General features: G+C 32.9%; 4 protein-coding genes and 1 long non-coding RNA gene across 6 annotated transcripts; 3 read left to right on the top strand and 2 right to left on the bottom strand.

The window, feature by feature from the left end:
* Nucleotides 1-5,117: 5,117 nt before the first annotated feature.
* LOC134239179 (uncharacterized) lies at nucleotides 5,118-6,252 on the bottom strand. Its single transcript, XR_009986151.1, has 3 exons — nucleotides 6,166-6,252; nucleotides 5,493-5,597; nucleotides 5,118-5,239 (listed from the first exon to the last, which is right to left on the bottom strand). It is a non-coding gene; the product is annotated as an uncharacterized LOC134239179 (long non-coding RNA).
* Nucleotides 6,253-12,807: 6,555 nt separating this feature from the next.
* On the top strand, nucleotides 12,808-29,530 carry LOC134239167 (carbonic anhydrase 2-like). Of its 2 annotated transcripts, none has more exons than XM_062721334.1 (8): nucleotides 12,808-12,916; nucleotides 21,412-21,441; nucleotides 22,653-22,823; nucleotides 26,637-26,785; nucleotides 26,904-26,996; nucleotides 27,110-27,173; nucleotides 27,270-27,427; nucleotides 27,673-29,530. In XM_062721334.1, the coding sequence occupies exons 1-8, from the start codon at nucleotides 12,847-12,849 to the stop codon at nucleotides 27,877-27,879; spliced, it is 942 nt and encodes a 313-aa protein (XP_062577318.1). In that variant the 5' UTR covers nucleotides 12,808-12,846; the 3' UTR covers nucleotides 27,880-29,530. The 2 variants fall into 2 exon arrangements, with proteins under 2 accessions (XP_062577318.1, XP_062577326.1); XM_062721342.1 differs by lacking the exon at nucleotides 12,808-12,916 and adding an exon at nucleotides 18,578-18,632.
* Nucleotides 29,531-33,742: 4,212 nt separating this feature from the next.
* On the top strand, nucleotides 33,743-56,938 carry LOC134239192 (uncharacterized). Its single transcript, XM_062721367.1, has 3 exons — nucleotides 33,743-34,128; nucleotides 34,738-34,979; nucleotides 56,641-56,938. The coding sequence occupies exons 1-3, from the start codon at nucleotides 33,796-33,798 to the stop codon at nucleotides 56,936-56,938; spliced, it is 873 nt and encodes a 290-aa protein (XP_062577351.1). The 5' UTR covers nucleotides 33,743-33,795.
* Nucleotides 56,939-63,012: 6,074 nt separating this feature from the next.
* On the top strand, nucleotides 63,013-64,236 carry LOC134239184 (adhesion G-protein coupled receptor G2-like). The gene has a single exon (XM_062721359.1). It carries the CDS (start codon nucleotides 63,013-63,015, stop codon nucleotides 64,090-64,092), a length of 1,080 nt encoding a protein of 359 aa, XP_062577343.1. The 3' UTR covers nucleotides 64,093-64,236.
* Nucleotides 64,237-67,173: 2,937 nt separating this feature from the next.
* Nucleotides 67,174-70,521, bottom strand: LOC134239257 (inhibitor of apoptosis protein-like). Its single transcript, XM_062721428.1, has 5 exons — nucleotides 70,442-70,521; nucleotides 69,093-70,119; nucleotides 68,791-68,941; nucleotides 68,614-68,697; nucleotides 67,174-68,520 (listed from the first exon to the last, which is right to left on the bottom strand). Exons 2-5 carry the CDS (start codon nucleotides 70,062-70,064, stop codon nucleotides 68,363-68,365), a joined length of 1,365 nt encoding a protein of 454 aa, XP_062577412.1. The 5' UTR covers nucleotides 70,065-70,119; nucleotides 70,442-70,521; the 3' UTR covers nucleotides 67,174-68,362.
* Between the last annotated feature and the right edge of the window lie 138 nt (nucleotides 70,522-70,659).

The raw sequence follows: 70,659 nt of genomic DNA, 5'->3' as shown, positions 1-70,659 counted from the left end.
AATACATATGTCATATCTTATCAAATTTGTATTTTGGGGGGATGTTTTTTGCTGGAAAGCATTATATGTTTATTGGAGAAAAAAGAAATTTTTGAGTGTATGGCGTTTTGACACGTAATGATGAATTAGCATATGGACAAGTCATGTTTTCATATCATTTTTTCTCACCTAAAAATCTTATTCTAATAAGTTTGTAAATATATTATTTAATAATTAAATAGGTAGAAACTGAATAAATTGTCAAACAATTCATTTTTAAAGAAAGGATACGAGTTGGGCAATACAATGTATTAATTGAGGTGATACAATGTACATTCCATCCACAATATCGCATGGTGTGTTATATTCAGTGATTTATCGGTGTTAAGTGAACATTTGGAACCAAAATGGCGTTTCAACAGAAGTACGCAATGTTGTGACGTTATAGAGAGCCCCCTTAATAGAAGAATCTTGTTTTTTTAACGTTACATAATGCCTATTTTCAGACGACCACGTGGAGATCTCTGCTATCCCCCTACGTTCCCTCTTGCCCTCTGACCTCAGTACATACTATCGGTATCTGGGCAGCCTGACCACCCCTCCTTGTTATGAGACCGTCATCTGGACACTGTTTAAGGAGACAATCAAAGTATCAAGGAGACAGGTGCGTGGGTTTACCTTCACAAAACTTAATTATCAGGGTCTGAAGGAGAAAGGTCTGAGAATTCATAGAAAACTCTTGTCGAATTTACAATTATCAGTGTCACTGCGGAATCAATGACAGGACTGTAATATATTGATAAATAGTCAGCTGTGGTTTTATAAAAAAGTAAATTTCAATATTCAACATATTAAGTACACTGTCTTGTACTTTAAAGATATACTTTTCATTTTAATTCAAAAAGCGTTTTCCATATCTGACAAATTGTTATTTTGTGCTGAACATGATAAAAACCTAAATATAGTTCCAAAATCCTAACTAGCAAAGGAATAATTTCTCTGAAATATTGCTGGAAAAAATCCATACCAACAGTTATTACATAATATGTCTTTAAAATTGCAGCTTGAAATTTTCCGCCATGAAGTGAAACAGAACTATCCCACGGAACCGGATAAAGATTTAATTGACGACTTCCGGCCTATTCAGCCCCTAAATCGTAGAATAGTCTACACTAGTAACATTAATGGAATAAGTCAGAAACCTCAGAGTTCTGATCCACAGAATTCTTCATCTGTGGCCAATTTCTCATTGATTAATTTTCTTACTATTTTACTTCTTATATTTTTCATTTGATATGTCGTTGTTTGTTTACAATTAAATTTCTAGATAATAGTCTCTCTTCGCAGAAGAAAACACAAAATTCTTTCTTTTTATACATGTGAAATGTTATCTTTGTGTTTTGACAAAATAACTTTGCATATTAAGACAAACATTTCTTCTCTTTATGTGGTAATATATAGATTACGTTAACATTATTGTATATCGAATCATTTTATCCTATAATTTTTTACATGTATGTCAAAGCAATCAATTATCATTATATTGCTTGACATTCATATGTCCAATTCAATCCTTCGTCCCAACTGTGATACCCATATATTTCTCTAGCTTTTTTTTAATTCTTGTTTTTATTTTCTTTTATTGAATCTTTGTCTTCCAGAAGAATTACATGTTTAATATTTTTTTTTACATGAGAGTAAATGAATCATAACTAGTAGATGAATCTGCTAAATTCAAGAAAGACTTTGTGCATTCAAGTGTTGATTTTAATTTCAATGAAATAAAATTATGACAATAAAAAAATATATAATTTTTTTCTTGATTCTATCTTAAAGCATATGGAGCTAAACATAAACTGTTTGCTTTTGAGGATATTAAAACCAAAGGCGTTTGTTAACTATTGTTCAGTTAGAAAGCAAACAGGTCCATTGAAACACTGCAAAAAGGGAGCAGAACAAACAAGAACCTGTAAGAATATCATAGGAAGGATCAGATGCATGAAGAAGTAAGCATCCGCTGCCAACTGGTTACTTCTACCGTGTGCTACTTGTCACGATCGGGAAAACCAAAAAATACCACATAGTCAATTCAGTGATTAAAAGACGGCCAAACATTTATAGTATGATAAACGTCAAATCAGTGATTAAAAGACGGCCAAACATTTATAGTATGATAAACGACAAATCAGTGCTCATCTTAATGGTAGACTTTATTTGGTGACAAGGTCATTTCATACACCATACAAGGGTAGACTTGCAAATTGATGCCTTCAAACGACATTGTAAATATTCTTTTATAACTTGTTTGTCAAAAGCTTACCTAGTGTTAGAAATGTTTTGCACGTTGCGAATGCTCTAGCGTAGCGGACCGATTAGGAAACATAAATCTTATACTCCCATTACGCAGATAATTAGGATGTTTTGCTAAATAAGTAAGAGAAGCAAGGGGTTACTGAAAGGATGAAGTAATCATGTTTATCTTATAATGTTTTATTACTTATACAACAATTAACAATTAACTTGACGCAAAGAAAATATATTCGATTGTACAGAAATATTTCTTTTGAAACAATTCAATCTTTTATTTTGGTTTTATAAATCAATAGGGTTTAAATTACATAAAAATTAATCATAATAACACATTTTAACAACAATTTCTTTTATTAAAAAAATGCAGCTTATGTTGCTTTAAATTTGTTTATAATTTGTTAAGCAATGAAAAATGACAAAAACATTTGATCTTTCAAAGTTCTGCAGTTCTTGTTGCATATCTTATGATCCTGTTATAATGAAGTTCTTAGAAGTCCCATTTATGTTTTTACAAGGAATATTTTGATGCAAAATTTTCGGTTTAAAAATTGACATGATACTGTAAACGAACAAGCAATAAAGCTCTTTCTGCAAGTTTCATGACCCTTTCTTATCCCCTTGCATTTGCGTTTGAAGGGATATAGTAACGTGCCTGTGTTGGTACAAAGGGACAAAGAAGGAATTTTTCAAGGAAATAATATAAATTATATAATCAATACAGCTCCACCCTAGCACTAGAACCCCTGACCCTGGGGACATTTTTCCTCGTAATACGAGGGACGTTCAATAAATAATGTCATCAGCTTGATGACATACAACATAGAAATCATATGCCATTAAGCTTGACTTTCTCTAATTATTGAATCTTTAATGAGTTGTTTACAGTTTATTTGACCACTTTTCATCACGTAGTTCAATTGTGAGAAGCTGGAAAACAAGGGCTATTCGAGACACTGCATTTAAAATGAATAGTCAAGAATCGGTAAACTAGAGTGAAATTAAACGCTTCATTAAAGCTTCTGTAAAACTTGTTAAGAATCCCAAAGATATATTAACTGATATATGCGAAATTTACAGCAACCAATGTCTGTTTTATACACACATAAGCAGGTGAATTTCAATGAACAAAAATGATATAATGGGTCTCAAAATTGGGCACTGTCCTTGGCGACAAGGACATACAAAATCCAATGTATATTTGCAAAAACTCAACAAATTATCACTGATTATGTCAGATTGACTTTTTGACAGATAGCAAATTTGATAGACATCATTTTGGGGGAGTTCAAATTGTTTTAAAGAATCGTTTAATAGTAAAAAAGTTAAATACTCAAAGGTCACCCAATATTTTGAAAAATGAGTGAAAATGACAGCATGTAGGAATATCTAAATAATCATTTTAAAAGATAAAAAAATGTACTTATTCATGTTTGTCTGAAATTCAAACAGGTCATGAAACTTGAATCCATTTTCCTCCAAAACCCTCAAAACAAATTTGGAATGAGATGCACTTGACAAAACAGCAAAGGCCTGAAAAGAGTAAAGAATTGCAAGAGCACAAAAACAGTTTTATATACTATTTTCTTAAATATTAGTGGTGTTGTTGTTCAAATTCTTATTGGGGGAGTAATTTCAATTTCTGGAAGAGTCTAGAAAGCAAATATTTTGAAAAAAAAGTGAAAGGTTTATGAGATGAAGGAGCCGGAATGAGGGATTCATTACACTTAATTTCTTCATGACAGAGTCCATACCCATAGATCATGAAGAGAAAAGGAGTTCTCTGGGTAAAAAGAAAGTTAATGTTTTGTCACACCAATTATATTGGCCAGAACTTTCAACCTTTGACTTGTTTCATTTTCCAAACTTGAAAAAAAGAAAAACATCTTTCAGAAAGAAGAAACAAGTACAGGAAAAAATCATAGGATCTGCCATATTCCAGTATACAAAGGGTCATACTCAAAATGTGTTCTCAAACCAATTAAAAATTGAATAAAAATATAACGGATATTTTCTTTTAATTTAAAGAGAATATTTTAGTTTTATCATTAAGACTAAATCATAGAAAAACGTTTTCTTGTTTCTTTGCGAGCAACGATGACATAATTTATTGAACGTCCTTCGTAACTATGTATGTAGTTAGTTTATTGAATACCCAGAAGCAGAGAAGAAGATTTTCAAAGATTTAATGCTTGTTCATTATATAATCAATAGAGCCCCTCTTAAAACCAGAACACCAGACCCTAGAGCCATGAAATTCACAATTTTCGAAGATTGAATCCTTCCTGATCAAAATTATAAATTAAGTTTGTTTGTTTATGTCCAGCTTTGCAGGAGCAGAGAAGAAGATCCCCCCCCCAAAAAAATGCATTTTCATTAAATTCTATAAAGTAACCCCCCTACTAGAACTCCTGACCCTTGGACCATGAATTTCACAATTTTGGTAGAGGGCTCAATGCTTATTACAATTAAACCATCAATTTGACTGCTTGATGTCCAGGAGAAATGAAGATTTTTAAAGATTGCATTACTTTCAGTGGTTTTGGTCCAACTCCCTAGGCCCCAGGGGGACAGGGACTATGAAATTCACAATTTTTGATTCCCTTTAGCCATAGATGCTGTATGCCAAAATTGGTTGAAATTGGTTGAGCGGTTGCAAAGAAGAAGCTAAAAATGTTCAAATGTTAACGCAAGACGACGGACGCAGACAGATAGCAATAGGTCACCTGAGTTTACTCAGGCGACCTAAAAAGATCTCAATTTTGATAAAATAAGGTTTCAGATACTCTTGTTAATGTAATTTATTTGAGCAAAAAATAAGAACAATTCAATTTCGCAAAATATTTTAATATTTCTTGCCCTTAATTTTGATGACAATAACACCGAAACAATCTGCAGTCAGGTGTTTGGTTACTGTTGCAGACTTTAACGCAGTTTCCATCAAACAGGCATACTAAATTAAGAATATGCATTTAAACTTGTGCATTTTTTTTTAAATATATCTCTTTAAGTACCCTTATCCTTTCCGTTTGTTTTAAACGATAGATGATAATTTAAATTTTCTCTTAAAAAGAAGTCTATAAACACATATATTCAATACTCATGGTTTTGAAGTAATCGGTATAGATTTTTAGACATACTCAATAATAGCATGTTGGAACCAACATTACATGCAATAGCATTCAAGTTTTGTGCAAAATACTCACGGGTCCCCACTCTGCAGGTGCACCGTTTATATGAGCAAGCTCTAACCTGGCCACTTGGGCAGTTTATTTTTCCATAACATTGGCCATCATAGTCACAACAAGAGGCTGCAACGAGAACAATTTTGATATGATAAATTAAAGCAAGGTTATTATTTTCAAGACCGCTAGCAAATAGCGCCCATCCCAACGTTAGTTAGTACTATGAATAATTCTAACGCATTATTGACCAAACAATTTGCACACTACTTTATAACCTCCAGCTTGCTGAAAAGTTATAAAAGTACAAAATGATACATCTAAAGTCAATTTCAAGAGCTTATGAGGGTAAATAATACGGTTCTATGAAATCAGGAAATAATGTTTCATTCATTTCTTCATTTATGTTGATATACGTTTGCATGAATAAATTTTGATAAAATTGAGAATTTTTCATGCAGTTCAGAAAGTCAAATACTTTTCAACTAAAAAAAAAACTTTATCCATCTCGGGACAAAATCCCAATCAACAATACCAGTTTTAATTTTCATTTAAACATACCTCTAAAATCACTGTAATTTTTCTTTTTAATACAAATAAAACATTTTGAAAATGTAATTTCTAGAATAAAACATTATCAGTATTAAGATCAATTATTAAAAAATGTTGTAGAGACACAAAAGATAATCAAACTTACCTGCTAGAAGTAGTGAAAAAAAGACTATGTATTTCACAAGGACATTCATGGTTCAACCTACATTCGTCTCTGTTCCACTCTGTTTTTTTTTTTTTCTGTCGTTTTTATATATAATATGTATACACACTTGTGTATAAATTTGCTGATACAGCTACATGCTATTATTTGTTCTACTCCTACGTTTATGATAAATTTTAACAGATCTATTACCATTTAAATTCTTGATTGCACAGATATCCAAGATCTTACAAACACATGTTACATTGTTATTATTTGTTGTCTATAATTCAAGTGACGTTGACTTACGCGTTCAGTTACTAAATATACCACACGAGTATGTGTATTTGATTTACCGAGGTATCACTGCACATGACATAACGCCTGCTTGATGTCCACTTCATCAAAGTATTTTATGAAACATATGGAGATAACGAATAGTATTCAAAATCAAAAGTTCATATATAATGAAATATGTGGAGATAACGGACAGTATATATAAGATCAAAAGTCCTTTAAACAATTCCAAATTTTAAGCAGAGCAAACACAAACCTTTAAAACGTCAGAGGTGGGATCAGATACAATGGAGTGACCGGTCTCACTCGCCGTGTGATCCTTGATCGGGAAACAGTGGGAAAATGAGACGACAATTCAGTGGCCTAACAATCAGTATGAAAAACGTCAGTCAGTCAGCAATAAAGTTCTCCAAAATAATAAATTGCATTTGCTGACAAGGTCATTGTATCGACCATAGAAGTTACGAAATGGTGAGTTTAAACGAGACTCCTGAAATTTTTGTTTCATCAACTTGCTTGTCATTAAGATATAAACTCCCTACGCAGGCGGTGAAGTAAGGAAAGGAAGTTGATGATTGAAAAGTTGAAGTCATCACGTTTATCAAAAAGCTTGGTTGTTAGATTACCATTATTGTCATTTCCAAATAAAATGAATCAAGATTTCAATAAACAAATGACATAAAAAACGAAATTATGTGTGAATTTTGGGAAAAGACCAATTTAAGACAAGTGTTTTCTTTTTATATCAGACTTTGTCAACATTTCATTTTTAGTAAACACAAATTTCCGCTGGCAAGGTGCATAAAGTTACGGACCTCTGCTTCCGAAAGTTTTATGGTCGATACAATGACCTTGTCAGCAAATACAATAATTCTATAGAAATGCTAACTTTTTTCATATCATAAAGATTGTTAATCTATTTTTTACACAATGAATTGTCGTGGATTTTTTCCCGTTTTTTTCCCATTATAACAAAGATTACACGGCGGGTGTTACCGGTCGGCAGGGGATGCTAACTCCTCCATGTTTGAGAGCTGCGTTTGTGTTCCGTTTCTATTTTGTGATGTTTAATGGATTGTTGAGCTCTACATCTGTTCGATACATATATATATATATCATTTAATCTATTGTATGTGTACTTTAAAAAGCGAGCTTCGTATTTTAGCGGCTTTTGCGTAGACAACAATGCTCTGATTCATGAATACCGCTAAGAAATCATTAACATATACAATAAACTTGACGGAGATGTGTAGCGCTGATTTATGTTTACGCCAACAATTCCTTACCCAGTGATTGCGCTAAATTTTGAGTTCGTTAAATTATTTTCAGGGACAATATTTGATTGTTGAAAAAAAGCTCACTACATTTCATTACAGATATTCATTAAAAATTTATGAAATGTGTCTTCTCACTTGGAAAAATATACGTGCAATTTTAAAATAAGTTGTTTATCAAATTTGACTGTAACCCAGAAAAAATTGACAGCTTAACATATCAAATTCTATTTACAATTTATTTGAACTTTTTTTTATTTCTTCAATTACAAAAGTAAGTTTGGAAGCGGAATGATATTAACACTAAAATAACTTAAATTTTTCAGTCTACAATAAATCTACCTCTTGATACTGAGTAAAATCTAACTAGACAGATGTAATAAATGAATAAAACAAATAAAACGATACTTGAATAAAATCAGTAAATTAATTATCATAACATTTTTCTATGCAAATATTAAACCTAATATTGTAAGATAGTATAGGGCTTTTAATCAAGAGAGAAAAAAAAAATGTATGGCATTTGCCTGACCATATTTAATATAGTTCTCCAGTGTTCAATCACACTTAAATTTGCTTAAAAGCACGAAATGATTCTAACGAAGTTTTTGAGATTAAAGGTATTTTTGAAAAAAAAAATCAAATGGAAAACATCAAAAGCAAGATTTTCATAATATTTTTATTTTAATACTTTCTGTAAATGATAAGACACGAAAGTATATATTAGTTTAAGCACTTGATCTGCCAATTTCCAAACTTAATCGGTACTTTAATCCTGATAAAACTAAAGGCCTGAATTATTTGTAGTGCAGTTTATCTCAAAGAAATTTATGAGAAATTGTTATATTCGATATATCAAAGATGGAAATTTCCTGTATTATTTGCACAGGCTTCTACAGACAGACGGGGTTGACCTCATGTGAGATAACCGTTAAAAATAAATATATTTGATTGACCGAGAAATTAAAAATGCTTCATTTATTAATTCCTTCTCTTGCAAAATTAAATGCTTGTGGGTCGGAAGATAACTCATCTCCAAAATTAACGAAAAAAAACTGTCGTCAATTCAGTGTATAAATAATGGACTAACAATTAGTATGAAAAACGTCGGTCAGCATTTGACTCAATGATCAATTGTATTTGATGACAAGGTCATTGTATCGACCAAAGAAGTTAGTACGAAATGATGACTTTGAACGAAACTGCTGTGATTCTTATTTCATCAACTTCTTTATCAATAATTTACTTCGTTTAAGAAATTGTTCATACGTAGGACATGCTCTTGCGTATCGAATCAACTGAGATATATAAATCCGTATACAGGTGGTGAAGCTATATTGCTGCACAAATAAGGGAAGCTGACGATAGAAAAGCTAAAGTCTGCACAATTATCACACAGCTTGGTTGCTAGGTTACCATTAATGTCTTTTTCAAGTAAAATATCAAAGTATGAAGCAGAGGTGCCAGATTCTGTGGTATCTTTTATCTCAAGCTCAGTCGGATATATCGTATCGAGATAGGAATGGAAATTACCATTGTTAATTGACAATACGTCGTCGATATATCTAAATGTCGAGTTGAATGCCACGGCAAGTGTTTTCTTATTTTCACGCATAAGATTTAGAGCAAAGTTTGCTTCATATGAATTTAAAAATAGGTATGCCAATAACGGAGCGCAATTGGTACCTTAGTATTCTCTATATAGACAAAACTATTGGGAAGGGGCTTAAGGATGAACCATTTTTTAACAATATTTACCTTGTGTAAAATGCCTAATGTTTTTTTTAGATATAGCATGTTAACAAAAAGTGCTAAGAACATTGAAACAGAGACCACTACTTTCAGTTTTCTAGTTTAAAAAGGACGATCCAAAAAGCAAGGTATTATGTGAATCTGTGTCAAAACAGCACAAACATATTTTTATAAACGTACATGTAACAACAGAACTTTCGTAGTCCTTTCACACCAACATAAAAAAATTCACACAATTTTATTTATAGACGTCGTAGAAACTCTCGATCCTGCTTCGTAAAGCATTGTTTTTTACACCCATGGGGGGGGGGTTAAGAAAACAAAGAGTGGAAGATCTATAAAAATATAACAAAGTAAACATTGAAATCTTAAATTAGGGCTTAAAACATAGGCCCTGAATAATTCATAGAAGCAACAGTAACGTCATTTAAAATACCATATAAGAAGGATATGGAGATAACGAACATTATTCAAACTCAAAAAACAATACAAAACCGAAACTTCAGAGGTGGGATCAGGTGCCATGGGGGAGAAAGCATCCCCTGCTGATCGGTCACACCCGCCTATAGCCCCTTGTCATGATCTTGGAGTAACGGGAAAATCCGTCTTCAATTTAGTGTATATACTAAATAATGGACTGACGATTAGTATGAAAAACGACAGTCAGCATTTGACTCAATGATAAATTGTAGTCGCTGACAAGGTCATTGTATCGACCATAAAACGTAGCAATGTGGGTCCTTTACTCCATTTATTGTCCAAATCTGGAAAGCGCTAGGAGTTTTCTAACTTACCTTTGCTGCAGTTGATTTTCACCCTTTCTGCTTTATTTACGGAATGCTGACATTAAACCAGATTGTTGTTATCCTTGTAACATCAACTTATCTGTCAGTAAAATGCCTCCATGATATGCTGGAAGTACTCGATGCATGGTCGTGAGTATCGAATATGTAGTGACGTGAACACCATTTTCATATAATAGTAGAAAATAACTGCAGAGGAAGGAAAGTTGACTATGGCAAAAAATGAAATAATCTCCTTATGCAATGGAAAAAATTAATAATTTGTTCTGAGTGAAAAAATGCTTAAATCGCAAAGCATGGTCAGTGTCATTAATTCTGTTAATTTGAATGAAATATGTGGACATAGAGAACAGTATCCAAACTCTACAGTCCATTAAACACTGTAAAACAGCAAAATCTTTAACAGAATATTTGAAAAACAAATATCCCCGAAAACACATACATAAGACGTAGAAGTTTTGAGTAATACTTCCCTGTCAATCGGTCACATCCAACAGTAGTCTAATATACAATTAAGAAATAAAGTCAGCGTTTTCGTGAATGTTGCAGGATAACCTCCGAGGTCGAGAAATGTTGTTTGAAAGATAAAAGCCGAGGCGTTAGCCGAGGCTTTTATATTTCAACCAACATTTCGAGACCGAGGAGGTTATCCTGCAACATCCACGACAACAAGGACTTTATTTCTATTCTATAAAGATCATGAAGATCGCTTAAATACGCCTGGTCGTTTCCTATAAAGAGAAACGAAATAGGTCACCATGTCTCGATTACGCTGTTCCATTTAACAACAGAGGCAAAATTGTTTGCTTACATGTGTATAGAATGCAGACAATTTGAGAGCTTTCGTTGCATTAAAAGATAGCCGTTTTAAATTTTAAATTTGTTTGTTTTATGTATTGATTAATTTTAATGAAAATACAATAACAAAATCTTGTTCCTGTTTAACTGCTTTATTGGTGTTTAAATGTGTAGGGAGGTCCGTGGAATAGCCCCGCTTGGCTATAAAAACCGACATTCATCAGCAACTTGATGCAATTTACATTGTTCAGATTGCAATAGACGACACATCGATGTGGTCTAAACAAGTATTTCATTTTAGAGTCAAATATTTATTTCAACTGTACAGGTTTGATACATGTTTCTGATCTGATAATTTTTTGATGACGTTCGTGATTTATTGGAGAATAATGTCCGCGGCATTTCTTTGATGTTTTCAATAATCGTGGTAGAATGGAAAATAAAAGTACAAACCAGGGAGCATTTTGGATAAATTAGTTGCGAAGGAATTAAAATAATTAGTAACTTTACATACAGTGACCTTGTCAGCAAATACATTTTATCATTGAGTCAAATGCTGACTGACGTTTTTCATACTAATTGTTAGTCCATTATTTATACCTGAATTGAGGACATACTTTTCCGTTATTTCCCAATCATGACAATGAGCACATAGCGGGAGTGACAGGTCAGCAGGGGATACTCATTCCTCCATGGCACCTGATCCCACCTCTGATGTTTTGAGGTCCGTGTTTGCTCTAGTCCTATTTGGTATTGTTTTATGGACTTTGATATTGTATACTGATCGTTATCTCCATATTCTTCTTGTAAATATCTTATGATTAAGAAAGAATTCGGAAACTCCGCCTGAAAATATTATTGCTCCTATTTAAACATTAAACGTTTAGAATTGGATTTTGAAAAAGATAATTTATTATGACAATTTACCAATTGTTCTTATTCTTAGATATTTTAAAACACAAATATAAAAAACCCAGTACATTAATAGATGTAGGTTGTGTGATGTTTATAGAACACTTCGATAAAGAGTACTTCGTCACAAGGTATGTCTCAAATAACACTTTGAATGGGGCTTGATATTTTATAAAATATAAATATAAACTCTCAATCATAATAATCACAAACAAAACTCGTTGCGTCACAAACAAAACTCGTTGCGTCACAAACAAAACTCGTTGCGAATTTGGTTGAAATTGGTTCACTCTTTTTGATGACGCTGATATTGTCCTAGAGAGCTAAAAGGGGATATAAATGTAATGTACATACGATGTATCTTGTAAACCTACTGGTTTTCATATTCAAAATTCTTAAATAGCTGCGTTGTGCATATTGCATTCTAAAAACAAATTTAGGACTTGAAAAAACGAACAAATCTGTGTCTACAACCTTAAAAGATAAAACATTCAGTGCAACTTTGATCTTCAGTGATAACGGTCTCGTGAATATTGCAAAGCCTGCCGCGAGGAAATCTTTGTGGCCGAAAAAAATATTTATTTCCCATGGCAAAGGTGAATTTTATTTCCATTGTCTGATAAAATCGAGGAAAAAAAACCTACAACCTCTCACAGATTATACAGGTATATGGCGCAATTAATCTGACTAATTTCTTTCTTGGAAGTCATATATAGTGCTCTAGCAGATGAAAAAAGTCAATAGAAAATCTCATTAATACCAAAAACTGTGAATATCTGTTGTAGATTTACACTGAGCGACAGTTAACTGTACAAAAGGTTTTGAATTGAAGTACTTGACGAGACATCATGCACCGATTGTTATCTTTTTATCTGCTCGTTTTCGCTTCCTGGATAAATAACTCAGAATCGGGAAGTGGTAAGTCCAGTTTCACTTTATACATTGCTTGATGGGATATTCCCGTTATACCATCTTTGATGTTTTGTAGAGGCACTTTCACGTATTTTGGATTGAAGATAGTTGTATGCTTAAATCAATGAGGACATTTATATATATTATGTGATAGAAGAAATTATATACATTGTCCAAGCATAAAAACAAACATGTGTGTATAGGTACATGTTATAAGTGCGTAATGTTAAAAGTAATGTTAGTCATTCATTACACTTCGGTCATGAAATACTGGTATGGAGATTGCGAACAGTAATCAAACTTTAAAAAAATCCATTGAAAAAAATATAAAATGGGAGCAGGGGAAACAATGACCTCTACAAGCGTCAGAGGTGAACTCAGGTGCCATGGAGAAATAAGCATCACCTATTGACCGGTCACGCCTCAGTGTGCTTCTTGTCACGCTCGGGTAAAGTCGTTCATAATTCAGTATGCAGATGATGGCCTAACAATATGTCTGATTGTGTTTGTTTGTTCCCCGTCCCTTTCGTGAATGCAACCACTTGTCTGTGGAGAGCTGCAAATTTAAACCAATACTTGGCACCCAGGGCCATTGAACAGTGAGAAATTATTCCCGCACATACTGGAATCTCGGTTTATACAGTCTCATCCAATTAAAAACCGGTCTCCCAATCCCTTGTTTAGCTTCATTCCAGCGACGTAAAGTCTACTACTCCAGAACAAAGTTCTACCCACTGAGCAACGCGGAAGAAAAAAGTTTGCATTCAATTTAAAGGTGGATTATGTTAGCAGACAAAGTCATTATTTCGATCGTAGAGTTGCAAAATGAGTACTTGAAGCAGTCAAGCACCCTGTTCAATAAACTATTGTTAATTTCTTTAGTGTGTTAACAAATACAATTCATTATTAAGTCAAAATGCTAACTGACATATTTCATGCCAATTATTAGACCAATATTTACCATTTGAATTGTGTACAGATTTTTCCGTTTACTATTTTCCGGATAAAACCAGTAGCACTCGGCGGTTGCAACCTGTTTACATTGGATGCTCACTTCTTCGTGGCACCTGATCCTAACCCTGATGTTTTATAGACTTTCGTGTTTGCTCTCCTTCTGTTTTGAACTTGGATTTTATTTCACAGAAAATGAATATTTTCTCAGATATACAAATTTAATCCAAATCCTTTACCAATCCTTTAGTGGAAGGATTTAGCCATTTTCAAACAGAAAAGGAATTTAATTTGAAAAAAAAATATATAGAAACAGGGCATTACAAACATTACTTAAAAGTCATTTAAATATTTTAAGTAAACTAAATTAAGCTGCAATATTTCTTTTTAAATTGCAAATGTTTTTACAATGTTTTCATACATCCACATGAACTAGTAGTTTCCAGGCAGGTATTCAGTTACTGTTATTAATATCGGTATAAATGTGTCATACATTCGTACATCATGCTTAAATCGGAAAAGCCTGGGTAATATCTACTCAAAGATTGAAACGATTGAAGAATTCGTCGGGAAGTTTTGATTTGTATACCCGAATCTAACGTAATGGGCATTGTGCTGCATTTATAAAAATTTGGAAGGGATGCGAAAAAGATAGTAATAATGAAATAGAGTAAGAACATGTTACAAAAGAAAATTCAATATTTCATTTCCACCTATGGTGATATGAATTCAAAAATAAATTTACCCCCTTCTAAATTAATTTCAGAGACGTCAATTATGTTTATCGAAGCTGCGTTTTATACCCTGGACGGGAACACTGCATTAACGAATAACCCCTTTCAAGCATAAAATTCTCATAACAGCAAAAAACTTGTCAGACACGCATTCTGCTAATTTCACGCGTTATGCAGTAGACAGATAGATAGGATTTATCAGTTAATGCTAAAACCTAGCAAAATTGTACACATTCAGGTTATCATTTTGTGCTTAGATATAAAATATAAACCGACCTGTCTGAAATTATGGAATGACCAGTTAATTAAATGTCTAATGGAACTTTTTCTTCTGCTTATGATTCGTAATGTCGATACACTGTACTTATTCTTCTTTGATTCATGATCTTTTATTTTACTTCGATAAAAGATAAACGATTCACGAATATTTAACCACTGATGACCTTGAATGTTACACTAGAATCAGCAACAAAGTGTGTGATTGTCAAGCTTTACTGCATTATCATTAAATAAATGTTAAAAAAGAAGCACCTGATAAAACGTCACTTCAGGTGAAATATTTATCTAATCCTATCTCTGTACACGTGGTAATGTAACACAGCGTCCTGTTCATAACTATCAATCATAAACTTTTTAATTATTTTGGCATGAAAAAGTTTGCACTACTATTTTCGTTTTTATTTACTTATTAAATCATATTTATTATTTCTGACCTGTTGTATTGAGATTTAGATAAACATATAAAAGTGCAGAGCCTTCCAGACAAGGAGAAGTCAGCAGGTATTATCTGTACTAAAAAGGGACTTTTACATCAATCCATTGTTTTTTAGAGTGAAAGTATTTCCAGATTTCATTACCTGATTTTTTTTTTTTTTTGGGGGGGGGGGGGGGGGTTCTGATTGGAAATATCCGAATATTGATCTTTTTTATTTTTCGATTGACACAATATTTTTCCCCACCTTCTGCATCATTCTTAAATTGTAAAATTTGTAATCTCATTTGGCATTTGTAATAATTGCTCTATACACACACACACCCTCTTTATTATCTAACATGCTGCAGAACAGAGCTGCAAATGTGCTTCAGGTTCATATGAACCGAATTGTTCATCAGTTTCAGTATTTTAGAGCACTAAAAAGTGACTTTTACATCAATCCATTCTTTGTTAGAGTTAACGTTCTTCCAGATTTCATTAACTGATTATTATTTTTTTTTTATATTGGAATTATCAGAATATTGATCTTTTTTTATTTTTCAATTGCAATTGACACAATATTTTTTTTTTATTTATAAGATATCAATAGTTAAGTTTTATGAACTAGATATGTATTACTATTACTTGATTTTTATTCCTATATACAAATTATTAAAACAAGTAGAATTTTATCAAAGGTACATTTCTTAATATCATGAGTTAGTAAATAAGTATTTTCATAAGTAAATTTCTTTCATTTAAAACACTGAGTTAATTTGAATTTTCATTCATCTTCATATTTCCTATTGATATGTCTGATGCTAGGCCTCATATAAGATATCTTTTATTGACTTTTCGGCATGTTCAGTCCTCGAATTTATTTAATCATGCAATTCCTCCCCTACATCCAAGGAAATGGTATTTATTTAGATGATTAGACATAAAAGGGGCACACTTATTGAGCGCCAATAACCAATATAATGTGTCTTCTATGCAACCCCACACTGACATAATCCTATTTTATTATTCTAATAAACAAAATCGTATTTATGGTCCCATCCAAATCAATTTCTGCTGAAAATCTGTACAAAATACTGGCGCAGAGACAAATTTAATCTTTTGTGAAATTTACCTGCTGGGAATACTAACCATGCTGGCAGGAGGATGTCAAATGTTAATCTGGACAAATATTTTCATTTTAATATCTCCTGTATACGCGGGAGGAGGTTTGTAATTATTACATAGAATTAAATTTCGAAAATTTTAATTTATTTTTCTTAGGATTTGTTATTTATTTTTTTTAATCACGATTGTGGGGACGTTTTTTAAATACACATCTCTGTTAGTTCTATTAAAAATTAATTTGTGATATTTTGAAATTGATGTAAACTTATAACACCTAATGAAAATTCCGCAACGGCTATGTTTTACATTTTAGGTCATGAATTAATATAAACTTAAACATAACTCATTCTTCAGCACTCATTATAGCTAATGACAATTTTCTGTCCTCTAGCATTTATCATTTCATTGATATATTTAATTTCATTATGAACCATTTGAATGTCAAATTTCAAGAGAAAAATCATATATTTTTAATCATTTGGCTTTATTCGTGAACAATTTTCAAGTCGGGTTACCTATTTAAAAGACAACAAAATACCACAAAATTATAAAAATCATGACAAATTCTCTGACAGCCCAGATACCTATTGTTTTTTAACCTAAAATATGTTTGTTGATTAATTTGCAATTAGAAAATGCATCACCGATACTAAAATTCGCTTTTTCTGCAAAAATATTGGAAATTTGACAATTTTCCCCCTATCATATGATAAACTTTAATCTTGAACTTTTAACATAAGTTAACTTTGTGGATTCAGAGATACTTTTATGAGTATTTTTGTTTACTTAACTACTAATTTTGTAAACCTGAGGATCGGACGACATTAACTTGTCTGGGGATGTTTTGTTTTCGTTACATATCGTACATGCGGTAGATTTAATGAACTATATGGAGATAACGAACATAATTCAAGATTAAAAGTCCATTATACAATGCATGTTTATATTTTGTAACAGAGCTAATTCGGACCTCTAAAACATCAGAAACGGTTATCAAGTTCCATGAACATCCCTGTCGACCGGTCACACTCACCGTGTGCATCATGTTATAAACGGAAAATAACGAAAATATATCCGTCGTCAATTCAGTGTATAAATTTATGTTCCTTAGTTCTCCTGCCAAACGACTGAGCTTGTTTTTTGATAAACAGGCAAAAACAAATTAGATCATGCTGAAGTGAAATATGTCATTTATTAAAGTAAATGACGGAAAAGTAAAACACAGTTTACAAAATGGGGGTCAGAAAAAGGAGGACTCAAATATAGAGTATTACACATCTTAGTCAAAATATTACACAATCTGACCCCCAGCACCATAATGACATTGTAACATGATGTACATAGGCAAAAGGGGGGTCAATCAGACTAGAATAACAATTCAAACCCTGTAATCTTTCACAAGGTACAATATACATGCATTTTCATGTTGACCCCCTTATAAACATCATAAGTTTGGAAGACATATATACAAAATGCTCTAAACTGCTGCCTGCCATAAAAAAGGTGGGAAAACAAAATAACGAACAGCCTTCGAAAAATTCAGCAGTTCAATAAACCATGCTTTCTCTTTTGGTAAACGGATCAATAATGATCACGTGATGGATAAGAGCTTTGCTGATTGGTTGAACCCATATTTAGATGTAGGAAAATGGGTAAAATTAGTTCAATAAAAGAACCGAATAGCTGCTTAGTATAAAGCTATGTACAATACAGACACTGTTATATAATAAAATAATAAAACAAGAACATGTCACATAAATGAAATTATTTGCAATAATTACTAGTAATCTAATAATAATAAGTATGAAAAACGTCAGTCAGTATTTGACTCAAGGATAAATTGTATTTGCTGACAAGGTCATTGTATCGACCATAGAACTTACGAAATGATCACTTTAAACGAGACTGCTGATATTCTTGTTTCAATAATTACATGTAACCTCGTTTTTGGAAAATTGTTCATACGCTGAGCATGCTCCTGAATCAACTGAGAGCTATATAAACCCGTATCTATAAAAACTTTCATCATCTGCATACGGAGTTTATATATCTTATACCCCATTCATACGACAAAAATTTGCTTATGTGTGCAAATTTACATAAAAATAAATCTTCACACGGAAGTAAAGGTTAAATTGCTATGCGTTCAGACGAGATTTATGTACTGTTAGTTTATCCTAAATTTTCATACAAAAGAAGGATATGAAAAGATGCAGAAGTATGATTTTTTATAGAAAAAGGGGTATTTTCTTACTCTTTGTGTGTGGCAGATACATATTTTATCAATTTTCTACGCATACATGTATTTATTATACATGTATGGTAATTATGATTTATTATATTTAATTTGATTTGAGATGCACATGTTGAATAATATAATTATTCAGTTTAAAGTCCTTTAGTGTGCATTCACCCATGTCTGTCAAAGGTGTATATAGGTAGAAATGGCCTTAGGTCATTAATTATATCCAGGCCTAATGTTGGATGTTTCTTTTAATTTCATTGGTGTTTTATTTTGTGTTTTACTTGGGGATTGGTTCACGTTTTTCCCTCCAGAAGGTTCTTGGTTTTCTGGACATTCTTTGTCCAGAATTTGGTCAGTGATGATGTATTTATGTTGATCTGACATTTTGACAATCAGACCTTTTCATAGAGACTGACTTTATTCTCCTTCTGGTAAGTTAACAATTTATTACTAATATTAATTTGATTCTTATATTTCAATTAAATGTCCAATCAGTAATTTTGCATTCTTGATCTATTTCCTAAGCACTTTCCCTGAGTAAATGAAATCAGTGAGAATGATATTTTTTAAGCATGATGTAATAGAAAGATCTCATTGTTATATATTTTTATGATTTGGTGTGTAATATTGTGTAATTATTTACAGATCACTCAGGCTGTATGATTTGTATATGCAGCATTGCTGCGCATGCTGTACACACCTATTCCCATAGAATGGTATGCACATAGTTTTATGCTTATTCAGTAATATATAATGTTGAAATACATTATGATGATTGTTATGATAATTATTGTAAAGTTTTATGATGAATATTGATTGTGCTATAATTGCGGAGAAATATATGTATATTCTATGTGTAATGAATTATCTCCCTTGACAATCATTGTGTTTTTATGCTTAAATATTTACACTTGTTATATTGTTAATATTGCAGGGTTATTTTCATCATTTCCATTACATCTGGTAAATAAAGTCTTGTCAGAACCCTCAACAGGCAGTTATTCTTTCTTCATTTGATAACCCCCAAGCCTGTTACATGTGTATAAGACTAAATTTTCATTAAAGAAACTAGGGGGGAAATCCGATCCACGTATTTATTGGTACAACCCCCCCCCCCCCTCCAAAATTAATGACTTTAAGCACGAAGAATTGGGTAAAATTCTAATGTTGAAAAAATGTTTTGACCTCGGTCTAAGAGACTGTAGAAGAGCCGTTGGGTGTAAAGAAAAAGGTGACTGTTGCCATCTACTGGATAACGTCTTCAGCAGAAATATAGGACGATTAGAATCTTTTGGTGTTGGGAAATCTACAATACATCGAGTGTGTGAGGCCTTTACGCACCAATGCATACACAACCGAAACAACACTTAAAATGGAGATTTATGCAAAAAAAAAAACCAAAACAAAATATATACATATGTAAATTTGCTGCGTGTTCATACGAGAAATTTTTCACACATGAACTAATAAATTGCTACAAGGTGTATGCAAAAGTTATTTTGCACCAAGTCCTGACCAGGTGTAAATTTACTCAACTGTGCAGAATTTGCATTTGAGTAAATCAGTTCATACAACAAAAATTGCCCATGTGAGTAAATTTACTTTTGTGTAAAATATACTGAGGTATGCAAATCATGTCGTATGTATTTGGAAGTTGATTTGATCCGCAAGAGCATGCTCGTCGTATGAACAATTTGTTAATTGACGACGGATTTTTGTGTTATTTTCCGATCATGACGAGGAGCAAACGGCGAGTGTGAACGGTTCGCAGGGGGGTGCTCACTCCTCCATGGAACCTGATCCCACCTCTGATGTTTTGGGGTCCGTGTTTGCTCTGGTCCTGTTTTGTATTGTTTAATGGACTTTGATATCGAATACTGTTCGTTATCTCCATATCCTTCATGCAGATGATGAAGATATATTGCTGCAGAATTAATTCTGTAAGGGATTGAAAAGTTAGACTTATCATGTTATCATAAATTTTGGTTGTAAGATAACCATAAACGTCTTTAATTTGTGAAATTTTCAAATATGAAACAGATGTGTCAGCTTTTATTTCAAGTTTCCCGGGATAAACTGTTTTGACATGAAAATGTAAATGACCATTTGAAATTGACAATTCGTTGTCGATTACTCTAAAAGACAAGTTGATGGCTACAACAATTTCTTTTCTTTTCACGAACAAGATTTTGAACAAATTCTGCTTCAAAGGAATCTGAATCAATACGTTTACAAATTAATGTTTGTGAAGATTTAATTAAGTGTCAAAGGACCATTAAATCCGCAATCATTTTTCTTCGTGAATAATTAAGATTCCACAGTGTTCAGTGAAAGTGTGCAATTTTTCTGAATCTTGGAATCATCTTTTGAAAATTTTAATTATAGAAAGTGCTCATATAGATAATAATTCATTTGGTCGATTTATTGGATGATAATATCATGTTCCATGCATTCCAAATCTATTAAACAAATGACCAAAACACGCAGATTTCCCTATCAGATGTATGACAAATTGCGCTCTTGACTCCAAAGATTTAAAACTAATTTCTAAATGGGCCAAGAATTTCAACAAATGCATTGTAGAAAAAAAATCAAAAATACCAATATGAATATTTCTCATGTACCTAACAATATTTCATTTTATTTGTGTTTTTATTTATGGATTAGATTATCTGTATAAAAATTTTGTTTCATACAATCAAAAAGTAATAAGCATCTGATACTTTTAAACAATGCATGTTTAATTTTACAGGTAATGAGTGGGGATATGTGCCTGGAATTGGTAAGTAAGTGAATACTGATTAAACGAGAATTAAAATTATTGATTTAACATTTTTTACAGTTTTTACAGTTTATTATTTTTAAATTCATTCTACCACTTGATTTGTCTAGAAAAGACTATAAATAGATTATTTGTTTTACTTTCAAACAAGTGACAGGATGAATATAAAAAATGAAAATCGTCATTCATGATGGTGGGAAAATATTTTCTTTAACATTAAACATTTAATATTGGTCCTGACATGATTATATGGGGCTTGCCAAAAATGAGAAAATAATAACTCCTTCAAGTTCATTTCTGGTCAAATTTGAAGCTTGATTTTAGACTGAAAATTTTAAATGGATATTTTAGCCCACAGAACATTGTCATTTCAACGTATTGAAGCTTTTACTTGAATGACTGTCAAGATAATGAGATGTTGAACCACTTTTGTGTATATGTAGGTAATTAACATTGATAAGATCATGCTTAACAGTCTACCTAATTACAAAATTGAGATATGACAATAAGGGAACCTTAAATATATCAGAGATGAGGGCAGATACCTAGCAGGACTTAACAGCCCTTGTAAACTAGTTAAATATTATAAAACATATGGTCATCTGTAAAAAGAGATGGTACCCAAGTGTTCGAATGAGATCATTAAATAAGTCAAGTATAAACGAAACTTTTTTAGTTGGCAGCTAAATTTTGAGCATCTCGAATGGCTTACATTATATACTAATTCATAATCTATATATGATTGGAATGTTAATGGGAGAAACACAAGTTAAACATAGCATTACATGTCAATAGCATGATTTCATTGATTAGTATGGTTCTATAAGGCTACTGGAAGTGCACATGATTAAAAAAGAATACTTGGCCCTCCTAGGTACCTACCCCAGCTTCGGAATGTTCCAGGGGTTTGTGGGTTTTTTTTCATTGTGCATGGATTTGTATTGTTTTAAGCTTTTTAAAGAACATTTATTAGTTGTTCTCTTTACGTTTTATACACAGTATCGCTTACGTAAATCATCAGGAAAATGGGGATACTTTTCTCCTTTTAAATTAGTTAAATGAGATTGCTGTTATGAGCAATTAAGCATATAGAACAAAATTTATTGAACCCTACTAATATGCCGAACATTTATGTGTCGTAACTTCATAGAGCGGAAGAAATTTAAACATACCTTTTTATTAAAAGAATCTGTATTTTGTTCTTGATAAAGGACCCTCCACCTGGGTCAAGGACTACCCTCAATGTGGTGGAAGCAGCCAGTCTCCAATCTCCGTGGATACATCGCGAGTTGTCCTTGACACAAACCTAACGGCCTTCAAATTCACCGGCTATAACCAAATTAACAAAGTCAAGATGAGCATGAAAAACAATGGACATACAGGTAAATAAATGTAAGATGCTATGTATAAATGACAATAGGCATACAGGTAATAATTTGGGTGGTACATGATTAATTATATAAGTTTTCAAAAATCTTTAAAGAAGTTTTTGAAATAAAGGTTAGTGTGCAATTTTCATATTAGTGGAGAGAAAGAGCAAACAAAAAAGGTGAGAAACAAAAATAAATCAATTCCTTAAAACGGCCTTAAATGCTACTCAAGATTACATGTTTTATTTCTCCTATCTGATGGAATTTATTGAGATAACGAACAGATTTAAAGCTAAAAAATCCATTAGAAATACAAATCGAGTGTAGAGCAAACACGAACCTCTAAAACATTAAAAGTTAGATTAGATGAGGGAGAGAGTATCCAGATTCCCAGTCGACCGGTCACATCCACCGTGTGCTCCTTGCCAGGATCAGGAAATAACAGAAAAAACCGTCAACAATGCAATGTGTAAATAATGGCCTAACAATCAGTATGAAAAACGCCAGTCAGCATTTGACTTAATAATAAGTTGTATTTGCTGAAAAGGTCATTGTATCGACTATACATGTAGAACTTACAAAATGACTTTAAACGAGATGGCTGATATTTTTGTTTCATCAGCTTGTTTGCCAATTATTTACATGTGCCTCGTTTGAGAAATACACAGAGCATGCTCTTACGTATTGAATCAAGTCAGAGAAAAACCCTCGGATGCAGTTGATGAAGATATATTTACATCCGCTGAATATTTTCTCCTTTATTTCTTAAGAAAACCCATTGCGTTAATCACTGCATGAACTACAGTCGGCATGTCGCCTGTACAGATTTCTTGATCAGTGGCTGTTCCATCAATGAAACGTATAAAGACGTTTGCATCATTAATACAATAATAAATCTGTTTAATACTACTTTAAATGATTATTAAATAGATATAGATATAAACAATAAAATATCTTTCTTTGTTATTACTGGAATTAACAGTCGCAGCTATTGCAGAAAAAAAATTACATAATCCGCTTACGCGGGTTATGTATTTTTTCTGCAACAGCTGCTTCCGTTAATTTCAGTAATAACAAACAAAGAAAGCATTTTATTGTTTAAACATTGCAAAATTAAGGGAAGTTGAAAACTGAAATTCATTGCGTTTATCATAAAACTTTATTGTCAGATTTACATCGACGTCTTTTTTCTAGTTAAATACACAAATATTAAACGCCCATTCTCAGCAATAAGGTGCAATTAATGTCGTTCCCTTGTTACTCGATATTTAATAATATAAGAATGTTTTTCAGCACGAGCAAGTAAACATAGGTTATGGTCCGTAAACATCCACAAAAATGAGCAAAATCGGGAAAAGTCTTCCGAGATAAACACGTCTCTGAATTTATGAAAACAATACATACGTTACTGTCGCCAAATCCGTATTTCAAAAATAAAACATAATTGAAAAACTCAAATCTAATAAACGTGTATTTTTATGCACAGAAATTTACTGCACACCATATGAGAGTAAAAAATAATTATAAAAGTAAAACATAAATCACATGTAAATGGCAAATATTTTGCAGCATGTCGCGCCCAGTTGTTTGATACCTACGTAACGCCATCATATAACTGAGCTTGTAAATTATGTTTATGCAAATATATTTTCATTTTCAAGAAAATCAAACAGTAGACACCTTGTACTATCTTGTAAAATTTATCTGATATTTACTTTCCTTGAAATATTTTCAAACGACTTATATGCATTATAAAACTTCGTCGGTTGTATTTTCGCAAATACATACGTTATACATCTTTCTTAAAGTATATAAATGTGTTAGGCCCTATTAATGGTGCTTATATGATTAGGAAATGGTTCATTTTTTTTATTGCATACACATTTTTAAATCATTCTCAACATTTGAAAAATGTACACTGTATTAACTTACCGGAATTTACAAACGTTACCAATACTTACGTTACTGAAAGAATATTACGCATATTCTTGTATCACGTGTTTTCCACATGATGTACCTCATTACTTGATGTTTAAAGTAAGAAAATCATGGTTGTAAATACAGATATGCAATAAATATCAATGTAGTACATGCATATCAGTAAATCTTAAAGAGCTTCGAAATTTTCGGATACCTACATAACATTCGGTAACGTTGGTATTAACTGAGCCTTAATTTTTCATTTCTTTTTTTTAACTAAAAAAATTAAGGTTTTTATAATGACAGGAGTTATGTTATATATCTACCATCTTAAATTATAGTTAATCTCGTAAACTTTATTTTCTATATACCTAATACTCTTTTTAATCACTACAAAATCTTTGATCTATTCAGTACTTCTTTGTTTATAAATTTCCCCTAGTTTATTTCAATAGATGACCAAATTTGTTGATAACGGTACAAACACTATTTGATAGTTCTATACCTTAAGAAATAAACACAAAAATTGCAAGATTTTAAACTTTAACCCAACAAATCATATTAAAACTTTTGTCATAGCTAGTAACGTATGTAACGATTTTACGTTACGACAATAACGTAATATTTTATCATTTGTTTTCATATTCTGATTCAGTTATAGTCTGGATTTTCAAAATAGTATGTAAACTTATCCATATGAAGTATTCAAACAGTGTAATCTAATTACGGTTGATAGTTACCAAATTACCTTATTAGATAATACTTACGTTACTTTAACACAATTCTGATATATTATTCTTTAAAAATATTATAATTATGATTGTTTTTAAATTTATTGATTTTTCCATCGTCCACTTATTTCAATTTGATACAGGTCATGTTTTTCATGAAGGCAATTAGAAGTAATAAGTAACGTAACATGCTACATTATTCAGTGATTATTAAAAGTGTTCTTCAGTTGTTCTAAAAAAGACGTTTATTGACTCTTATGCCTTAAAAAGTACAGATTATTTGCCCTTGCATCGAATAAAAATTATATTCCTGCATATAAATGTTTTCTAAAGTAGTCAAAATGCCTTAATCATTGTATTTCCTAAATCAATATACACAGTAACGTATATATTGGGGTGATTTAAAAGAAAAAAATACACTGTATTTCAATTTGTCATAATTTTGTCATCAACACAATGGTGTTGTGGATATTTTACCATGCAACTCAGAATTCATTGCGAAAACTTTGCAGGAAAAAAATTGAGCGTATACTCAAGTTGAATTTTACGTCTCTGATATACCGTAATTGCACATTATTACTGAGAATGGGCGTAAAAAGATGTGTAAAACTCTGCGGTATCGTATTTCAAGCTCATCGTGATATATATTATTGTAATAATGATGAGAATAACTATGGGTAACTGACAATATGTCGTCGATATATCTGAATATCATATTGAGGTCAAAGAAGGTGTTTTCGACTTTTCACAAATAAGATTTTGAACAAAGTATGCTTGAAATGAACGCAATAGGTATGTTACCATAGCCGTTTTATGGCTGATATTTTTCATACCATTTGTTAGGTCATTGTTTTTAAACTTAATATGTCTACCTAATATTCTGACTACTGATAAATACCTTGGTATGACAATACAATACAATGGTTAGCTTGCTCCCCAAGGCACATGATCCTACAGGCGCTGTGTTTTATGCTCTTTTAAATGATTTATATTGATTGTAGTTTTTTAATTAAACAGATTGTTTTTCTTCAAATATTCATTTCAAGTTAACATATTTATAAAATTGAAATCCAACATTAAGCGATTATTTGGAATATTTAGGAAATAATAGCATTTGAAAATAATTTATTTTAATTATCATCTACTTCTCTTATGTGTTGTTTTCTGACTGCAGTACAGATAGACCTGATGGGCAACACAATGACGATATCAGGAGGGGGTGTTAGGGACACCTATCGGGCAAAACAGTTTCACTTCCACTGGGGCTCGGAAGACAAGCGAGGATCTGAACACGATATCAACGACCGCCATTTTCCCATGGAGGTACACTCTGTTTACACATAACGAGTGATTACTTTTAAATAAAGCATTAAAAAAAATCAACAATCATTTAATCATATAGTTTGCTACTTAGTATAAAGTTTTAATTTTCTTTTCAAAGATGCACGTTGTGCACTACAATACAAAGTTCAACACTTTCGATGACGCAATGAATAAAACGAATGGACTGCACGTGCTGGCGTTTTTATTCGAGGTAATAAGTAAAACATGTGATATATTCTTTTGTGCAAATGTAAGATTAATACTATTATTTCGCAGGATTTACATGATTATAAATGACTTGGTTCTTACTATATTGATTTTTAGGTTGGGAAAGTTAATCACCATTTTGATGAGATCATTCATCATTTTTACCAAATTGCACATAAAGGTATTTTTCCTTTCCTCTGATTCTTTTATTCTTAGTTTTCAAATACATTCTCTGTTCTTTAAATGAAATATATTACTTCACTGTATGTTAATGCAGATGATCACGTGAACCTCACGACGTTTCCATTGGCTGGACTATTTTCGGAAGACCTCCAGGTTTACTATCGTTACCATGGTAGCCTTACCACTCCCCCATGCTCTGAAAGTGTCATATGGACCATCTTTAAAGACACCATCAAAATATCCGAGGATCAGGTTTGTATAAAAAAATTGAAAATAATAGAACTTCCTCAAATTCCGTTTTGACATTCTACTGTTGAGGTGAGTACGGTTTCTTTCTATTATTTTGTTGTGCATCAATAAAAAACAACGAACCCCGCATTATTCACTTTCTTTAAATCATGTTCTAATTCACACTACCCGAGATATTGAATTGCGATAGACTTAATGGAGGAAACAAACCAGACCTAGTCTAATGTTATCATATATTGGTTTTTCAGCTTATGAAATTCCGTCATAATGTCCACCGGAACTACGTCACTGAGGAAGATCGAGATATATCTAACGACTTCCGGCCGACACAACCTCTGAATCATCGCTATGTTTATGCTAGTCATCCTAGCGCAGTTTCTCTCTCTTCAACGCTAGACAGTGTTTGGTTTAATATATGTTCACTTAGCGCTATTTACATGTTAACAACACTCTAATTGTAATGAATCGTTATCATTTTTATGCGCCCGAATCGATAGAGTCGGGGCGTATATTGTTTTTGTACTTTCTGTTTGTCTCTTTATCTGTCTGTCTGTTGTTAACTTTAACCTTCGCCATAACTTTTGAACCATGAGAGATAGAGACTTCATATTTGAGATGCATACTCCACTTATTGAATTCTTGCTATTGATCCCAAGGTCAATGACCTTTTGACCTCGACTGTAACCTATATGCTAAAAATAGTTTTTTTTCTCAAACTTTCGCCATAACGTTTGCACCAATTGAGAAAGAGACTTCAAATTTGGTATTTATACTCTATTTATTGAATTTTTGCTAATGACACGAAGATCAATGACCTTGTGACCTTGACTGTGACCTTTATGCTAAAAATAGCTTTATCAAACTTTTGCCATAACGTTTGAACCATATGAAAAAGAGATTTTATATTTGATATGCATGCTCCACTTTTTAATTCTTGTTAATGACACCAAAGCCAATGACCTTGTGACCTTGACTGTAACCTATATGCTAAAAATAGCTTTTTCGAACTTTCTCTATAACTTTTGAACCATTTGAGATAGAGACTTCATATTTGGTATGCATACTCAACTAATTTAATGCTTTCAAATGCCCTTGTGACCTTGACTGTGACCTATATGCTAAAAATAGCTTTTTCGAACTTTCGCTATAACGTTTGAACCATTTGAGATAGAGACTTCATATTTGGTATGCATACTCAACTAATTTGATGCCTTCAAATGACCTTGTGACCTTGACTGTGACCCATATGGCTTACAATAGCTTTTTTGAACTTTGTTGCCAGCGGACGCGTAGTGTTGCACAAACACGTATTGTTTATTTTATTACTTGATATTCTATAAAATATAGACTTTCGATTGTAAATTAATTTTAACTTGTTGCTAGATTTTGTTTGTTTTTTTTTCTTTTGTGCTTGATCAATTAAAATATGCCTTGGTAAATATGACTAGTTTATATACAAATTATAAAAATTGTTGTGTCTGATACGTTTACTAACTTATCATGTCCTAACAATGAGGCGTTATATATTTAATGGATATATGTAGGTATCGCCAAATGAGCAAGAGCCACCTTGGGCCTTATTGGGCCCTGACAATTTATGAAAAATCAAAACCGCTCAGTTAAGGTTGCAAATGCAGTTTTTAAAGTGTATATGACTTGGAGTGCTGGTGACCACGTATTTATTAATCATGACGTAATTTTCCCTCTTGTTGATGCATTATGACGTCATAATTTGCGTCAATCATCCTCATATCCTCTAAATGCCTTTGGAAATGGCCAAAAATATAGATATTTATTCAATATTTTATATAGAGCACAAATTCTGATCCAAAATACTAGTATGCAAATACATAATGAAATATCTGTTTCTGAAGATCAAAAAACATGTTTTATTTTTCGGATTGGAGACTGTGCTCATATTTTAATTCTTTGCTGAAGGTAGTCAAATACGTAAGTTTTCTGCAAATTTCAAGAACATTTCAATTTCTCAGAGCCTGTTTTCAAATGTCTGGATGCTCAAAAAGAAATTATATTATATGAAATAAAAGTATCAAGTGCCTACTCTATTTTGATTTATGTAATAGGAAAGAGGATTGTAGTTAATTAATTGATTACAGGCCCATTTTATACATAAAGAGAACCTATCTCTTTATACATGTATCACGATATATATAATATTTAAAAATAAAAATATGAAATACGAGTATAAGTTACCAATGGATAACTTTCACGTTATAATCATATTTTTAACAGCTCTGGTCGTTTATTTATTTGGTATATGTTTTTTAAACACAGATGTATTGCTTATAATTATTTTAGATCGATAACTGCTCGTTAACACCACCCTAATATCATTAATTCATGGTATCTGAGTATCCTAATGACAAAAATATGTACTTATTGTGCCAACAAATTAATCAATAAATGTAGAGTAGTTTCAATATGTGTATTTGATTTGTAATTTAGTGGAAAGCAATAACAAATACTCATACACAGTTTCTTAAGCAAATAAGTATGGGAGTAACTTTATAATAGAAATACTTCTGTACCTAATCTGAATTATGAAATGATTTTTTTTCCTTTATTTCTTATGAAGACCATTGTCATTCATCAGTGCTTAAACGACACTAATGGCTGTTCCATCAGTTGTGCATACAATGGTATAATTATTCTAATATAATACACAGTTTAACATATTTAATTTTACTTTTAAGGTTTTGTCCATAAAGATGTAAACACTAAAATGTCTTTTTTGGTTGTTAGCACTGGAATTAACGCCGCAGCTATTTCATTATTTTACTATTTTATTATTTTAGATCGATAACTGCTCGTCAACACCACCCTTTTCATTAATCCATGGTATCTGAGTATCCTAATGACAAAATATTGATGAATTTAATCTCGTACCAACCCGCATTTATAGCCTGATAGATGTTTTAAAATGATACCTTATTACTTATATTTACATTTGTGGCTTATTCATAAGGATATGGAGATAACAAACAGTATTCAATCTCAAAGTCCATTAAACAATATACAAAATAAGAGCAGAGCAAACACGGACCTCCGAAACATCAGAGGTGGGACCAGGTGCCATGGAGGAGTGAGCATCCCCTGCCGACCGGTCACACTTTACATTTGCCTTATTGTGACTTTTAACGTGTGAAATGCACTATATTTCAAACCCAACGGCAAGTATGTAAATCACAAAACGCGCTTCGACCCTTTATGACGTCACTGAGAAATTACGTCAAACGTACGGACATCTATGACCTCTTGACCCCGTACCTGTATTTATACAGTTATAGATACGCATTGCATTCAGTAGTGTTATGTAAAGGAAATCATTTGCAAATGTAAATATATGTGAATAAAGTGAATGGAAAAAATTGCATTCAGAACAGCATAACACGGAAAAGGGATTAAAAGATTGTGACGATTTATTCTGACGTCACAAACGTTGAACGCCGGAGAAATGCTACGTCATATGCAAAATACAAATATCACACTACTTTGAACACAAGCTTTTTCCCTTCCATTAACTGGAACTTACCTGAACAGTTATACAGGGATTTGAATTATAAATCACATTTGCAATGAAAGGATGGAAGTATACAATGTAAATATACTGTGAAATCAAAAAAAAAGCATGGGGGTTTAATTTTCGTCGTTTTCGAGGTATGAAGAGACACACGAATTCATATCCACCATGAAATGTAAAATATTACATACATCACTTCTCAACAATTCTTCATTCACGAAATCAAATCCCCACGAACCAAAGGTTCTTCCTCAAACCATGAAAAATGACTTCAAAAATATGTGTTTTCAAAGTGAGCAATTTATCATTATTTTTTTTAAAATATAGTCTCATAACTGCAACTGTGTGTTCAAACTAATTCTTTTAACGTTCTAACGTTTGTAAAAAATAATGATTCGTTGCTTTAAAAAAAATTAATTTGATAAAAATGGTATTCCAGGAAGGTATGTAATAGATAACCTATATGCAAGAATTAATATTAAAATTAGGATTTTTGATAATAAATCTACACATTAAAACGTTATTTTTTGATGTTTAACAGAACAGATAGTCTTCATCCTGCATTGTCATGCCTTTATCATAAAAAAAATACTGTGGATGGCACTGTAGGTCTCTAGTCGGCAATCTTAATTTTTTCAGACCAGCAAGCTACAGAGCTGCAGCTATAGAACATGTACATTATGATAGACGTGTATCATTTAATGAGATCTGTTTATATGATGGTTTGATGGGACGTGCTCCTAAATACCAAACCAGATACTATTAGCATGATTGAAGTAATCATAAACGTAAATGATTGGTAGGCATTAGTTCATAAATTCTTGATGAGATTCACTAAATTTATTATACTATCATGAATCATATCCATGATAATCTTTACACCAGAGGATTTGTTATACATAGGAAAGAGTTGTCGACATAAAACAATTGAACAGTGATGCAGCGGGTGACCTCCTACATCATATTTATGTGCGTGGTGTTTGGACAGTCAATTAGCAAGGGGGACAAAACGGTCCCAAAATTACTTGAACAAATTTTGACTCTGTGCGGAACGGGACATTTTTGTTACCTGAATAAAACCCTGTTTCCCTGGGAAGTCCAGGATTCAGCACAATACCCGCGTTGTCCGCCATGTTTTTGCGATCAGGAGTGTTACGTCAGAGGTGACTGCTGTCCTGATGTGTTCTTCTCCCCTCCAGTATCGGTCTGTAAGAACGTCACAATCGTTAATACGTCATCAAACTACCCTGAAAGAAAACAAAGAACATCATATTTAATGATTGACTCTTGTCCACACAACGCAGAGAGTAATAATCTCAAAAGATGCGAAAACATCACCAATGACGTCGATAAACTAAAATACCCACCAGTTACAAGTTACGATACTTCTCGAACATATTACAACCGGTTCTGTGCAATTTGCAACAATGATTTCAATTTTATTACCTGGCCTATCGATATAGTCTGTGACCAATTTCTGGATATCAATTTTATTTCAACCTTTGATGACGTCATCAAAAATGCCATCGCGCGTGAATGTGTGTTACAGTCATACCCCCCAAATGAAAACATTTCTTACAACTGTTACAAAGAAAACGAGCAATATTTTAATTCTTGTAATAAAACAGGGACGTGGAAACATTATATACAGAGTGTTGAATATGGATGTGAAGCTGATTACTTTAATAATAACACATTGTTCAAAAATATGTTCTGTAAAATGTGTAATCCAACATTCACTACTATCAGCACAATATCTCGGTGCAACATTAGTGGACTGTGGGATACTTTTAACCGTACAGTAAATAACGCATGTTTATATTACCGAGATAACTCTGGAACATTGCCATATAAGAACTTATTTTGCTATTTGTGTAACCGACCAGAGTCATCGAAATTTCCATTTTTCGATGTAAGCTTGGATATTAATACTGAGCTTTTATTTCGCAACGGGTCGTCCATTCCTATATTTTACTTTGATATTGATGTGCAGGAATTTTCATCAGAATATTTCCTTTTCATCAAACAAAATGTTTTTGAACAGTTTGGAGATATAAAAATGATAAATCAATCCCGTGATCTAGTTCTGGTAAATCACAATTATAGTGATTTAACAAATCTTGTACATAAGTCGTTTTCAATGTATTTTATATCGAAAACGTGTGGGGAATACCAAATTCCAACAAAGTTCATTGAACGTTCTACATGCTCATGTGATGCATCATGCATGTTCCTTAATGTAAGCACTAAATTTTGTTGTAATGATCTGTTCCTGGTGTACCCTAGAACCTGCTTAAAAGAAAAAATATTTTCGACATCGGAATCAAATAAAACATTTAACGAAAGGTTAGTGACTAATGGGTGTTATGGTCTAGATAGTTATCCGGAATTTATAGGTGAAAAGTGTAGGAAACCGCCGGGGGACGCATTTTCTATTCACCCAGTCACCGATTTATCAACAGGCATTCCATATTTAAATATGTACTGTTTACTGTGTAGTGTTTCTCGGAAAGAAAAAAATTACAAACCCTGGACGATAAAATCACACTGTTTTTCATATATTGAACACACAAACTTCTTGCTTTATAGCAATTTCTTCAAATCTTTACGGGACGCTGATTGCAATTTGACGCTTTATCCCGCCACGAACAGTCGAAAATGTGACGAGATCACGCCTCATATTATAGAGAAATGCAACAGTTCAGGACATTGGCCAATTGCAGATGTAGGTGTAAGCTGGGCATGTGAAAATCTTCCATACACTAGCAAATATAGCTGGAAAGCGCCTAATCAGTTTGGAGGGGGTTTATATAAAAACGTTTATTGTGCTATGTGCAACCCATATAGAGCTCTAGAAATAACGATTGATAAGTGTCCAGGTAATTCTAATGATGTAGATCATTGTGATTTTTTCCCAAAAGTTTACTTCTATGCCCCCTACAAGAATCTCCATTGTGGAATCTGCAACGGCATGGGGATGGCTGTGATGAAAGGGGAACATGGTGGAATTGAAGAAGAAGAAGAGAAGTTGGTATCAAATTCCCTTGTTTGGTATCCTTTGCTGCGCAGTTTGTTTTCCGTCAGTGATGATTATGAGGATATGGAATTCAATCCGCTGATGAATCCGATCTGTTCAAGTGACCAAATCTACGACCCATTCCATGTAAGTGATTTCATTATTAGTTCTGTTCAATTGATCATATCTACGACCCATTCCATGTAAGTTATTTCGATATCAGATCTTTAATAATAAACAAATTTAGGAACGATTCGATGTCAGTTATTTCATTATCGGATGTGATAAAAAGATCAAATCTACGAATCATTCCATAGGAGTATTTCATCATCAGATTTGTTCAAAAGACGAAATCTACAACCAATATTCAATATACGCTTTTTCAATTTCTGATCTGTTCAAATGACTAAATCTACGACCCATTCTATGTAAGTTATTTCAATTTCTGATCTGTGCAAATGACTAAATTTTCGACCCATTCATTAAAGTTATTTCATGATCGGATCTGTTTACATGATCAAATCTACGACCCATTCCATGTGAGTATTTCATTATTGGATCTGTTCGACCAATTCCAGATAAGTTAATTGGTTCAGAATCGAATTCTTTCCGTTAAAAATGTTACACATATACAATATTCAATTACAATTGGGCAATTTAAATCTCATTTTATTTATTTTCTTCGAATTTTTATGGGTAAAATCCAACATCATCAAGATAGGAAAAAACAAAACTAAACCCACATTTTTTTTTCAGGAAATCTGCAGGAATATAACATGTTTTCCCGGAAAATATTTATCTCATGGAGAAAAATGCATCCCGCTATTTTCAGTTACCAAAAATCTTCGATATAATTTGGATATAGAATTTAAGGGAATTTCTAAGTACAAGATATCAGAGGAAAATATTCAAGATTTAATCACAGACTTGATACCATTCAGAATTAAGAAAACCGTAAAACTAACGCAAAATATTTATTTCAATATCTTCCGAATGGAGTATGTTGAAAGTGACGGAAAATTCCATGGATGGATGCACTCTACAATTTTCATCAATGAATCTGTTCATAGACTGAATACGGAAAGATCACTCTTACGGTTTACTGAAACCAATTTTGAACATATCTTCAATGATACCTTTATTTTGTTTGATTTGAAGAACAAATATTTATCAATAGGGAAGAAAAACAGCAACATAACAGAACTAAGTGCGGAGAAAGATAGATATTCAAATTCAAATTATGGTTTATCATGGTATCATATATTTCAATATCGTGCGGTGCATATCACTAATGCGTTAATGTGCAAACAAGTGGAATTCAAATTTGAGGAATATGACTTTGATAGCATTCAAAACGTGGTGTTTTTAAAGAGCTCCGATATTTCTCTACCTGCTGTTAATGCCGATATATCGGAGAATGGGACTCTCAGAGTATGTCTTGATGACCTGATGGCTAAATACAAAACGGGAAACAATTTGAGTAGAACTTTCAGTAAACTTTCTGCTGCATTTTCTATCTTATCGTGTGTTTGTCTCTTAATTACGTTTCTTACCTACTGCTTCTTCCGAGAACTAAGATCACTTCCAGGAAAGACAATAATGGTTCTTGTGTCTACCATCTTGATCATCAATATTGTATCTCTGGCTAGCTATGGGAAAGACAAAAACAGCACAAAATGTACCGTCGTTGGTATTCTTCTTCACTATCTCTGTCTCTCGTCTTTTACGAGTATGAGCACCTGTTGCTACCATATGTATCGGGTTTTTCAGTCCAGAGTGCCAGTGCTGATGAGCAATAAGAACCTGATTATAAAGTATTGTATTTACATATTTCTTTTACCACTTTGTATTGTTTTGGGGAATATGATTGTTATGCTTTCGAGTCGGGGGAATGTTGGTTATGGAAAGAAACTTTGTTTCGTAGATGGAATGATGTCCTTAATAGTTACTTTTCTTGTTCCGGTTGGTTTAGTCTGCATCCTTAACATATTTTTCTTTACGCAGACGATACGTGCAATTAAACGTTCTCCAACAGTTTCTAACAATAAACCCGAAAGGAACGACTTTTTGATATGTGTACGCTTATTTCCTATAACAGGTGTCTTCTGGCTTTTGCAGATTTTGGACGGTATTTTACCACCAAGTTATTTCACGTACGTTATATCCGTCTTAAACACATCACAGGGCGTGTTTATTTTCCTGGGTTTTGTCTGCAATAAAAGGACAATACTTATGTACAGAAATGTGTTGAAGGAGAGGACAGGAAGTACTAAATCTACAGATCTCGGAAGTGCGTGTGTAACACCCAAAATGTTGATAAGTGAAAACAGTTTCTAGTTTTGGACATCAAATTGTACAAACGCTGACACACACAGTTATGTTATACAGTGTATGTTGTATTTATTAATTCTTATAATGTACTCAATGATAAATATTATTTACTGACAAGGTCATTTTATCGACAGTGGAACTTACGAAATTATAACTTTAAACGAGACTGCTGATATTCTCGTTTCATGAACTTGTTTTTCAATAATTTAATCGTATAGTTGATTAACAGTTAATTTGTCAGAAACGGTCATATCTCGGCAACAGAATAGGTGGATAATAACATCCTTTCCAAAAATAAGCATGGCAACCATTAAAACACAAATCTTCTGTCTCAGGAGAGACCTTTATTCAAGGTGGATAGAGAATGGGTGCATCCTTTTTATCATATCTAATATGTTTAAAATCTAAAGTAAACGATATCTTAGGTATTTGATACTTATATCATTGTTCAAATATTCAACTATTTTTCAAAGTGCTAATTGGAGGTCTCTGATAGCAAATTGCTTAATTAAAAATACATATCTTTTCAAACTTGCTTTCACTGGGCAAGATGTCAAGTATCATTTTTAACCATCAGCCTTCCTTCACTTAAACGATTAATCCAATCATTAATTGAATTTATAGGAACTCATTTACCTCAATAAACTTTGTACAAATTATTATATGATACTGTAGAGGGATTTCTAAGATATTACAATAAATTATACAGTCGTTTGTTGAACGAGTTCGACTGATACAACCATTTTTCGTCTCAAGTGACCTAAATAGTGACGTCATTTTCACATTGTGACGTCAAAAACAAGGAGAGAAACTTTATTCAGCATATGCTATTTATAGACCTTGTGTATGGCTATGTGTGTACCGAATTTCATTCTAATCTGAATAGTGGTTTTGAAGATATAGAGATAGTTTGCGAACTTTTTAATCACCCCTCGTAATTGTTTTAGAAATGCTCATACGTAGTACAGGCCCTTACGTTTCGAATCAATGAGCTATATAGGTGATGAAGGTAAATTGCTGTTTAAGTAAGGCAAATTGATCATTGAAAATTTAAAGTCCTCAAGTGTTTTATAGCCCTTGCTACATTTTTTTTCAAATAAAATATCCAAACTTGACACAAAAGTAATGGCACAGTGTCCATATCATTTGTATTTCGTGTTATATTATAAAATAACATATATACCGAAATATGCACATATATGAATCTAATTAACATCGAAACTTCGGTCTAATATTGTGAAATCAAATCAGTTTTATAGATGTTTAAAAGATAAAGCAGAGGGGTGTCGCCGCATCACATCTAAACGTCACATTTTAAAGAATATTATTTTTAGGATGAGAAGTACAAAAACATAAAAGATCATTTTAAGCGTGTCTTATTGTCCAAAAATTTTAAAAGACAAAATAAACTTATATGTGTTTCTAATGATGAGTTAAAAAAAAATGTGTTTGACTTTGATGCATTGAACAAAGGTAGTGTTAAAAAGGGGACGCCGTAGCGAGCTGTTATGCATTTTGCAATCTGACTTCAAAAGTAGGATATTACCAGTATAGACGATTACACTGATTGATAAGCCTAGAAATGATAAAAAAGAAAAGAAAAGTCTTCTTTATAGATGATTTCAGCGATTTAAGGCAGTGTGATAGGTCGTTGAATTATTATTACAAAGCAGGAAACAGGTTTAAACCCCAGTTATATTTCCATAAATACAAACAGTCGCCGATTTTTTAAGGCAAAAATAGGATGATTCGGGTAACGGTTGTTTATCAACCGTTGTCTTGCCCGATTTTACTTTTTTTCGTCAGCCAACAAATTGTGTGTCTGTCAGACCATGCAATTATTTTCTCTGTTTCGATGCCGATTCCTTCAATTGAAGCGGTCGTTAAAAAGTCTATCGAATTATCTTCGATCATCATTGCACGTGTCAAAAACCGGCCGCGGATTTTCTTCAGTACCTAATACATTTACTTTGCTACATGTACAATGTTTAAAGAACGTACTCATAGTCCTCTGCGTCCCCGCAATCAGTTGAATTGGTACAAAATAACTCTTGCGGAAGTTTGATGTTTTAGTAGTTTTTACAATTAACCATTTAAAAAATAACCTTACCCGAATCATCCTATTTTTGCTTTAAAAAATCGGGGACTGTTTGTATTTTTTTAGAAAAATGACTGAGGTTTAAACCTGTTTCCTGAACCTATCGCCTGCGCTGTAAGCTTAAATAGTCTTTCGACCAATGATCATAGTCCAACCATTGGCAGACATTTCGTTATGTCGACCGACGGTGAAAATCAAATTACCGCTTAGCGCACGATGGATGTTGGCCGACTTATTATTTATTTATTTTTTAATATCAGTGTTCTTACTAGCTATTAACAGAGAAACACCGACATCTTGCAAACGAACGTAACGCCCTAACTTCCCGTATCTCGATATTTTTCTCAGAACCAGTGTTTGCACCCATATAAAGTTAAAAATCGGAAAAAATAAGTATATGTGCAAATAGAACGGAAAGTGTTTTCATCATTTTGTAATTGAAAATTGCTTATGTTATTTTTGTAATCACTAATAATGTTTTTAAATTCGGACAAATGAAAAAAAGTTCGTCATAATACTTTAGAGGGATTTGGAAACACGTTTGTCATGCGTCAGTGATTAAACATATACAAACTACACGTATCGATCCTCATTGTAAACCGTCATCATTACACTCGATTTTGATATCATAAGGGCCCCCTGTACAGTGATTAAAATAAAAAACAAATGGTATCAAAAAATTGAAGAAAGTGTAAAGGAACTTGTTTATTTCAGGAATGACTCTAATTCTTGGCCAAATTATTCGATGATAACCTGGTTTAGGTCAGTTCACGCTTTTAAATCAGCAAAGCCAAGAATAAGTGTCATTTCTTATAATTTAATTTTAAAATAATTAAACAACTATGTGTGTAAAATTGTGTTGCTTTTTATGAGTTCAAATTTGCCGCTCAATGATACATCCCTAGTAACGGAAGTGATATGAAAGAAGGGGAGGTAATAACAGTTATAAGATAAGATAAGATTTATTAATACCAATTTGGGGCCCATCAGGGCATACAAGTAATAAGAAAAACATACAAGAAGAAATTTCAAAATTGATAGCAGCAACTAACAAAAGATAAATGGTGTTACAGCAGTTGGGGATTACAACATATATAATCAATATACTGTAAATAAAAGTTTTTTGTTTTTTTTACTAGAGTATAAACATTATTACTCTTGTGTATTTATTTGTTTCTTTGTTTAACATTGCATAATCTGCTATTTCTTATTTTAAAGTTATTGATTAAAAAATTACCCAGCCTGATAAGCAACATGTCATTTTCATTAGACATTGTTATGGGTCAGAATTACCCGAAATGCCAGCAAAGATCAATAACACAATTTAAACTTAACAATAATTTATTTACAGTAATATATAATAAGTATATGAAACATAAAGTACAAACTTAGCAAGAATCTAAAAATACATACATCAGAGTGTCCGTTGCTGCACACAATGTCCCAGTGAAAATATATCCCAGTTATATCTCAATAGTGCTTATACGACAAAGTTATTAGTCTCTATGCATCGAATTGACAGGGTATTTATACAGTATTATAAATCTAGAATATTCTAGAAATTGTTAAAACATGACATTACTGGAACAATCTGGACATACACAAAATTTAAGAATGTTCTAGATCAAATGACCGAACATGTTGACCACTCTGGAATGTTCAAGAAACTAAATGTTACTAATAATATACAAGATGAAACAATACAAATACAACACATCTCACAACACCTCCCCCCTTCAAAAGTTTGAATGTCAATGAAAACTTATATTATTAAAACATAGGTACAGTAATACAAAATCTAGTATGTTTACGATACTCTTGACAAGGCATCTGCTATAACATTGTCTTTGCCTTTGATGTGCTTAATTGTTATGTTGTATTCTTGTAACAACAAACTCCATCTAGTCAGTCTTTGATTCTTGTTTGACAATTTATGTAAAAATGTCAGGGGGTTGTGATCAGTATATACAAGAATTGGATGCAAAGTAACATTCAAATAAACATCAAAATGTTGTAAGGCTAACAACAAAGCAAGGCATTCCTTTTCAATGGTGGAATACTTTTGTTGACATTTTGTAAGTTTCTTTGAAAAATAAGAAACAACTCTATCTACCTTATCACTATGTTCTTGAAACAAAGCTGCCCCGATTCCAACATCACTAGCATCAACAGTAAGCTTAAATTGCTTAGAAAAATCTGGAGTTGACAGAACTGGGTTGCTCATAAGGACAGATTTGATTTTATGAAAGGATTTTTCACAGTCCTTTGTCAATTCAAAGTTAACCCTCTTTTGTAAAAGATTTGTAAGTGGACTAACAACTGAGGAAAAATTTGGACAAAATTTTCTGTAAAACCCAGCCATGCCCAAAAACCTCATTAATTCTTTCTTGTTTGTAGGAATCGGGAACTTTGCAATAGCTTCCACTTTAGTCATAATGGGTGTAACATAACCTTGACCTACTTTATGACCTAAATATTCTACATAAGCATGACAAAATTCGCTCTTCTCAAGATTCACAGTTAAGTTTGCTTTAGCTAAAATGTCAAATAAAGCACGCATGATTCGGAGATGTTTGTCCCATGTCTTGCTGTATATGACGACATCATCAATGTAGGCCTCGCATCCCTCAAGATCATGGAGAAGGGAGTGAATCATCCTTTGGAATGTAGCCGGTGCGTTTTTCATGCCAAAAGGCATTACTTTATACTGGTAAAGTCCATCTGGTGTAGCAAAAGCAGATATTTCTTTTGCTCTTTCTGTTAACGGTACTTGCCAGTAGCCTTTCAACAGGTCAAATTTACTGACAAATTTCGCGTTTCCAATGTTGTCAATACAGTCATCGATTCTAGGTATTGGATATGAATCAGTTTTGGTAACAGAATTCACCTTTCTATAGTCTGTACATAATCGGTACGAACCGTCCTGTTTTGGTACAAGAATACATGGTGAGCTCCAATCACTTTTACGAGGTTCAACAATGTCATTGTCCAACATGTACTCCACTTCCCTTCTTAGGTACTGCAATTTTATTGGATTCAGACGGTACGGATGTTGTTTGATAGGCAGAACGTCACTCACTATGACATCATGACAAGCTGCATTAGTTTTCTTTGGAACATCCGAAAAGATTTGATGATACTTATTCATCAAGTTTTTAACTTGTTCTTTTTGGTGAATGTTCAAATGTCCAAGTTTGGCATCAAAATCAGCCAAAATTTCTGAGTTTTTCAAGCGGACACTCTGATTACAATCTTTCTCATTCATTTCTTTACTCGTATCACTTTCAATACAATTTTGAACAGTCTTAGCATTGGCTAAAGTGGAAACTGGTTTTACAGAATTTCGGTCACACCTTTCAAAATACTCTTTTAACATGTTAATGTGACAAACCCGTTTCTCTTTACGTCGACCTGGTGTCTTAACTACATAGTTTACATCACTGATCTTGCTTTCAATTTCATAAGGGCCATAAAATCTGGCTTGTAAAGGATGACCAGGAATAGGTAAAAATACAAGAACCTTATCACCTGGCTTAAACACCCTATTTCTGGCATCTTTGTCATACCATATTTTCATTTTCATCTGAGAACTCTTCAAATTTTCTTGTGCTAGTTTATAAGCATTGTAAAGTTTTCTTTGAAATCAGACACATAATCTAAAAGATTAAGATCACTAGTCTCAGTCAGCCACTTTTCCTTCAACAATTTCAAAGGACCTCTAACTGTATGACCGAACACCAATTCAAAAGGACTGAACCCGAGAGACTCCTGGACTGCTTCTCGTGCTGCAAATAGCACAAGATGAACACCTTCGTCCCATTCTTTTTCATACTGGTAACAATAGGTCTTCAGCATTGTTTTTAGGGTTTGATGAAAACGTTCTAGCGCTCCCTGGGACTCAGGATGATAAGCAGTTGATCTATATTGCCTTATACCCAACTCATGCATGACTTGCTGGAACAACCCCGACATAAAATTTGAGCCTTGATCCGACTGAATTGCCTTGGGTGCTCCCACAAAACTGAAAAACTTTGTTAGGGCCTTAACTATGCTCTTTGCCTTTATATTCCTAAGAGGTATGGCTTCAGGAAATCGAGTGGATGTACACATTATGGTAAGTAAATACTGGTTTCCAGATCTGGTCCTAGGCAAAGGTCCTACACAATCCACCAACACTCGACTAAACGGTTCTTCAAAAGCTGGAATGGGTTGGAGAGGAGCAGATGGTATCTTCTGATTTGGTTTACCTACCATCTGACAGACATGGCATGACTTGCAAAACTTCGAAACATCCTTTCTTAGCTTAGGCCAATAAAAATGACTCAAAATCCTATTATAAGTCTTATTGACGCCTAAATGACCAGCCATAGGTATATCGTGAGCTAAACTCATGACATCTCGACGATAAGCAGCTGGGACCACTATCTGGTGAACAACACGCCACACTTCATCTGGAGAAGCATCAGGTGGTCGCCATTTTCGCATAAGGATGCCATCTTTCATATAGAAGCATTCTCCAACTTTAGTAGCCTCTTCTGGTGGAAGTGCCCTCTTACTAAGTTGAATGATATCTGGGTCTTTATGTTGTTCAGAGAGTAAACGTTCTCGGCTGAGGATGTCCTTGCCTTGGCTAACTAGTTGATGCAACTCATCAGCATCACCACCAAATTTTGGTAAAAGTTCTTTCTTCTCTTGCTTCTTGATATTGTGTGGTTCCATGCTTGTTTGAGTGCCATCAAGGTCAGATAAGAAAGTGTCATTCAAGTCAATATCAACAGAGGAATTCGTCTCGTCAAAGGCTTGAGTATGGTCTGCCTCCATTTCTCGTCTTCTGGCCATCGCTCTAGTAACAGCACAGGCTGGATAAATGTCATCATTTTCATCATCGCACATGACATCTGGATTGATTTCTTCACAAACTATAGGATCTGGTACAACTTTTCCACCAGCTAAATCATTGCCTAGCAGCAAAGAAATGCCTGGAACGGGAACAACATAATCCATAAAAAATTTTCTTTATTTGTTAAAGTATAGAAATTTTTATTACTTGTAGCAATAATATTAAAAAGTCATCTCTATCATGTTTATAAAATGGACATTTAATCAGTCAGTGTATCTCATCTTCAACACAGTTCATGTCGCACATTCTACAAATTCTTTCATTTCTTGCAAGGGTGGTTTGCTCTCCAACAGAGTTTAGTTTTTTTTCGTATCTTCCACTTTCTATTTTGAGGTTATGTGAACTCACTCTAAATTTGCATATAATTTTTCTTTGTTCAAAATTTTTAAATAAATAATTTTCAATTTCAAAACTTCTTTTTATATAGAAGTATGTTGTATGTTTACCCGATAGACAACCATCATCTCTTTGTTTAAACCAATATTGAAGGAAATCTTCTCTAATAATTTTTTTCAGATGTTTCTTTTAAGTTATTAGTTTCATTGATTTACATCTTGACAAATCTATGCCCATTCTGTTACAGAAATATGTTACATTTGAAAACAAACTATTTACATCACAACTGTCCAAGATAATGCTTTCTTTGTACACTGTATAACAAAGAGTTTTCAGGCATGTTTTCCAGTCTGTGCCAGTAAGATATAATTGCTATAATAATAGAATAAAATATTGGTTGTCTACCCAGTTCAGATAGAACTGCAATATTGGTACTTCTTTTCCCAGACCCTATGATAAATTTGCAAAATTTCATGTGAAGATTTTCAATCTCCCAATCTTTAAATATATCAAATAAATATTTTTCTTTTCTTTGCATTGATGATGACAATACATCCCATATTTCGGATCAATAGGTAGCTATTGGCTTGATCATGTGATCAAATAGATGAAGTAAAGTATTAATGGGTGGATCTGTCGATTTTATATCTTTGTATATTTTAAATGATGACTTTAAGGCTTTGTTATATAAATTACACCTTGCTTCTTTGAAAGAATCAGAATTTGACAGTATTATACCTAGGTATTTATACGTTTTAACACATTTTATATTAATACAATTAATTGAAAATGTTTCTTTTAATAAATGCCCACTTCTGTTGAAAATAATTACTTTTGTTTTGTTAACATTGATTTCCAAACACCATTCTTTACAATATTTGTATAACATATCAAGTTTTTGTTGCAGCGCTAGCTGGTTGTCAGATAATAATACTAAATTGTCTGCATATAATAAAGCTCCTATTTGCTTTTTGAAAAGTGAGACTGAGTTAACAACATCTTCATTTAGTAAATCTGCGAGATCATTTAAGAATATTTTGAATATATTCGGGCTTAAGACATCATCTTGTCTTACTCCTAGTTCAGGTGAGAAAGGTTGGGTTAATTTATTATCAATTTTAATCGAGATATAACTGTATTTGTACATACTGCATATTATTTTGTAGAATAGTCCATTTATATTCAGTTGAAGAAGTTTAAGTTTTATGCCTTCGTGTATTATTATATCAAATGCTTTGTGCTTACTAAGCAAGCATACAAACGTTTATTACCTTTGTTGGTGTATTTGTCGATCAGACATTTCATTACAAATAAATGATCCGAAGTTCTATCTTTTTTTGAAAATCCTATTTGGCTTTCGTGTATGATATTATTTTCCGATAAAAAATTATCTAATCTATTGTTAAGTATTATATATTGAAAAGTTTGCCAATACTGTTTGTAATGGTTATGCCTCTATAATTTTGGGGAAATCGGGGATTTCTGATTTAAAAATAGGTGTTATATAACTTTCTACCCACTTTCTAGGATAAATTCTGGAAGACATTGTTAAACAATTTCAGAATACAATGATTCATGTAAATTTGTGCTACTCTCAACATTTCGTTGGTAATATTATCCAGGCCAGGGCTTTTATCAGATTTTATACTAGACAAATATTTTTTTAATTCCTTTAAAGAGATTTTAAAGTCTAGTTTACTAAAAGATAGAAAGTTTGGTCCATTTTCAAGTTCCTTAATTTTATTTTGAATAATTTGTATCTCTCTGAATGCTTATTAGGCAGTTTAAACAGGGTACTAAAGTAGTTATGCCACATATCTGGTTCAATACATTTCTCATTTTTTTCTTTATTCCCCTCTTTGGCTTCTCTGATTGATGCGACTAAATTCCAGTATTCTTTAGGATTATTTTCCTTTAGTTGATCTAACTTAAAAAAATATTTTGAACAAACTGTCGTTTTTTGTATTTATTTAATTTAGCATACACTTTTTTAGCTTTGAAATAAGACCCTCGTATGAAAGGGTTTTTAGGAAATTTAGATATTAAGATAGCCTTTTCACTAAGTTGTTTCTTCATTTTCCAAAGATCAGAATCAAACCATTTTTTGTTAACTTGTTTATTTTTATGAACCTTCTTATTTAGTGATAATTTTGCTACTTTTTCAAAAATGTTATGGATATCATTTGTAGCTTCATTAATTTCCTTTTCATTCATTTGTATATCTTTATTTAAAAATGTTTGTATGTCTTGTTGGATAATAGGGTATGTAAAAAAGTTCTGGTAGTGGCTTACTAGTGAACTGTTCCATTTGTAACGAATGGGCATTTCTTGAAGATTATTGTTATTTATCTCCCTTGTAAAAGATGACAGCATTTTTAGTGAAATTTTACAATGACAATCAGAGAATGGTAAAAAATCATAACAAAAATTGTTGGTTATCAAGTTGGTGACTTGAGTGTATATTTTATCTGTAACACTTAATAATTTTTCTTCTAGGGAGTCTGCTTTCTTCACATCTTGACAAATCGTCTGACTCTGGGTATCTTTTGTTTCTATCTGATTGACTGATAACAAAATTGTTGACTAGAGTTTTGTAACCTACTGCTTTTTGTATCTTTTTCTACTGTCATTTGACTTGTCTCTAATGACTCCTCAGATTGGGTTGTTGTAGATTCCTTTGTGTAGGTTTTTTCACAACTTCTTTCACGTTGGTGGAGTGAATGCTGTTTGCCACGTTTTTTAACACTGGAAAAATTTGGTTAACAAATATGTCCTTGCTATTCCCCTGGACTTGCACTGTGCCAGTTGTAATAAAGAAAGTAGTTCGAAAATAATTTTTTCTTCTGAATCCTTGTACTGAACATCAATACAAATAGCGTTACCTGTGCTCTCTTTTTCCCATTGGCTTGGTGTTTCATTCTAAGTAACTTTAAACTGTGGTTCTTTGCCAATACTATCGAAGAATACGTAATGCAGGGCCTGGATATATGGTACAATCTTTTCTCTTGGGACGCGGAAGGCCGCCATTCTGGCGTCACTTTCGTACAAGGGAGGATTTATTTCCTCAAATGATGCTTTCTTGATTTTATTTTCCGTTGGATTCCGAAGACGGTCTGGAATAAAAGCTTCATAGTCTTTGATATCTATGTTTGAAGTTTCAAGTCTGTTTATATTTTTCAAGGCTTCAAACATTTTGTTCGACTCTATTTTGAGCAGAGGCAATTCGAAATAGCACGTGGCTGGTTATCACATTTACCGGGATTGTAGGCGCTAAGTTTTTGTTAACACATTCTTTTAAATAACGTAAACTTGCTTTTATGGAGATCACAAGATTAATGTCAATGAAAATAATGGCGTAATTACCATTAAACGATTAATTGATATCTCCTTGTTTTTAAGTACGTCTTTCCTGAATCTCGATGTTATATAGAGATCTAGCAGCCATGATGTTTGTGTACACGAGGTAAGATCGAGCTACTGTTTGAAGTTAATGGTACATTGTACATTTATTAAATCTAGAATTTCCAATGAATTCCAAGGACTGGAAATGAAGGGATTGCATTGATACAGATGACTCAGATGGTTGTCAAGGGGGGGGGGGTACCAAACCAGATTATTAAATAATAATTTGCGTTCCTATTTGGTAATCAACCAATGAGAGACTAGAATACAAACAAAATTAAACTATTACCCAATATCTCAGTGGGAAATGAAAAATTTAGCATAATTTGGGTGGATAAGTTAGACATTATTTAAATAGTTTCCTTGTTTTTATTTTTTTTTTCAAAAGATATTTTGAACTTATTTTATGACATTTAAAATCATAAAGAGAATGCCAAAATAACCGCTCCCTTTTTGCAATTTTCTAAGCGCCTGGGGTGGTTAATAGGGATGATAAAGTAATTGGCGATCTTAACTTAAATATTTTGGGCTGCTTTTCGTTATATATGTAACGGTCCTGATTCCTGAAGCAAGCAATTTCAGTTGGGGGGGGGGCACAATTTCAGTTTAGGGGCACTACCACACAATGCCTTGGGAAGCCAAAATGAAAGATTTTTTTATTGAGGGGGCACAAGATACAGTAGACAGTAGCTATTATAAGTTTTCTATAATATTACATTGTTTATATATTGACCTCTTTATGGGAGGGGGGAGTTCATGTCAATATGAAAAAAGGGACAAAACGGCCCGTTTGGAGTAGCTATTAATATAATATTACATTGTTTATATATTGACCTCTTTATGGGAGGGGGGAGTTCAGGATGAGCTGTCAATATGAAAAAAGGGACAAAACGGCCCGTAGTCGTCAAGCAGATTGGATTTTTTGACTTGAATAAATAACACACTCTGGATACTGAATTAGTCGGGAAGTTTTTTCTCGGCGAGCCTAGATCTATTTGTTTAATTTGCCCCCCCCCCCTAAACAAGTTGCCATCCTGGTATTGTTTTTTTTTTTTTAGATGAAGGTGGGAACTTTTTTTCCTTTTTTTGTTTTGACGATGAAAACATCCGACTCTCGTGGTATATAGATTTAAAATAGATGAATAAAATTAAAATTATTTTACTCCTTTTGCGACAGGATCGAAATTCGAACTTCGGAATTTTTCCACAAAAGTGGAAGTACTCGAGCCATTAAGGTATTCAATCCCTATTAGGAACAAATTCAGTGAAATTGATTACATAACAGTTATGTTTGCATTGAATACTCAGTTCATTTAGACATAATTCTCATTTATTACTATTAACATGCTTTGTGGGATGTGTCCTAATTTATGAAATTGAATTTTGGAAAGAGTTTTATCCTCTTATTTTAATTGATATAATATTAATTTTAAAAAGTTTAGCCGGTAAGAAATTGTTTCAATTATCATTCTATTTTTAGCTCACCTGAGTAAACTCTGGTGACCTATTGCTATCTGTTTTCGTCCGTCGTCGTGCATCGTGCGTTGTCCGTTAACATTTGAACATTTTCAGCTTCTTCTCTGCAACCACTGAACCAATTTCAACGAAATTTGGCACAACGCATCTATGGGTAAAGGGAAACAAAAATTGTGAATTTCATGGTCCCTGCCTCCCTGGGGCCTGGGGGATGGGGCAAAAACAACTAAAACTAATTCAATCTTTAAAAATCCTCTTCTTTACTCCTGGACATCAAGCAGTCAAACTGTTTGCATGATTGTATTCAGCATTGAGTCCTCTATCAAAATTGTGAAATTCATGGCCCCGGCGTCAGGGGTTCTAGTGCTAGGGCGGGGCAAAATAGGTATATAGTGAAAATGCATTATTTCTTTGAAAATCTTCTTCTCTGCTCCTGGGTATTAAATAACTAACTAAGTGCATAGTTATGATGAGCAAGAGTGCCTCTACCAAAATTGTCAATTTAATGGCTCCAGGTTCAGGGGTTCTGGTGTTAGGGCGGGGCTCTATAGATTATAAAGTGAAAATTCATGAATTCTTTGAAAATCTTCTTCTCTGCTCCTGGGTATAAAATAAACTAACTAAGTGCATAGTTATGATGAGCAAGAGTACTTCTACCAAAATTGTGAATTTTATGGCCCCAGGGTCAGGGGTTCTGGTGTTAGGATGGGGCTCTATAGATTATATAGTGGAAATACATGAATTCTTTGAAAATCTTCTTCTCTGCTCCTTGGTATTAAATAAACTAACTAAGTGCATGGTTATGGTGAGCAAAAGTGCCTCTACCAAAATTGTAAATTTTATGGCCCAAGGGTCAGGGTTCAGGTGTAAGGGCAGGGCTCTATTGATTATATAAAAAAATACATTAATTCTTTGAAAAAAATTCTTTCCTGCTCCTAGGAATTAAATAAACAAAGTACATAGTTAGGATGAGCAAGAATACCTCTTCCATTTTTTTATTTTATGGCCCTTGGGTCAGGGATTCTAGTGATAAGGTGGGGCTCTATTGATTTTATAATGAAAATATATTAAATCTTTGAAAATTTTCTTCTCTGCTCTTGGGTATTAAGCAGATGAACTACCTATGTAGTTATGATGAGCAAGGACCCTTATCTTCCAGAATTGTGAATTTCAAGACCCAATTTTCAGGGATACCATAGGGGGGGGGGGTGTACTCATATACTGAATCTGGATGAATTGTTTGAGATTTGCTCCTTGGTATTTATAAAATATTTTTGAAAAGCAAGGGTGCCTTTTCAAAAATTGTGCAATGTGTGGATCTAGGCCTAAGGATCAGGGGTTCATGTGCGATAGGGGCATTATTGATTATTGCAGAATATTACTGATTACTTGAAATGCATTTTTTGTTCCCCCACCCTGCCTATAGGTATTAAGTGAACAAACTAACCAACTGCTAAGTGTATTGTTATGATAATCAATGGTGCCTCTTTCAAAATTGTGAACGCCATAGCATCTGGATTGAAACATTGCTGTGACGTCAAGCCTTTGTTCTTGCAGTCAAAAAATTTATCATAAAATAAAAATTTTCCCCCAAAAGATCTTTCACCACCGTACCCCTGCTCTGCTAAACGAAACGACTGCCATTGAATGAATGAAATTAATGAAACAAGAATTCACTCACTTTTTTATCGTTCACTCATTTCTTTTATCTACTTATCAGACGGGTAGAAAAAATGGATGCTTGAACTCACACTGTGTTATTATCGGACTCCTACAGGTAACTTTTGGACATTTAAAGCAATATGAGCTGTATCTTTGAGAATTTTATTTTTATAGTAAAATGTGCTATTATGATCAATTTGTATGTAATTTAAGCTTTTATGATCAATAAGCCCAAAATAAAGTTTAAAAATGTTTCAGAAGAAATATTTCTCTACAACCGAATATACAGTTTTATATAAGAAATCATTATTGTACAGGACGACAATAATTCAATTTTGCTTTAATCAAAGCTAATAAAAAAAATCCATTGCAAATATGAGCAGCAGAAGTTTATAAATAATTTATCTCTCTGTCATTAAATTACATGTAGTTGATTACAAATTTTCAATAAAATTTTCCGATGTCAAACATGCAGCTCATATTGCTTTAAATGGCAATGTTTTAAGTATGATATATGCCGACTACTGTTCTTTATGTAAAGTTATCAGACAGTTTTCGGCCCTAATATATCCATTACTTAAAACATGAATCAAATTCAATCACTGGAAAGTTGTTGCATAATGCTCAGGTGACCTATAAGGCCCATGGGCCTCTTGTTAATGTTTCAATGTATCTTTCCGCCACAGTAATTATTAATATTCAAATTATGTGAATTTTATTTTGAAAAAAAAAACCTTTTCTCAATAGACTTCAATTCAATCTTTTTTAATTAGCAACTACTTAGTTAATGAAATTATTGAAACTTTCTCACGGGGAATCCTTTTCCACTATAAAATGCTTTATAATATCAGAGTTTTTAAAAGTATTTAACGGACATTTAAGGGTAGAGAATTTCGTCGTATTAGGGATGGAAATCCTTAAGAGGCTAAGTCAAGACATTACTCTCAAAGCTTTGTTTACTATTGTTGTATTAAGGTCATACGCAACGTAGTTTGAACTTTATTGGTTTCTACCCTGGATTTGAAGAGTCCCACCAAACGAAGGACCCGTGTACAATACTGAGTATATGGATGTGTACACCTCCCTCTAGCAAATATTTTGATAGAAACAAATCTTGAATTTATGTTTCGTAATTTTTGTATAGGCCTATTTTTCTTTGAATAATGCAAAAATTGTTATAATTTGATATCTTCCAAAAGCCCAGGTAATGCATGCTGATTTTTTGTCTGTCAACTTCTGATGGCAATATAATCTAAAATTAAGAATGTCTTGTAAAACTATCAGTAGGTAAGGTACCTTGCTTATGTCCTTAAATCAATGTTTTCTTTTCCAGTAAGTTGTTGCTATTATGCCAAAGTCACCATGTTGCTATGTACCCTAAAGGATGTTTAGAATTTTTCACAGCATGACATTATTGATAAAAAGTTCTTTGATCAAGTTAAAAGTTTTCACATGATTAATAAAAAAAGTCCTTTGAACATTGTGCCTGTAGCAGGCAGACATGTGGGTATCGTAAATGTAACTAGTGCTAATTGTAACGGGGACCGTTACAGATGTTCCCCAACTTTTTGGTGCCATATTCCCTGTTATCTCTATTAAATAAGAAATACTTTATGGAATTTAGACTTAATCAAGGTCTTCCAAAAAAATACAAACTATATTAAAAAAATAGGCATTGCACGCGTGTTCATGTGCGTAACGACCATATTATCTTGTCTACACTATCTAAAATCTTAATAATATCAAAGCATTTAATCCAAAAGTATTAAAAATGCACTCATTCGAGTGTATTTTTTATTTTACTCATTTCACGTGCACGCACGTGCAAGCATGTGCATAATGACTACACCTTCTTGTAGGAGTCCCTCATATTTATCCAAGTTCTAAATCCCATCCTGTTTGGTTGAAAAACAAGAGAGTTATAGCCATTTGAAGTTTCAGCCAATAAGATTGCAGCACACGTGCATGCGCGTGATTTCATGAATATTTTCTTTATCATATGTTAGGATATCGTAATGCATGACTATGTTTTAAATTTCAAAGCATTTCGTCAAAAAACAAACGAGATATAGCCATTTTAAAGTTTAAGCCAATCAGATTACAGGACGCGCGCATGCGCATGCTTTTATTAAAATTTTAATATATCATGCTGTTGATCTTCATAATGTAGGACCATGTTCAAAATTTCAAAAGATTATGACAAGAAACAAGAAAGATATTGAGACTTTAGTTTCAGCCACGTGCATGCGCGTGAGATCTTGCTATTTTGACCATGCCATCTTGTCTATACTACTAATGTATCCTTACATTATGAGTTTCAAAGCATTTTATCAAAAAATAGAAAAGTTCCGACTATATCTATTATATTGGTTATTTCAAGTGTTGCACGTGCGCGCTCTTGCAAGCACGTGCGCGCAAAATGACCTTGATTCCGCAAATCTGCATAACATGTCTACTTACCCTAAAAAGGTTTTACCTACCTCGGACGAACAGTTTACAAGATCATTCCCGGACAAAAAAGGACCCAGAAAGAAGAAGAAGAAAAATAATAATAACTAGTGCTAATTGTAACGGGGACCGTTACAGATGTTCCCCAAACGCTCACCAACTCCCTTTTGGTGCCATATTCCCTGTTATCTCTATTAAATAAGAAATACTTCATGGAATTTAGACTTAATCAAGGTCTTCCAAGAAAAATACAAAATATATTAAAAAAATAGGCATTGCACGCGTGTTCATGTGCGTAACGACCATATTATCTTGTCTACACTATGCATTTAATCCAAAAGTATTAAAAAATGCACTCATTCGAGTGTATTTTTTATTTTACTCATTTCACGTGCACGCACATGCAAGCACGTGCATAATGACTACACCTTCTTGTAGGAGTCCCTTATATTTATCCAAGTTCTAAATCTCATCCTGTTTGGTTGAAAAACAAGAGATTTATAGCCATTTGAAGTTTCAGCCAATCAGATTGCAGCACACGTGCATGCGCGTGATTTCATGAATATTTTCTATATCATATTTTAGGATATCGTAATGCATGACTATGTTTTAAATTTCAAAGCATTTCGTCAAAAAACAAACGTATAGCCATTTAAAGTTTTAGCCAATCAGATTACAGCTCGTGCGCATGCGCATGCTTTTATTAAAATTTTAATACATCATGCTTTTCATGTTCAAAATTTCAAAAGAGTATACATATTGAAAAAATCAGAGCAAAGCGCACGTCCTTTTGCTATTTTGACATGCCATCTTGTTTACATTATGAGTTTCAAAGCATTTTATCAAAAAATAGAAAAGTTCCAACTATATCTATTATATTGGTTATTTCAAGTGTTGCACGTGCGCGCTCTTGCAAGCACGTGCGCGCAAAATGACCTTGATTCCGCAAATCTGCATAACATGTCTACTTACCATAAAAAGGTTTTACCTACCTCGGACGAACAGTTTACAAGATCATTCCCGGACAAAAAAGTACCCAGGAAGAAGAAGAAGAAGAAGAAAAATAATAATAATAATAAGAAACAGAGTAAAAACAATATGTTCCCCAACTTCGTTTGGGGAACATAATAATAAGAAACAGAGTAAAAACAATATGTTCCCCAACTTCGTTTGGGGAACATAACAATGGGCTCCCCATATTATCATGTTCCTCACAACACGTATCAAACTATTTAAAGGATTACTGTACCTAGATCAAGGTAGAGCCCAATTTATAAAGGAGGGATATATGTTTAAGGGTTTTAAACTAAAGTACTTGGGGGCCATTAAATCTTCACATGTTACTAGTTGGTATAATTTCAAAATCCATGCAGATACGAAGGTGATTGCTGATTTCTCCTACCGTGAATCAAATAGCATAAAAGATTTCAAATTCATCGATCTAGAGCTGTGCACTGTAAATTTGTTGTCATTTGATAGACATTACCGGTATTTCTCTGAAAGAAAAGGGGCTTTTTCAGCAAAAGTTATATTGATAAGTGATTGTAGATTAATGAATATCTATACATACTGGTGATCTTAATGTGTTTGGGTTCTCGGCAATTTGGACTTTAACTCTCAAAATGGTAACATTTTTCTGCAACATATCCTTTATCATATTTTTAACATAATAATTGGTCTTAGGAACTCTTTGTAAATAGTTTAATTTCTGTAGTAAGGCAATTATATTGGATAAAGCATGACAGTAGAGAATTTGTGATGCAATAAGTGGTTCCTCCAAACCTTATCCCTTCATTAGAATTCAAAAGGCATGAAAAGTGACTTTGGAGATGTGGTTAAAATTCTTACAATGGTATATCACATTTTAATACTCATTGATAACATTGCAGTGGTAAGTGTTATTGTCAAACTTCCAAATTAAAAAGGACTATATGGATTTATTAAGATTGTGTAAAAATTATGAGTTAGAATGGTTTTTTATTTAAAGCTAATCATATAGCAGGTGTTTTTAATAGTATAGCAGTCTAGCAGACGCAGTTTCACATACACTTGGTATTTCAGGGACCTGGCACCAAAAGAGACACCACAAAGCTAAAATACCAAGGAATTTATGAGAATGATCTAGGTTTTAAAGTACAAATTTTACTTCAGACCCATTGTCCACAAATAGAAAGTTGTTGTACAATCATTTCAAAAGTTTCATTACTTCTTTAGTTGCCTGTAGGAACAAATATGGCGACCATTTTAAAATCGCACAGTGCCGTACGTTTTATTTTTTCATGTTCATGCTGTTCATATTCATCAGACGGTAGGTCATGATCATACAATGTATGTTGCTGTCATCAGTTTTCAGATTAGTTAAAAAAATAATTCAGGATATGACACATGTTCAGATTCGACAATTCACTCAAAACCCTCTAAATATATGATACATGAGGATAATGTAAAATATTACAGTATTATAAATTCATATCAGAGGCGCAGGTTTATTAGAAACTTAAAAATTATAACAACGCTGTACATTCAAATTTAAAATGGAATATTTTGGCCTCATGATTATTTTGTACCTATTTAAACCACATGATAATCAAATATTGTGCAAGTTGTACCCACATTAGGTACATGTTATTACATAATTATGAATTTAAATTTTCTAATGCTTCATTTATATTAATTTATCTCTTTTTTGTTCTATTTAAGATGCATAGTTTGTATTTAATATACTTTGCTTTAACATCCAGAAATTGCAGACACCAAAACTAAACATGACCAAGGTACTGCAGCTGACAATATATAGGGAACTTCTACTGCCTCGGTAGTGAGCTAGCTTTTCTGGTGATGCGGTAGAGTCTCCCTCAATTTCAGGCAAGTTAAGCAACAGCAAACCTGTTTACCCTTGGATGGGTGACCGCTTCATGTTACAGTACTAGTATAATACTCTTGTATACTAGTATTAAGTCTGCTCAACATGGTAAGTGATTTACTAGGCAAGGATACAATGTTAGACAGTTATATACATGTATGTCCTCTTAGGTACATGTCTAAATATTTGTCTGTTTGAAAAAACAAAAAAAAACAAAAGACCATTGGAGTCCCTCACTACATACAAATAAATAATCATTAACTTTAGGTGGTGTTGAATTTTCTCAAAAAATAAATTTACATCCACTGAATATTTTTCCTTTTATTTCTTATGAAGACAATTGCCATTATTCATAGCATAAACGATTCTAAAATGGTTGTTCCTTCAGTTATGCATATAATGGTATATATATATATATTTATAATTCACTACTTAAATATTTAATGTTACTTTGAGGTTTTTTTTTTCCATACAGATGTAAACAATAAAATGTTGTGGTTGCTAGTACAGGAATTAACTTTGAAGCCATTGCAGAAAAAAAATGATTACATAACCCACTTACGCAAGTTATATTTTTTCTGCAACTGCTGCGACATTAAATCCTTTACTAATCTCCAAAGTAAGCATTTTTATTATTTGAACAAACAGCACATTTATTAGGTTATTTTTTAGAAGAATTCTACGAGTGGTAATCCAACTTATATTCATAGTTTCCTTTCTAAGAAAGAAATTCTTCATATGTCAGTTTTGGGAGATACCTTAGCACCATTCTTATTTATCATAGTACTGGACTGTGCAAGAAAAGCCATCTCTGTAATTAAGAGGTATTGAATTTCACCATATTGCCTAGAAAATCCCGCAGGCATCCAAAACAAGTTCTTACTGATCTTGATTTTGCCGATGACATTTCCTTATAAGCAGAAGAAATCGTCTAAACCCAGAAACTATAATCTATAGAAGAGCTTGAGTGTAAGAAGGATGGACTACGTATCAACGCCAAGAAGTCAAAAGCTTTCCCCTTCAATACTGACAACCCTACTCCACTAAAAACCTTAGATTGCACTGAAATCTAATGGGTCGAGGATTTTAAATATTTTGGCTCCTGTGTTGAAAGCTCAGAAAAGGACATAGCTGTTTGTAAAGCACTAGCCTGGCAGACTCTGAACAAGAGAACAGAATATGGCGCTCAACAATGCCAAGAGATCTCAAGTTGCGCTTCTTCATAGCCACAGTTGAGTCTATTTTGCTGTATGGCTGTGAGATCTGGACTTTAACAGTAGCCCAGGAGAAGTCACTAGATGGAACATATACAGAGAATGCAACAAGCTTGGAATTGCTTCCGTCATCCAGAGCTCAGCGCACAATCACTGGTACTTTTGGACCCAAATTACGGACGCTGCGGAGGATGAAGACCCAAGGCCACATTTTTAGACACACTTAAGCGAAAAACAGAGACAGGGGTGCAAATGAACTAGCTTAATTCCCTAAAGGCCGATTGGAAGAACTGGGGTGGTCATGTCGTTGGTAGTATAAAGACGACCGAGTGAGTGAGTATTGGATTTCGAAACTTTATAAGAATCCTTACAAACAAAGATACATAGCAGGTTCCAGTAGATGTTTAACCAATCCTCATCTTTTACACCTTACTAAGATATTAACAGGAGTGAAGGAGAAACCTCAAGAGTACTGTGCAACCACAAGAAGTGGTGTTAATCAAATGTGGATAATCAAAAATTCCACTGACGTTTTAGAGAAAATTTTAATTTATAAGGTTTAACAAAAATCAAGATCTTAAAAACATATGACTTTTCAACTTTTTACACAACCATTCCCACGATGAATTAAAGTCCAGACTTTTTGATATCATTGACAGCTGCTTTTTCGATAAAAGCGGAACTCGGAAATTCACTACCTGGTCATTAGTCATTTGCAAGATTATTTTGTTAAAACAAATTCTGATTGCACACACAAATTCTCTTAAGTTGACATCAAAAATATGCTTGAGTTTTGATTGACAATATCTATGTGGATTTTAGGGACCAACAATCTATTATAATCCACATGGGTGCCAACTGCGCCCCGTTATCAGCAAACCTTTTTAGTGTTCATCTTATGTGTAAAAAGAAGAAAAACACTTCCTGTGGCCTTCAACTCGTCATTTAGATACAGTACCGATCAGACCCAACCTGGTACATATATTTGCAGGTTCCCTGTTTTGTCTACCTCCTGCAGAGAGGAGTTGAAACTATTAAAAATGCAAAAAAAATTACAATATTTTAATAAGTAGAGACTATTATAATAAACTAATATTTTCAGGGATTGTATATTTACACAAATGTAGTTAGAAAATAAACAGGGAAAGATAAAAAAGGAAAAAAAGTAAGGTTCATGAGAGAAAGAAAATATCTACATTTAGGCCGATATTATTATTTAAAGTAAAATCATGTACCCATAATTTGCATTGGCACTATTTAAAAAATATTACAGTTAATTTTTGATTTGAAAAAAAGCTGCACGTAATTTTTACAGGCAGAGTCTGACACATCTGTTTCATACTTGAATAAATTTCTTGAAAAGACATAAATGATACTCAAACAACCAAACTCTATGATAAACGTGATAACTTTAATTTTTCTATCGTCAACATCCCTTACGTATGCAGTAATATACCTTCCTCACCGGCATACGGAGTTTATATATCTCAGTTGATTCGATAAGCAAGAGTATGCTCTATGTTTGAACAATTTCTAAAACTAGGAAAATTATTGACAAACAAGTTGATGAAACATGAATATCAGCAGTCTTGTTTAATGTTATCATTTTGCAAGTTCTATGGTTGATACTGTTCGTTACTGTTCGCTATCTCCATATGTTTCATGTCATAAATAAATCATAGTGATATGTTAATGTATGAATATACACTTTAAATACGATGAAAGCGCTGAAATAACAAACAAACAAACATATTAATACAGAAATCAAAAACATTATAGGATTAAACGTTCTTTTTTCAGAATTTATCGATGTGTAAACTCTTACCTTTTTACTCACAAACTGAATAAAAGTGCGAAAGCATGAGTTTACACATCGATAAATTCTGGAAAAAGAACGTTTAATTCTTATAATTCCAATAACTTCACTTTGAGGCCTCCATACAATCCGCAATTTTTGTACTGCGTAGGAATACTTATGCCGTAAAGAAACGTAATCGAGTTGAATATCGATAAAAATTCAACTTAAATTGACAGAACAATCAATAAATAAACTTATTATAACTCATCGAATCTTATTTAAGTCAACAAATATCGTAAATAAGAGTATACTCCAGAATAAACCATCCTTGACCATGGCCATGTTGACCTTAACGACAACTCTCAGAGCGAAAGTTGCAGACCGATGACGCTCTCGATTTGCTCTGGTTTGCTCAAAGACTGAGGAAGAATAGAGGCTTAGTATGTAAAAATATGAATTTGATGCTCATAAGGCAAGAGTTTGAGGTACGTTTCTTTTCCCTATCACGTACAACGATATCAACTGAGCTCATTTGCTTCGTATTAGATCGAACGTCGAGCTATTTTTAAATTCGCACTCATGATCCGACAGTGACAAAAACATAATATTATCGTCTTTCAGTCCTGTTTGTCGACAGTTTTGTTTTATTTAATTTCACGTTTCTTATAATTTAGCTAAAACAGACTAGAAGTAACTGTTTTCATTTTTTTACGATAGCCTAGAGGTTTGATTAAGAAAGTGGTTCTGATCGAAAAATTTATCGATGTGTAATTTTTTTCTTAAAGTTGCATTCGTCCAATCAAAACACAGGAAATCAATAAATAAAGTCAAGATTGGAATTATACCAAAATGACAAAAAAAAAAAAAAATTAAATTCTCTTCGTTGAAAAGAGGTCTATAAACGCTGAATGTACCCTTGCATTATCAATTTGATTGATTGATTGTATAATATTTACATTACACGTTTTTTGCGTATAAAGTGAAAGGAGATATATTGCATTCAGAAACCATAACACGTAAGTGGGAATAGAAGGTTAAAGATGACGTTTCAGTTTGACGTCACAAACGTTGAACGCCGGGGTTTAAGTGCTACGTCAAAAACGAAAATCAAATAGCATGCTACTTTGAACAAGGGCTTTTCTCTTATAACTGGAACTAAACCGAACGAAAAATACAGTAACTTTGAAATATAAATCACATTTGCAATGAAAGACAATGCGAGTATACAATTTAAATAAAAGCAATAAATCGTTATTGTTAGAAAAACATAGCCTCATAACTGCATCAATGTGTGCAAACAAGTCTCAGAACGCACTAACGTTATAAAAAAAAATAATGGTTCATTGTCGAATTATGCAATGTCGAATTGGGACGTGTGCATAAATACTAAACCAGCATGATTACAAAAAGTAATTGTTCATAAATACGTGATGAGATGCTCTTATTTTATTAAACTGTTATGAATTATATCCATGATAATCTCTATACATGAGGATTTGTAATACATAAAAGAGTGTTGTCGACTTAAAGCAATAAATCAGTGATGCAGCGGGTAACCTTCTACACCATATTTATGTGTGCGGTGTTTGGACAATCCATTAGCACGGAGGATATAGAAGTCCCAAAGTTACTTGAACAAATATTGAATCTGTGTGGAACTGGACATTTTTGTTACTTAAACAAAACCTTGCTTCCGTGGGAAGTCGAGGACTCAACATTATACCCGCGTTGTCCTCCATGTTTTTGCGATCAGGAGTGTTACGTCAGAGGTGACTGCTGTCCTGATGTGTTCTTCTCCCCTCCAGTACCGGCCTGTAAGAACGTCACAATCGTTAATACGTCATCAAACTACCCTGAAAGAAAACAAAGAACATCGTATTTAATGATTGACTCTTGTCCACACAACACGGAGAGTAATGTTTTCAAAAGATGCGAAAATGTCACCAATGACGTCGATAAACTGAAACACCCACCAGTTACCAGTTACGATACATCTCGAACGTATTACAATCGGTTTTGTGCGATTTGCAACAATGATTTCAATTTTATTACTTGGCCTATCGATATAGTCTGTGATCAATTTCTGGACATCAATTTTATTTCAACCTTTGATGACGTCATCAAAAATGCCAGTGCGCGTGAATGTGTGTTACAGTCATATCCTCCAAATGAAAATATCTCTTACAACTGTTACAAAGAAAACGAGCAATATTTTAATTCTTGTAATAAAACAGGGACCTGGAAACATTATGTACAGAGTGTTGAATATGGATGTGAAGCTGATTACTTTAATAATGACACATTGTTCAAAAACATGTTTTGTACAATGTGTAATCCAATATTCACTACTGTCGACACAATATCTCAGTGCAACGTAAGTGGACTGTGGGATACGTTTAACCGTACAGTGAATAATGCGTGCTTATATTATCGAAATAACTCTGGAACTTTGCCATATAAGAACATATTTTGCTATTTGTGCAATCGACCAAATTCGTCAAAGTTTCCATTTTTCGATGTAAGCTTAGAAATGAATGCTGAGCTTTTATTTCGGAAGGGGTCTTCCGTACCTATATTTTTCTTTGATATCAGTGTGCAGGAATTTTCACAGCAATATTTCCTTTTAATTAGACAAAAGGTTTTTGAACAGTTCGGAGAAATAAAAATGATAAATCAATCAGGTAATCTAGTTTTGATGAAGCACAATTATAGTGATCTAACAAATCTTGTATATAAGACGTTTTCAATGGATCTTGTATCGAAAACGTGTGGGGAATACAAAATTCCAACAAAGAAGAATTCCGGCTTTTATTATAACAACAATTACTGCTCATGTGATGCATGATGCATGTTCATAACTGGAAGTACTGAATGCTGTATAGACTTGTTTCTGATGTATCCTAGAACCTGCTTAAAAGAAAAAATATTTTCAAGATCGGAACCTAATAAAATAATTGAAGAAAGTTTAGTGACTAATGGTTGTTATGGTCTGGGTCGTTATCCGGAGTTTATAGATCAAGGGTGTAGGAAACAACTTGGGGACGCATTTTCTATTCACCCAGTCACCGATTTATAGACAGGCATTCCATATCTAAACATGTACTGTTTAATGTGTAGTGTTTCTCTAAAAGAAAAAAATTACAAACCCTGGAAAATAAAATCACATTGTTTTTCATATATTGAACACACAAACTTCTTGCTTTATAGTAATTTTTTCAAATCTTTACGGGACGCCGATTGCAATTTGACGTTTTATCCAGCCACGAACAGTCGAAAATGTGACGAGATCACGCCTCCTCTTATAGAGAAATGCAACAAATCGGGACACTGGCCAATGACAGACTTAGATGTACGTTGGGCATGTGAGGATCTTCCTTACACTAGCGCACATAACTGGATAGCGCCTGATCAATTCGGAGGGGGTTTATATAAAAACGTTTATTGTGCTATGTGCAACCCAGATAGAACTCCAGAAATAACGATTGATAAGTGTCCAAATACTTCTAATAAAGATCATTGCGAATTTTTTCCAAAAGTTTACTTCTATGCCCCCTACAAGAATCTTTATTGTGCAGTATGCAATGGCATCGGGTTATCTGGGATACGTGGGGAAACGGGTAGAATTGAAGAAGAAGAAGAGAAGTTGGTATCAAATTCCCTTGTTTGGTATCCTATGCTGCGCAGTTTGTTTTCCGTCACTGATGATTATGAGGAAATGGAATTCGATCCGCTGCTTAATCGAATCTGTTCAAAAGACCAAATTTTCGACCCAGTTCACGTAAGTTATTTCAGTATTGGAACTGTTCAAATCACTAAGTCTACGACCTTTTCTATGTTAGTTATGTCATTATCAAATTCTTTCCGCGAAAAAATTGATACAATATTCAAATAAATACGATCGATGTTGTCTTAATTGTCAATTTAAAGTAATTTCTTTTTTTATTTTATTTACTTCTTATGGGGAAAAGTTAATGTAATAAAGATATTATAAAAGCTTAACACACAATTTTTTTCTGGGAATCTGCAGGGATATAACATGCTTTCCCGGAAAGTATTTATCTCATGGAAAAAGCTGCATCCCGCTATTTTCGGTTACCAAAAATCTTCGATATTATTTGGATATAACATTTAAAGGAATTTCTAAGTACAAGATATCAGAGGAAAATATTCAAGATTTAATGACAGACTTGATACCATTCAAAATTAAGAAAACCGTAAAACTAACGCAAAATATTTATTTTACTATCTTCCGGATGGAGTGTGTTCAAAGTGACTACGGAAAATTCCATGGATGGATTCATTCTACAATATTCATCAATGAATCTGTTCCTAGACTAGATACTGAAAGATTACTTTTACGATTTACTGAAACTAATATGGAATATATCTTCAATGATACCTTTATTTTGTTTGATTTGAAGAACAAATATTTTTCTTTAGGGAAGAATAACAGCAACATAACAGAACTAGCAACGGAGAAAGATCGATGTTCATATTCGAGTAATGGTACATTATGGAATCATATATTTAAATATCACTAATACATTAATTTGCAAACAAGTGGAATTTAAATTAGAGGAATTTGACTTTGATAGCACTAAAAACGTGGTGTTTTTAAAGAGCTACGATATTTCCCTGTCTACTGTTAATGCCGATATATCGGAGAATCGAATTCTCAGAGTATGTGTTAACGACTTGTTGGCTAAATTGAAAACGGGGTACAATTTGAGTAGAATTTTCAGTAAGCTTTCTGTGGCATTTTCTATCTTATCGTGTTTTTGTCTGTTAATCACATTTCTCACGTACTGCTTCTTCCGAGAACTAAGATCCCTCCCCGGGAAAACAATAATGGTTCTTGTGTCTACCATTTTTATCATAAATATTGTATCTCTGGCGAGTTACGGGGATAACAAAAACAGCACAAAATGTACCGTCGTTGGTATTCTTCTTCACTACCTCTGGCTCTCGTCTTTTACGAGTATGAACATCTGTTGTTTCCATATATATCGGGTGTTTCAGTCCAGTGTGCCACTGATTATGAACAAGTACCTGTTCATAAAGTATTGTATTTACATCTTTCTCCTGCCACTTTGCACAGTTTTGGGGAATATGATCGCAGTGTTTTCAAGTCGGGGGAATGTCGGTTATGGAAGGCGCATTTGTTTCATAGATGGAATAATGTCCTTGATAATTACTTTTCTAGTTCCGGTTGGTTTACTCTGCCTCCTTAATGTCTTTTTCTTTACACAGACGATACGCGCAATTAAACGTTCTCCAACGGTTTCTAACAATAAACCCGAAAGGAACGATTTTTTGATATGTGTACGCTTATTTCCTATAACAGGAGTCTTCTGGCTTTTGCAGATTTTGGACGGTATTTTACCGCTAAGTTATTTCACGTACATTATATCCGTCTTAAACACATCACAGGGCGTGTTCATATTTCTTGGTTTTGTTTGCAATAAAAGGACAGTTCTTATGTTCAAAAATGTATATAAGGAAAAGACAGGAAGTACTAAAACTACAGTTCTTAGAAGTGCGTGTGAAACACCCCAAATGTTAACAAGTGAAAACAGTTGCTAGTTTTGGACATCACATTTTACAAACGCTGAAACATACATTTATATTATACTCAGTATATGTTGTATTTATTTATTTTTATAATATAGGGTTATTGAACTTCTATTGGTGAATATTGGCACGAGTTGGCCGTTCAAATGCACGAGGTTGGGAGTGCATTTGAACAACCAACGAGTGCTAATATTCACCAATATAAGTTCAATAACTCCTTTATTATAAAGCTAAAGCATTCCCACATAATTTATAATCATTATTCCAACTAAAAAAAACCCTCAAATTGATGATTTTTTAGAATCGTTATTCAAATTAACGTCTGTCCTGTTAGCGTTCAATATCGCATCATTCCAATGACCCTACCGAGCGATATGATTTGCTTATTTAGGGTTTAATGGGTCTAATACGTACTATATTTTAATAAATAATTTCATTTTTGTGTGAAAAATAAACATATCTTACCTAGATGCCACTTCCTTTCTTTAATTTAGCTCTAAGAATTTGACCAGACGACTTTTTTTGTTTACAACGGGGCGTTCGATATTGAACGCTCGTATTAGGAATGTTTCGGGCATACTCATATTCGTAATACAAAGTTAGCGTTCAATAAAACGTCAAGATATTGAACGTTAAAATTCTCTCGATTTTTGGTAGTATTTTATTATAGACTATTTATTAGCTATATAATAAATTACTTTTATAATTGTTTGTGTGAATGATAAACTATAAGCTAATTATAAAAGAAGCATACTACACATCATTGAATAAAAGAGTGATTTTGTTTATTTTATTTCAAACATCTTGTTGGTTGTTTCATGCAGAGGAATTTATTTGTTGAACCTTTGATTATCCTTCTTTTGCTTCATTGAATCGGAAGAGGTTTACCTCGCCGGTTTGAAACGACAAATGAAAAATCCAACTGTTTTAGAGAGATGTGACTTGAATGTACATGTATAACTTGTTATGTACATGTAACTTCCAAATTCAGGTATGAAATGTCAACCGTATTATTCTTGTCATAAGGAAAACAAAATTGTTTAAAAAGCTGATATTAAAAAAATTGGAGAATATAAATATATAAACCTTATCTTTTAAATCTTTTAAAAATACGAAATATAAAAGTAACTTATATATTATCAATTCATATATTCAAAAACTTTTACCAGTCTAGTCCTTATGAAATGCAAAATTGTAAGCTGTCGTTGTCACGAAAATCCCCAGAGAATTATGTCCAATTTTATGGGTATGCCAAGCATCAACGGTCGTTGGAAACATGAGATAACTCGCATGACAGGCAAATTCAGTTATGTACAAAATGCCCTACGTTTCCAACAAACTAGAGAGTGACTATTTATATTTACATTTACACTTATATGTGAAAAAAAAAATATTGTAAAATTAAATATAAATAAAATTTGTTTTCATAGAGATCTGAAAAATACGAGACCGCTCTTGTCAATTTCAATGGTTCAATAGCCCACTGATGTCAAATACAACGTCAGCAGGACGAGACTGACATGCATATCAAGCACTTGACCTTTCACTTGGTTAAATTTACATTCCATTTAACTTATCAAGAAAACAACTCACCAAACTGCCAAAGAAGTATCACGGAGAATACAATATAGATATGATATGTAAAGGTTTGAATATATAAATTAGAAAATTACTGCTTACCCAAAATTTCCGACAAATGTAGTCAACGAAGTATGTATCTTTTTCGAATGTATATTTTCAAATAATTTCACAAGGTAAGTGACTACCTTTAGAATAATATTGATTTTTCAATATCTTATGAAATTAAAATAATCCGCATAATTAGAAATACATTTAGATTATAAAATAAAACAACATTGCTCACGGAGGTATCTCTCTGTGGGGAAGTGGTTGGTACATGTAGAACATTTACTGGAACCTGCTATGTTTCTTTGTCAGGATATTTGTGAAGTTTCGGTATCCAATATAGATATGGTTATTCAAATTAAATCTGATTTTTAAGAATTGAATAAAAAATCAAAACTGACAAATGATTTTGAAGAATAACCTCCTTATAAAGACAGCCATTGATAAACCTTACCTCTGGTAGAGTTAGATCCTAATTCCTCTAATTAAAAATACATGTACAATGTATATAATGAGGCTTACAAATGAAACATGGAGTTAAGGAACAGTGTTAAAGATCAAAGTCCATAAATATCTTCCGGGAAAACATGGAATTCAAAATAGGAGCATAGCAAATACAGACTTCCAAAACATCAGAGGTGGGATCAGGTGTCATGGCGGAGTGATCATGACAAATAAAGCCGATGTGGTTATCTTCTTTGTCAGTGGAGACCAGTACATACTGACTGTGAAATCTATTTAATTCTTTTTTCACTTCTGCATTACTGAACACAGAAGGATTTTTTGTTTTCATGTCGTCCTTTACACATTTTATGCGAGATTTCTCATGTATCTGATGCATTTTATGAATTTTTACAACGTGTCAATGTCTTCACTTACATATTTTGCTTATCGCCAGGCGTAATTTTTAACTGATCTAGAATCCATTACATTTGTGAATTTAAAAGATCGGAGTACCATAAAATTTAGCTGATTTAACATCAATGATTTAATGTCTCATTATTTACTACACAAGTAAAAAAGTTTCCAGCAGGACTTTAGCTTACATGTAAGGGTAGAGAAGAACATAAACTCAAAGGAGGATAATATCTTAGATATTCTTTAAAGTTTTCTTCTAATATATGTTGTCAATCAGATACCTAAGCATCTTTTTTATCAACTTCAGAGTAACTTTGTGTACAATCAAAATTGAAACAAATTTTTATCGAATAATTTATTTCATTCAGAACAAAATAATCATGCAGAACGTGTGGCATATATTTATCATGTGCTATTTTTTTTTATCTACACAATTGCTAAAATGATCTTTCATGTCCATTAGAAATAAAACGTAATAATTGATTTGTTACATAAAATATAAATTAAATATCAAAAATACATGAAATATTCATACGATAATTTTTTAGGATTATTGAAAAAAGAAAACTTTTAAAAAAAATAAAAAAAAAAAAATGTTGAAATGGACACTATAACAATAAGCATGTTTAATCATTGCAAAATTTTGTTCAATTAATTACTACTGTACAAAGACTAAGTTGTTAGTCATACTGAACATAAATTCCTCTTTTTCTTTTTTTAGTTTTTCTTTTTTAGTTATTGTTATAGCATTAAGTCTATTTTTACATGCGCTATACATGTTAAAAAACATTCAAATGTAACTTTTATAATGAAACATATAGTCTGATATCTCATACCATTGAAAATGATTGAGTTATCGCTCTTTTCACTAAGAACTACACACAAAATTATATTCACAATGATTTAAAATAGAATTCCTTAATTTTTATTTACTTTGACATTAGATATGCTGAAAAATCAAAACTTTCATTTTTGTCATTTGTAATTAAATAACAAAAACTTGCTTTGATTTAAAACAATCACTGAATCATTGAGAACTATTTATTTGATGCTGAAAAGAATATTGAAATCAAGTAAGACATAATTAAGTACGTTTATTGAAATAGTCCATTCTTGTTGAGTATTCCAATGAAGACTATGTACCATGATTTTGTAAAGATATTATATATAGAGAGTTACTTCAATATTTGAAATTCATTAATACCAGTAATTTGTTTGATAGCATTAACAAATACTCAAACATAGTAACTTAAGTAAACTTTAGTTATAGTCATACATGTACTACTGTACCTAGATAAAAATATAATATGAACAATAAAATCATGGGATTAATATTACAAAATTAAACCATAGTGATATATGTACATACTCATTTACTTACAAATAACAATATAACTTTCAACACACACAACTACACATATCAAACACACACACATGCATTAAAAATGGGTCTTTTAACAAAAATAACCCTTTGTCTAGAAAAGACATGTACACAAATGACCAGTATTATAGTCAAACACATTCCCCACATTGTGTCCAGCATTGGAGCCAACCGCGTTTCCTAAATAGTGTATACTTGCTAATGTACTCTATGAATTTATTCAGAATACACCGAACAACAAAATGGGGGATAATCTAAGGATGAGGCAGAAACTTTAGTCTGAAGGAGCTGCATTTCCAACGTTAATCCCTAAACCTCAATGAAATATAATTCAATATTTGACTGTTAGAAGAGGAACATGGTTTACGTAAGTATGTTAATTAACTTTATAAATTTGAATACAAACTACTTTTTAAATTAAATATAAACCTTAAGTTTCGATTTAATTAAACTATCACAGCGAGGACAATAATCAAGTTGGCGTGAACATCTGCAGTCGTTACAACATCCATGACGACAAGGCAGGAACAATACCTTTACATCTTGGACAAAACAAACACAACACAGGCAACGGTCTGGAAAGAAAATAGTACACAATGATTGAAGCTAACAATACAGGTCTTCAGGAACAAGGAAAGACAATCATTACGTGATCACCAACTTCTTACCATCAGCAGAGAATCTTTCTTCCTGAGTATCACTTTCCTCGTAGAAGTACTTCAAAATGTTGACTGTTGTGATATCTCGTAAATCTATAAACAAAGCATAAAAATTACAGTAATGACAATTCGATATTTTTTCAGTTGCATTTATCTAATTAAAATATTGATTTTTTTCTTACTTACCAAGGGTGTTACTAAGCTCTCTACATGCATGTACAATGTCTTGTTGATCGAATGAGAGGTCTCGAGTTTCCCTTGCGGCTGGTAGACTAGCTATTTGCTCATCAGACAATATGCCATTTCCTTGTATTCCCTCTCCTTCAGGGTTAGGTGGCTGGCAGAAAAAACCCAAAATATCAAGTTATGCTTAATTTGGTTTCATTTTGAATTCTTTTAAATTTCAGGAATTAAAAACTCCACAGGATTCAAAACAAATTGTTCAGTTGTGAATAATATTATTTTAGCTTGTTTTGTATATTGCATACCTCTGAATGATGCTGCCTGACCAATCTACAGTTTGGGAACTCCTGTGCATGTTTAGACCTAGGGTCTTCTGTCACTTGCCAGTTTCTTAATTGTCCACCACAGAATGAACACTGGACAGCATCGCTGTAACCTAAATAGAACATACCAGCCAATGCCATTCTCTCAGGTGTTTGATGTAATTGGACAGGCCAGTTGCGGAAAGTAGAGAATCGTTCTCTGTAGGTCTGCGGAATTCCTGATGAGTTCCTCACAGCTCTGCTTATTTGAAGATGTGCACCTGGAAGGGAGAAATTTCTTTCTCTCTCTGAAGAAGAGTGTCTTGATCCTGAGGGACACATTGATTCTGCACTTTCTGTTCCACTAGAGCTATCACTGGGGGACTGGACACTTCTTCTAACAGGTCGACAACTACTGCTTCTAGGTGACAAATAACGAGAGCATTTCTGCCCAGAGGACGTGGACGTGCAGAATTCAAAATCTTTTTTACTGTCTACAGAAGCAGTGTCTCCTGCACTATGTGGTATAGAACCAGGAGTCTCTTGATGTGGGAGGATATTCTCTGTGGTCGATGATATTTGAAATTGGGAGTCATTTTCACTAACTGGTGGCAGTCTTAAAAATTCATACACCCTACTTCTATTTTCTTCAAATCTGAACACTGTAGAAGATGTCTGAAGTGATTGCAATACATTATCTATCTCTAAAGATACTGTTAGTGGTGTAGGTATACAAATGGGGATGTTTGAGCTTCTCTGCTCACAGTGGGAGGGTATAAGTCCATTAGTCCAGTTACAATGTACAAAATCACAGAAATGACATTGACAAGTAGTACCACGTCCAGTAAAGTAAAACCCAGACTGTGCTAAGCGGAGGGTACTGACCGACTGAGAACATGGGAAATCTTTAAATGTTGATAATCTATTCCTCTCATATCTCATGTCACTAGATCTGTAACTGTTGGATTCCTCCATTTTTACTTCACAAATCTTAAGTAAATCTTTCTCCCAGCCAATGTACTATGTCTACCTAAATTAAAAAAACAACTTAAACTAATTTTGCTGCTTAACTTCTAGCATCTGTGTACCTTTCATGAAAAAACATTATCTCCCCTTTATATAATTTTATGAAATGAGGATCTTTTTTACACAAATAAGGGTTGTCTTCTTGCTCAAATCCACTAAAAGGGGCTTTAAGTTAATAATCATAAGGAATCTATTCATGGAAAGCAGTCGTTTATATTTCTATGTATTTCTATGTGCATTATATAAAAAGAGTACATATAGGTATGTATACACATGACATGATGGGACTTACACAAACTAGAATAGTAATACATATTGTTATATACCTTTTTCATTATTTTTTAATTCTTTTTCATTGAGGAGGAGCTAAGATGAGTGCTTCTTTTAAACGATTATTTATCTCCTGTATAATTACAGAAGTATATGCTTTGGTTGACATGTTCAGTTGAAAGCTGTACATGATGAAAATATGAAATGTTGATACTGAAAAACAACAACTTAAAAAAGGCCTACTCATTATCTATATATCAAGTAATGAAATATA

This window comes from Saccostrea cucullata, unplaced genomic scaffold (assembly GCF_032062105.1).
Source record: "Saccostrea cucullata isolate Sc308-1 unplaced genomic scaffold, CSIRO_AGI_Scuc_v1 ctg2174, whole genome shotgun sequence".
In the NCBI taxonomy this organism is placed as follows: domain Eukaryota; kingdom Metazoa; phylum Mollusca; class Bivalvia; order Ostreida; family Ostreidae; genus Saccostrea; species Saccostrea cuccullata.
This window is presented reverse-complemented; position numbering and strand designations above follow the sequence as displayed.

Excerpts from the sequence above, each read along its gene's own strand:
- LOC134239167 (XM_062721334.1), top strand. The coding sequence starts at position 12,847 with ATGCACCGATTGTTATCTTTTTATCTGCTCGTTTTCGCTTCCTGGATA. Across the intron at positions 22,824-26,636 it reads GAAAAACAATGGACATACAG|TACAGATAGACCTGATGGGC; the intron begins GTAAATAAATGT and ends TTCTGACTGCAG. Across the intron at positions 27,174-27,269 it reads TTACCAAATTGCACATAAAG|ATGATCACGTGAACCTCACG; the intron begins GTATTTTTCCTT and ends ATGTTAATGCAG.
- LOC134239192 (XM_062721367.1), top strand. The coding sequence starts at position 33,796 with ATGTGCAACCCATATAGAGCTCTAGAAATAACGATTGATAAGTGTCCA. Across the intron at positions 34,129-34,737 it reads AAATCTACGACCCATTCCAT|GAAATCTGCAGGAATATAAC; the intron begins GTAAGTGATTTC and ends TTTTTTTTTCAG. Across the intron at positions 34,980-56,640 it reads TTCAATATCTTCCGAATGGA|CACTAGCCTGGCAGACTCTG; the intron begins GTATGTTGAAAG and ends CTGTTTGTAAAG.
- LOC134239184 (XM_062721359.1), top strand. The coding sequence starts at position 63,013 with ATGGTACATTATGGAATCATATATTTAAATATCACTAATACATTAATT.
- LOC134239257 (XM_062721428.1), bottom strand. The coding sequence starts at position 70,064 with ATGGAGGAATCCAACAGTTACAGATCTAGTGACATGAGATATGAGAGG. Across the intron at positions 68,698-68,790 it reads AGAGCTTAGTAACACCCTTG|ATTTACGAGATATCACAACA; the intron begins GTAAGTAAGAAA and ends CTTTGTTTATAG. Across the intron at positions 68,521-68,613 it reads AGAAAGATTCTCTGCTGATG|ACCGTTGCCTGTGTTGTGTT; the intron begins GTAAGAAGTTGG and ends TTTTCTTTCCAG.